The sequence below is a fragment of the Euphorbia lathyris genome, chromosome 4, assembly GCF_963576675.1.
Source record: "Euphorbia lathyris chromosome 4, ddEupLath1.1, whole genome shotgun sequence".
Lineage (NCBI taxonomy): Eukaryota > Viridiplantae > Streptophyta > Magnoliopsida > Malpighiales > Euphorbiaceae > Euphorbia > Euphorbia lathyris.
The window spans coordinates 2,582,444-2,654,532 of record NC_088913.1 but is presented as its reverse complement, the minus strand read 5'-3'; the positions used below and the strand labels follow the sequence as shown (position 1 = coordinate 2,654,532).

At 34.9% G+C, this 72,089-nt stretch overlaps 6 non-coding genes across 6 annotated transcripts; 5 read left to right on the top strand and 1 right to left on the bottom strand.

Annotated features, from left to right (window-relative positions):
• Nucleotides 1-65: 65 nt before the first annotated feature.
• Nucleotides 66-149, bottom strand: TRNAM-CAU (transfer RNA methionine (anticodon CAU)). The gene is given in 2 exon segments: nt 66-101; nt 112-149. It is a non-coding gene; the product is annotated as a tRNA-Met (tRNA).
• Nucleotides 150-25,732: 25,583 nt separating this feature from the next.
• TRNAM-CAU (transfer RNA methionine (anticodon CAU)) lies at nt 25,733-25,816 on the top strand. The gene is given in 2 exon segments: nt 25,733-25,770; nt 25,781-25,816. It is a non-coding gene; the product is annotated as a tRNA-Met (tRNA).
• Nucleotides 25,817-26,568: 752 nt separating this feature from the next.
• On the top strand, nt 26,569-26,652 carry TRNAM-CAU (transfer RNA methionine (anticodon CAU)). Its single transcript is given in 2 exon segments — nt 26,569-26,606; nt 26,617-26,652. It is a non-coding gene; the product is annotated as a tRNA-Met (tRNA).
• Nucleotides 26,653-27,302: 650 nt separating this feature from the next.
• TRNAI-UAU (transfer RNA isoleucine (anticodon UAU)) lies at nt 27,303-27,386 on the top strand. Its single transcript is given in 2 exon segments — nt 27,303-27,340; nt 27,351-27,386. It is a non-coding gene; the product is annotated as a tRNA-Ile (tRNA).
• A 688-nt stretch (nt 27,387-28,074) lies between these two features.
• Nucleotides 28,075-28,158, top strand: TRNAM-CAU (transfer RNA methionine (anticodon CAU)). The gene is given in 2 exon segments: nt 28,075-28,112; nt 28,123-28,158. It is a non-coding gene; the product is annotated as a tRNA-Met (tRNA).
• Nucleotides 28,159-53,356: 25,198 nt separating this feature from the next.
• LOC136228157 (small nucleolar RNA R71) lies at nt 53,357-53,463 on the top strand. The gene has a single exon (XR_010688491.1). It is a non-coding gene; the product is annotated as a small nucleolar RNA R71 (small nucleolar RNA).
• Nucleotides 53,464-72,089: the final 18,626 nt, after the last annotated feature.

The following is a 72,089-nucleotide window of genomic DNA, read 5'->3' as shown; positions in this document are numbered from 1 at the left end:
GAACTACCATGGGCAAATCGTAAAAATTGTAAAATTTAATTCCTTGTTTAATTTTAAAAAAATGATGGGGTGAGAGAGGCTCAAACTCTCGACCTCAGGATTACTCTTAGCTATGAGACCTACGCGCTAGCCAACTGCGCCACCACCCCTTTGTGCTATTAAACTTGTATTTTGAATTATAATCATCGTTTTCTGGAAAAACTGTTTGAATTGGTTTTAACTTTTGAGTTTAAGAAAGGAAAAAAAGTTACGGTTATTATGAATTGATGATTGTTGAAATGGTGGAAAGTTTGCTTCTTCTCATTATGATTTCTCTCTGTATTGACAGAACATTACGTAATTGTAATTGCTAGAAGCGTGTGAAGGTGGAGATTGAAGATGACATGGTGCATATGAGTGGTGAAAGGAATGTTGAGGATCAGAGATGAAAGACAGAGAGAAGAGAGGTAAAATAGGGAGAGAGAGAAAAGTTAACCTATTGAATAGAGAGTCAAAGGTAAAAAAGGCAGATCAACGGTATAATAGCCATGAGAGTAAAAAATTGTAAAATTCAATGATTTTTATGTTACGTTTTAAAATTCAGTGGTCATATCATGAAAATGCTCAAAGTTTAGTGTCATCCTAATAGTTTTAAATACGAAGCTCAACAAGGTACTTTCAGCAGAGGACAACTATAAGGTTTAGATAATCTGAAGGAAAGATTTCCTCATTCTGATGTTTTTCGTATCGTAGATCTAGAAGGTGAGATTTTCACAATTAAGCAAGGTATTAGATCTGTTACCGAGTTCTTTACACAACTTCGGGTTTTATAGGACGAGCATGTTACTTTGAGAGGGAGTTGTAATGTCACAAGGGTATTACAAAGAAATAGAGAGTACGATCATGTTATTTGTTTTCTTAAGGGTTTGAGGGATACTTTTGCTACTATTAGATCCCAAATAATGGCCATGGACGTTCGGTCTAATATAAATAAGACTTTTTCAACAGGTTTAGTAGTTTTGTCCGTCTTTACTAACAGTATGAACCTTAAAATATTGGTTTGCTAACTTTTAAACTACACGGATTATTTTTGGAAGTCAGCCAAACCACAAAATTTATTTTTTCATTTTTATAAAATACACAACCCATGCTTTTGATTTGTTAGTTTCAAGGAGTATAAATGTGGAAGTTATAAAACCTGACAGATTCCCTCACTACCCATAACATCAACAACAATAATAATATTTTTCAGAAAAACAATAATAATAATAATAATAATAATAATAATAATAAAAATAATAGAAACATGTACAGATCAGCTACCAAATAGAGTTAAGGGTTAATTTGGTAAAATTAAATTATATAAGTTCAATTTAGTTCAAACTAAAATTTATTTATTGATATCGGAATATCGATTATCTGATTATCTGTTAATCACAAGGTTTGAATCACCTGAGAATGAAGAAAACCGTTAAATAGGGGGCGGAGACCGGCAAACCCTCTTCGATGCTTAAATCAGTATGAGAATACGTAACTTTTGAAAGCTATTTAGTGAAAGTAAGTAGTATAGAATTGTTTACCTAACATCATGATTTTCGTGCTATTTATAGATAAATACTTATATAATTGTTTGTGCCATTTTACACGTGTCAGTTCATCGTTAATTCGAAATCTACTTTTCCGTAATGTATTGATTTGAGCGTGTTTCATAGAGTCTGAAGCTCCTTTTCTGTGCTTATTCTAGAAAGACCCTTCTTGATAGATGGACTGACCTGATATATCAAATAATGGGTCTAGACTTATTTGCTTAAGCCCATTACATTATTTAATACCATATCACTTATTAATTCAGTCATCAAGTTGGTAATATTTGATAAATTCGTTTAAATTTTGATAAATTTTTACTTAATAAAATTGATTGTATTTGGATTAATTTCTGAAATATTGTCAACTTAAAAATTGAGTTGATATCTAAACTTTGATTTCAACTAAATTTAACTTATCTACCAACTCCACGAACCAAATTGGCTGTCAATCTTGCCCAACACCCCTAAAAGCATTTTCAAAAGACTTTTAGTCTATTCTCTATTAATAATATAATGATTGATTTTTAGTGATTTGTGGAGTGACTAATACATATTATCTTCAAGAATACTCTTCGTACTTACTGTGGTTTATTTTTTATCAAAACAAGGATTGATGTTTCACACTTTTAATAAAACAAGGACGTTTTAGATTAATGTTATTAAAACCATCTTTAACGACCTGAAAATGAAAATTTTCAAGAATTAAAAGTTGTTCAATATCATATTTGCTATGGAACTACATTTTCGATTTTCGAAAATCATCTTTTGTGTAACTTTCTCTCACTAAACATTAACGTTCTCTCTTTTTACCAAACATCATCTAAATAATCTCAAAATAAAAAAGTTGAAGAATTAAAATTGCTTAGAATATTAGTAGTTCTTAAAATATGTCATTTTTGAAGTCGTCAATGGTGATTTTAATAGTATCAATCGAAAAAGTCCTTATTTTACTAAAGTTGAAAACCTCAATCCCCGTTTTGACAAAAAGTAAACCACGGTCCTTTATCTGAAAATTAGTAAAACCACATGGGTTTTATTTGAAATTTACCCTATTTTTTATTTATTTATGGCATAATACTCATTTGACTCTCTAAACTAAGGTTTCAAAATCAATTAAAATCTTAAACTATTAAAATCAGCAATAAGGTCTCTGAACTAATAAAAAATCATCAATCGAGTCCTTATTCTAAACAAAAAACATCAATTGAGACCCCATCGAATATCATTCGGTTGAACAGTTTCAGATTTTCTTCTCCAAACCTATTTTGAACCAACACATAGACTATTAGAGTCTATATTAAATATTCACAATTTCTGATTTTAGGATGGGATAGGGACTCAATTGATGATTTTTACTTAATTTAGAGATCTAATTGATGATTTTGATAGTTTAAGGTCCTAATTGACTTTGAAACTTAAGTTTGGGGAGCATAATGGATGTAATGCCTTTATTTATGGCTTAATATATTACTTGCACTCTGAACTTTTCCAAAAAACTTAATTGGCCCCTGAATTTTTGAAGTGTCTCGACCATCTGAACTTACATAAAATATTCAATTAGCATCCTGAACTTGCATAAAATATAATCAATTAATCATTCGGTTAAAAAAAAGTAAGTTAAATACGGAATATATATCGTGCACATCTTAGATTGTTATTACATAATTCATAAAATAGATTAAAAGGAGATTTCTTACTTGCTCAACTATAAAATTTATCTTCTCTAATATTAGAACCGCATACCCCGACCTTGATCGTTTTATTTTTTAAAGACGTATGCAATATATCTTGCGCATTTAACTTACTTTTTTTGCAATCGAGTGATTAATTGATTATATTTTATATAAATCCAGAAGGCTAATTTAATATTTATGCAAGTTCAGGGGCCAATCAATTTTTTTAGAAAAATTCAGAGAGTAAATAATATATTAAGCCTTTATTTATTCAATTGGGTTAATTCTAAAAGAAACTCGTGATGTTACACAATTTCGCAGATGGATGTAGTGATTTTATATCAAAACAAGATCTGTGATTGTCGATATTTGCAGATTGAGGTTTTTTAGGCTGACATTATTAAATTTGGCAATTAACGACCTTAATTTTTTTAAAGAATTTAATGATATTTTAAATAACTTTAATTTTTCAATTTTTCAGTTTTGAAATCATTTAAATGTTAAGTTAATATTTAGAGAGAAAAATCTTCCAAAAAATAATAATTTTAGAAAATAAAAAATATGTAATTTAAACTAAATAATTTTAATCTTTGAAATTTTTTTAATTTTAAAATTGTTAACCGCTAAATTTAGTAATGTCAATTCAAAAAAATCCTAAGCATTAATTTTTTTTGGACAATATATATATATATATATATATATATATATATATATATATATATATATAGGAGAGATCAGGTGTGACACATCTCTTATGATGTGGCAAGCCTTATTGTGTGACAATGACAAATTTTATAATTAACAAAAGGAGATGGCAAATTTGTAAATAAAAGGAAAGAGAAAATTGTTTTATTTTTTTTCTTTAAAATGCATTTTTCCGACTTTTCCAACCTCGTTTTTCAAAAAAATTTATACCGTTGGACTCGTCTTAATTAAACAGTCATTTTAAGATCCATGAAGCTCAAGTTAAAAAAATTCCGGTGAACGGAATCCGGGTGGGCGTTTTCCGGCAAGCGAAAAAGTGTCCAGAAAATTCTCAAAAAATTCCAGAACATGTAAAACATTATTCTAAGAAACTTTAATTGTTGGGTCGAAGCGAGATTTCTTACGATTTAGTCCCAATAAAACTTTTTCCTTAATTTTATCCATTTTGTATGTTTCAACAATTTGTTGGGTAAAAACTGTAAGGAATCTCGCTTTGAGCCAAGAATTAAAGTTTCTTAAAATAATGTTTTACATGTTTTCGAATTTTTTGATAATTTTCTGGATACGTTTTTTGTCCTACTTACGTTGTTCCAAATCAATATACCATTTGTTCCAACATAATACTTATATTGTTCCAACAGAAAATTGTTTTATTTCTTTTCTTTAAAATACATTTTTCTGACATTTCTAACCTCGTTTTTTGAAAAATTTTATAGTATTAGACTCGTCTAAATTAGACAGTCATTTTAAGATCCTTGAAGCTCAAGTAAAAAAAATTCCGGTGAACGGAATCGGAGTGGGCGTTTTCTGGCAAGAAAAAATATGCCCAGAAAATTCTAAAATAATTCCAAAAAATGTAAAACATTATTCTAAGAAACTTTAATTCTTGGGTCGAAGCGGGATTTCTTACGGTTTAGTCCCAATAAAACTTGTTCCTTAATTTTATCCATTTTACATGCTTCAACAATTTATTGGGTCAAAACTGTAAGGAATTTCGCTTTGAGCCAAGAATTAAAGTTTCTTAAAATGATGTTTTACATGTTTTCGAATTTTTTGATAATTTTCTGGGCACATTTTTTGTCCTACTTACATTGTTCCAAATCAGTGTACCATTTGTTCCAACATAATACTTGCATTGTTCCAACAGAAAAATGTTTTATTTCTTTTCTTTAAAATACATTTTCCCGATATTTCTAACCTTGTTTTTCGAAATTTTTTATACTATTAGACTCGTCTAAATTAGACGGTCATTTTAAGATCCCTGAAGTTCAAGTAAAAAAAATTCCGGTGAACGGAATCCAGGTGGCCGTTTTCTGGCGAGAAACAAAATGCCTAGAAAATTCTCAAAAAATTTCAAAAAATGTAAAACATTATTCTAAGAAACTTTAATTCTTGGGTCGAAGCGGGATTTCTTACGGTATAGTCCCAACAAATTGTTGAAGCATGTAAAATGGATAAAATTAAGGAAAAATTTTATTGGGACTAAACCGTAAGAAATCCTGTTTCGACCCAAGAATTAAAGTTTCTTAGAATAATGTTTTACATTTTCTGGAAGTTTTTGAGAATTTTCTGGGCACTTTTTTTATCGCCGGAAAACGCCCACCCGGATTCCGTTCACCGGAAATTTTTTTACTTGAACTTCAGGGATCTTAAAATGACCGTCTAATTTTGACGAGTCTAATAGTATAAAAATTTTCGAAAAATGATGTTAGAGATGTCGGAAAAATGTATTTTAAAGAAAAGAAATAAAACAATTTTCTCTATTCTCTCTTTCATTTTGTTTACCAATTTGCCACCTTGCCCTTTTTAATTATCATCAAAACTACGTAGTTTTGTTATGTTACGCAATAAGCTCTTTGTCACAACTTAAGCCCTTGTCACGCTGGATCTCACCACTATATATATATCAGTCTAAAAAACAGTGTAATTAGAAGTGGTTCTTTTAGAATTTTTTTTTAAGAAACCTTTTTTTAATTTTAGTGAGATAATTAAATTGCTTTATCTTTCAAAATAATTGTAGTATGGAGAATTTTTCTTTTTCTTTTTTCATAATATTTGTCTTGTTAAATTTTGAGCTAATTTCAAAAAAAAAAAAAAAATATGGTTTCATTAGTTTATGGATGGGTGTCTATAAATGTTTTTACTAAAAATAGATGACTCAGGTTTTTTCCATTTAGAAATTAAGATTTTTAGCTTTACTTTTCAATTTGACCGTTGGAAATTTCAAAATAGAAAATTTCAAACAATTAAATTTATTTATTTTTTTTAAAAAATAAAACACTTTTTAATAATTAGAATCGGAAGAAAAAATAACATTGAGATAGGGGAGTGGGCATGCCCACACACCACGAACAGACTCAGAATTGACCGTCTTAATTAAGAGATGAGCAGCCGAATTCGTTGAACGTTTTACATAAGAGACTGAGCAATTACCTAGCTCTTTTAAGATACTAACACAAGACAAAATGACCTCAAAACCAAGTTGTTTACATATTTTTGAGATGCATTATCAGTTAACCATTGTCTCCATAAGAAACACTAACATGTGCCTGTGGACTTGCAGCCAGGGGCGTATACAGGGGGGCACGGCCCCTCTGGCCGCCGGAACCATCATGGTCACGAGTAGTTTCGCCCCGCCCCCCAAATATTAGTATATGTACACTCTGTGTAGTAATATTTTATTGTTTAAAGGTAGATGAGATGATTAAAACATTTTTTTTTTAAAGGTCCTAGGTTCAATTCCTCCTAACCTCAATTTATTTTAGAAAGTGTTTATTTATTTAAATTTTATTTTTCAATAATTATAAAACTATGTTACCATTATTTATTTATTTATTTATTTTCATAACATTTTTGAACTCATTTTTATTATGTCTTTTCCATTAAAAAAATTAATTTCTTATTTTTGAGACTCAAACAACTTAATTTCTAAATTAAATTTTAAAACTAAAAATAAAAAAATGTAAAAATGTTATAATTTTTTTTAGAAACTAGTATTGAACTAATAAAAAAATTAAATGTATCCCATTACGTGTTTGGCTTGTCCAAAATTCAAAATTTCAATATTTTAGACCTATTAGGTACTACATAAATCCAATTTTCTAATTTTTTTAGGCCTGTTAGGCATTTCAAAATCAAAATTTCTAATTTTTTTTTGCTTGTTAGGCCTTTATAAATCCAAATTTCTAATATTTTTTTTGGCTTGTTAGACCTTTCTAAATCCAAATTTTTAATTTTTTTGGTCTGTTAGGCCTCCATAAATCCAAATTTCTAATTTTTTGGCCTCTTAGGTCTCCTTAAATTTGGTTCTTGACCATTCAAATTATAACACACATATATACAAAAAAAAATTAAGCAAGTTCGAATTAGCAAAAAAAAAATTTCCCGAACGCACGTGTAAAATCGGCCCCCCCAGCCGACTAATCTTGTATTCGCCACTGCTTGCAGCAAATCCTTTAGAACACTTACTGTTCGTGGGTTGTCCTGCCCACAGTAGTTCCAGCTTATGAGACTCGTAATCCCAGGCGGGCCTAGAGTCCAGGACCTGTCCCATATCCGTTTTTTGATAGGATATCAGATTCTACTTTCATATTGACATTCTCTATGCATGGCCGTTTTGGATCATGAATAAGTACGTCTTCAATAGAGGCATTCTGACTCTCCTTATTGTTTGAACTGTCAATTTGGGAAGGAGCCACCACTTATTGGTATATTCTTGCTCCTAAACGCCCTACATTTAGACTTATCCCCTGCAGGAACTTCATCAACTTTGAACTATCTAAATTATCCTCATCAACTACCTCCAATGGATTCCTCGGCCATCCTCTTCCAATTTAAGTCGTCGTTCTTCTTGGTTGGGCACGTAGAAAGTTACCAAAATGTCTCTCAATAGGATTATGAGGATTTTCAAATAACAATTGGCAAAATTTGTCTGAGTGTCCGATAATTCCACAACAAAAACAGAAGGATGGTAATAGCGAAAATTGATCCACAACCACTCTTCACTACTTCATTTTAACTTCTGACCCATTTTGATTGGGTTTCGGACATCGATAGTAACTTTTATTCGCTGATAATTTCTCAACGCACTAGTAAAGTTATTCGGATCTGATTCCAAGTAATGGCCTATTTTATCGCCTAGAATTTGACACGTAGCCTCTGTTTGAAAGAGAACTGGAAGATCAGATATATGAACTCATATGATAAGTCATGCAATTCAACTTAGGTTGCTTGTTCCATTACATCTAGATGTTTCACTATCAGCACATTTTGATTTAATGTCCAAAGACCGTCATTCAGCACTCGCAGTACATCTCGCTCGTGAAAAATTGGAAAAGAAATCTCCCCTCCAAGTCTGGTTCATTGATGGTGACTCCCTCCACAGACTTCCATATTGATGCTAGCATATTTTTTATACTTTCAAGGTGTACATATTTGGCTGTTAGAAACTGATCAACAGCAAAGTAGAAACCTTGATTCGTAGGATTAACAACATGTTCTTCTCCCATAATCACCCATTGTTCCTCATCGTCTTCTAAACATAATCGGGAATAGGCCTATATTAATCCCTTCCATTTTTCCATTGAAAATCAGGTTGAAGCCCAAGCTTGTAAGGTAAGTATCACATAGAATATAATTAGGTTAAAAACTTTTCAAGAGAGAAGACGGAAAATGCACCAACATGAGGGACTGAGAGCTAGAAGTTATTTAAACAGAAAAGATGTTTAAGAAGAGAAAAAGATGAACAAACAAAAGAAGACAAGAAGCAAAGAAAAAAAAGCAATAGAGTAGAGAAAGAAAGATGAAAAAAAAACAATGAACTAGATGAATGGCAGAAGAAGACTCTCATCGAGACCTCTCTGCTTTATTGTGTTAAAAGACAGTTAATAACAAGTTTACTTGAATTAAATTTATTATGAAATCACGTTTTTTATTTTTCAAAATTTTATCTTTTCTGACCAAACAATATTTAAATGATCTCAGTGTTGAATATATAGTTTGATATATGGGAATATTATGGAGATAGAGAGAGATAAGTAATAGCACAATATTGATTTGAATCACCTTAGTGATTATGGCTCAGAGGCCTTGTATTTATAGTGAGCCAATAGTAGTTTGTATAGGAATACAATACATAAGTATAATAGTATTGAAACTCTACCTAGTTAGGGATATAGACAAATTGAAACTCGAACTAGATAAGAATCTATTTACAGAGATAATAGGAACATTATCTCTAACACCCCCTCAAGCCGATGATGGGCACGAACAAAGAGGCGAGAGCGTAGCATCGTGAAGCGAGCAAGAGCTAGTGGCTTGGTGAGTATGTCTGCAACCTTGTCATCGGTTGGAATAAATCTGACACTGAGAAATCCTTTGTGAACTTGTTCGCGAACAAAATGATAATCTAGCTCAATGTGCTTCGTACGGGCATGAAAAACTGGATTTGAAGTGAGATAAATTGCTCCAACATTGTCACACCATAACTGAACCGGGGTGGGCAAAGGAAAGCCCAGATCCGAGAGAAGTGATTTGAACCATAGGAGTTCTGCCGTGGCATTTGCCACTGACTTGTATTCACTTTCTGTGGAGGATCTGGCTATTATTGGTTGCTTGCGGGTCTGCCACGATACAATGCTGGATCCAAGATAGACACAGAAAGAACCCGTGGATCTTCGATCATCAGGACACCCTCCACAATCACTATCTGAGTAACAATGAATGTGATCTATTGGTTTGATGGACATGACTATCCCAAAGTCTGATGTGCCCTGAATGTAGCGTAAGACCCTCTTGACTCCTTTCCAGTGCTCATCAGTCGGACAGTGCAGGAACTGATATAATTTTTTAACTGCAAATGCAATGTCAGGACGAGTGAATGTTAAATATTGAAGTGCTCCCACAATGCTTCGATATTCATCTCCAGAGTTTAAATGATGCATAGCTCTTTTGAAAGTGTTGGCGTGGTGGCCATGGGAGTCATTGTAGGTTTGGAGTCAATCATCTTCACTCTGTCTAAGATGTCAGCCACATACTTGGCCTGACACATGTGAATGCCATCCTTCTCATATCTTATCTCAATTCCGAGAAAGTATTCTACCTTGCCAAGATTGCGAATGGGAAACTCATATTCAATGGCTGCAATTGTGTTAGTGATGTGTGCAGGGTGGTTACCTGTTATGAGTATATCATCAACATAACACAAAATGTAAGTCTTTTCAGTGTCGGTGCGTCTGATAAACAGAGAGTTGTCATCCTGTGACATCTTGTACCCAAGTGAGAGGAGGAATGTTCGAAGCCATGTGAACCATTCTCGCGGTGCTTGCTTTAATCCATAAAGACTCTTTTTGAGAAGATAGACATGATCCGGTCGGTCACTATCCTGAAATCCATGTGGTTGTTCCATATAGATTATCTCTGATAAGTTTTCATGAAGGAATGCATTAGAGACGTCCAGTTGATTGATGAACCAGTTGTTTGCTGCTGCAATGGCAAAGACAGACCGAATGGTTGTAGCCTTGATTACTGGACTGAATGTCTCTTTGTAGTCAATCCCAGCTTTCTGAGTAAATCCCCGTGCTACTAAACGAGCTTTATATCGATCAATGGTTCCATCTGACTTCTTCTTTGTACAAAAGAGCCATCTAGAGGTGATGACATGCTGATCATGTGGTCTTGGTACAAGTTGCCAGGTGCCATTGTCAAGAAGAGCTTGAATCTCGTCAGACATTGCCGTGCGTCATTCGGGTTGTTTGTTAGCTTTGCTGAAGCACGTGGGGTCCACTGCACCATTTGGATATGTAGCTAGAAGCCCCTCAAACCGTCCCCTCGAGTGAAGAGACGACTGTCGAAGCTGCATATAATGTTGACGTGGACCAATCATTGATGTATTACGAGGTCTGGGTCTTGTAGTAGGAACAGGAGCAGGTGGTGCAGTTTCATGAGGAGGAGACTGTGTTTGTGGCATGGCGTTCTCTTCATGAGGTACTGCATTCGGTATCTCCAGTGTGTTGATGTTCACAGAACCAACTGGTGTGGTGAGATCATTCTGAGAAACAAGTGTTGATGCAGTTGTGACTACTGGTGACAAACATTGACGTGGAGCTAGTGGAGCAGTGTTTGTGGCTTCAGAGTCAGGGGGAATAATTGGGGTACCAGGATGAGGCCCAGAATGGATAGGTGTGATTGGTTGGGGATATGGAACCAAGTTAGAAGGAGATAATATAGGATTGGGATTAGAGAAATTACCTGGATACGGGCCGAGTAAAGATGGTAGTTGACAAGATGTGCTTACCCCCAAGTTGCTAGATGAAGGTGATGATGCAGTGACTGCTGATGCAGGAAATACTTCTTCATTATGCTGCACAAATTCGCAGATGTATATGCGTCCGGTGGCATACTTAAGACAAATATCCCCAGAATGATTTTCCGATGGACCAAGGTAGATACATAACTTAGAATGAAAATCAAATTTGTGCTGGTTGTATGGACGAAGAAGAGGATAGATACCAGTGCCAAAGATGCGCAATGCCTTATAGGCAGGCTGTTTCTTGTAGAACAGGAAATAGGGTGAATTGTTGTTCAGTATTTTGGTGGGTAAATAGTTGATTAGCCTAATGCTGTGGATCATGGCATAGTTCCAGAATTTGAGAGGCAAAGATGCATTGGATAACAAAGTAAGGCAAGTGTCAACGACATGTCTAATTTTTCTCTCAGCTATACCATTTTGTGCATGAGTGTGAGGGCACGCAATTTTGTGTATAATGCCATGTCGTTTGAAAAAAGGTTGTAGTTTTTGAAATTCTCCCCCAAGATCTGAATAAATATTCTTAACCCTTGCACTATACTGATTAGAGATCATGGCATAAAAATCACAAAAGGTTGAGAAAACATCACTTTTGTTCTTTAAACAGAAAACCCATCCAAACCTACTGAATTCATCAATGATTATTAAAAAATAACGGTGACCAAGACAAGAAACAACTGGAGCTGGTCCCCAAACATCCAGATGTAAGTTCTAAAAAATAAATGTGCTAGAGCGACTAATAGAGGGTAAAGAGCTTTTAGCAAGTTTGCTTAATGGACAAAAAGAACAATTGTTAACTGACTTTGAAGAGGATAGATTGTTTCCTTTGAGAACTGTGCTGACTGTCTGATTCTGACAATGTCCAAGCCGTGCATGCCACCTTTCAAAAGACACCTTCTCTCCTACTAGCGCCTCCTTCAAGGTGGGTGTAAGCACATAAAGCCCATCTTTACTCGGGCCTCGTAACAGGATTTCCCCAGTTGTTTGGTCCTTCACAAGAAAATGGTTAGGCCAAAATTCAAAGAAATATGAATTGTCACGGGTAAATTTTTGAACAGATAGTAAAGATTTGGTGAGCTTAGGAACAAGTAGGGCATCATTAATTTTCAAATTATTGGTATCTGAATTCCCAAAGTTAGAAATTTACAAACCTTGACCATTGCCAAACTGAACCGTGTCATATCCTGGATATGGCTGCATTTGTTGAAGTTGAGCTGGATTTGCCGTCATGTGGTTTGTTGCTCCGGTGTCAGGATACCACGGCTGATTAGGACCCATGAATGGATTTGGTGGTTGTTGCCACGCCATGTGTGCTTGTGGTCCAGAATTGTAGTTTGACTGTGAATTGTTCTTTGGTCTTTTGCACTTATCAGCCCAGTGGCTTGGATCACCACAGTTGTAGCACTTGCCACTTCTTATCTTCTTTGGATTCTGTTTCTTTGATTGTGTTGTTTCCCTGGTGGATACATTAGCTTCTCGGTGCGCTGGTATACCATCAGATTGAAGCAGAGTAGTCTTTCTGGTTGATTGGATCATGCCTTCAACTGTTTTCAAGCTGTTCAAAATCTCCTAATAGTTGATGTTTGTGCCACGCTGAGTGACAAGATTCTGAATAGTAGAGCGGTACTCTTCTCCCAAACCCTTGTAAAGAACTGACGGTAGTAAGTGTCGAGGGTAAGGGTTCCCCGAGGCAGCCAGATCATCCAGAATAGACTTCACTTTTTGCATGTAAGTAGTAACTGACATCCCCCCTTGCTCAAGCTCATGGAGTTCAACTCCTAACTGAAACTGCTTGGTACTTGTAATGAGCCCATAGGCATCTTCCAAAGCTAGCCAAATATCATGTGAATATTTGAGATATGCAATATCAGGAAAAACCTCTTCGGCGATGGAATTTAGGAGCAAAGTCCTAACCATATTTTCTAAATCATCCCATGGGGAAAAAGATGGATTTATGATTAAATCCGCAGCAGATGTCACAAAACATGTTCTAGAAATAAATTGAGGTGGAGGAGGAGTTGAACTGAGAATATGAGAAAAAAAGTGATAGGTTTTGAGGGTAGATTCCATAGACATCCTCCATGCTTTGTAATTGTGAGGGGTTAATTTGATGTTAATGGAGATATTTGTGGGAGGTTGTCTTGGTTGAGTGACAGAAGTAGAAACAGGTTCTGTATAAACAGGGTTGGTTGAAATAAGAGGATTTGAGGAAGGAATAAAATTAGGTGGAAAATTATTTGAAGGTGCATCGACCGTATTGTGAAACGTATTTGAGAAAAACGATGGTGAAGGATCATGGGTTAATTGAGTATTGTAACCAAACGGTGAAGTATTGGATTCAGAAATAACCTGATGTTTATTGCTGGCTTCGGCTGCCTGATAGGCGGCTAGGGCAGCAAGAACTGATGGAGAAAATAAGGTTTGAGTTGCCGTAGTAACCGACGGTTGTTGTGATTGGATTTGTGGCTGCTGAACCGGAATCTGAACTGAAATCTGCTGATGGTGCAGGGGAGGCGGAACTGCTGCCTGGTATGCCGCGATAGCAGCCAAGACCGCAGCGTCGGCAGCGGAGGTTGTCGGAGTCGGAAGAACAGCCTGCGCATTCATCCCTTGCGGATTGCGGTTCGAAGCTGAAGCCGACGGTGCCAAATTGGATTGCGCAGCAGCGGACGACGGTTGATCACGAAGACTCACCGCCTGATATGCCGCGATCGCATCGTGGACGGCCTGCGGTAGCGAGTTCGTTACGGTCGGCAGAGGTTGCGGCTGTGGTGGTGCTTGCTGCGCCGCGGTTGTCGCAAGGAAGGAGGACTCACCGGTGATGAAGGGGGATGTGAAACGCCAGCCGGAGCTTGGTGCTACTGAACCTCCAGAGACGTCGTTCATGATGTGGTCAGCGGCGGCGTTTGGTTCAGTGACAGAGGCTGCGGCGGCTGCGGCTGCGGCGGCAGCTTGGTATTCGGTGTAAGTGATTGATTGCAGAAGATCCGAGGATTCGGAAGAAGCGGAAGTTCAGACTACTGATACCATGTTGAATGTATAGTTTGATATACGGGAATATTATGGAGATAGAGAGAGATAAGTAATAGCACAATATTGATTTGAATCACCTTAGTGATTATGGCTCAGAGGCCTTGTATTTATAGTGAGCCAATAGTAGTTTGTATAGGAATACAATACACAAGTATAATAGTATTGAAACTCTACCTAGCTAGAGATATAGAAAAATTGAAACTCTAACTAGATAATAATCTATTTACAGAGATAATAGGAACATTATCTCTAACACTCATAATTAAAAAGTTGAAGAACTAAAATTGTTTAGAATATCATGAATTCTTAAAATTTTCTATTTTGAGGTTAATCAATGGTGAAATTCGCAATGTGAGCTTAAAAATCCTTCATTTGTAAAAGTAAGAAAACCATAATCATCTGTTTTTAATAAAAAAGAAAAAGCATCACATACACTTATCTACGAAATTATCGAAACCACGTGATTTTTTTTTAATTAACCCTTCAATTTTCAAGGATTTTTTTTCTCATTTTACACTTATTAATGAGCTTAACATTATTACATTTATTATTATTAATTTAAGCTTTCAGCATATGAAGAGTGGATTAATTTAAAAGAAACGTACAGAAATAAATCTTATAGTTCGACTGATTTATAAAACAATCCACGTGGTTTAAAAGTTTACAAACAAAGATATGTATTTTATTGAATTTTGCAATTAACAGATATGTGGGTAGATTTTTCGACCAAATAAAACATGTGATTTAGTTAATTTACAAAATTAGACCTTAAATTTTGGATAGTTTGCAAAAATTTCATCTTTTTAATTGCTCTAAATCTTTTTGTTAGAGGTAAATAGTCATAACAACAATTTTTGAAAAAATAACTAAGTTTGTAACCCATAAAAAAACATATACAATTATTTGTAAACTTTCAAACCACGTGGATTGTTTTTTCAAATCGGTCAACCATAAAGTTTATTTTTATAATTCTACCTTAATTTAGTGAATGATACTGAAAATTAGAATTATTAAAAAATAAGTAAATGATATTTTATTCTATCATCTATGAATTTGATATAAATTAATTATTTTTTGAAAATAAATTAATCATTTCTTTATATATATAATTTAATCAAATGTGATAACTATTTTGAAATGTATGGAGTTACATTAAAATATATGTCATTGCCAATAATACACCTCATACTAACGAGTTCTTTTCAAAAAATTGCTCACTCCTTATTTATTTTTTATCATTAAAATTAGGCTTAATATATCATTTGTCCATTGAACTTGTCCAAAAAGGTTGATTGGTCCTCTGAACGTTCAAAGTGTTCTGATAGCTTCCTAAACTTGCATAAAATGTTCAGTTAATCCCCTGAACTTGCGTAAAATATAATCAATTGATCACTCGGTCGTAAAAAAATAAGTTAAATGCGGAAGATATATTTCACGCATCTTAAAATGTTATTACTTAATTAAAAAATAGATTAAAAATGAAGTTATTGATTGCTCTACTATACAACTTGTCTTCTCTAATATTAAAATCGTATACTCCAATTTTAATCGTTTTACTTTTTTTAAGACTCGTGGAATATATCTTCCGCATTTAACTTACTTTTTTATGACCGAGTGATCAATTGATTACATTTTACGCAAGTTCAGGGGGCTAACTGAATATTTTATGTAAGTTCAGGGGGATATCGGAACACTTTAACAGTTTAGTGGGCCAATCAAACTTTTTGGACAAGTTCAAGGGACAAATGATGTATTAAGCCTTAAAATTATTATGTATTATTTAATTTATTAAGGGTTAAGGTGCAAAAATACCCCTAACGTTTTGAGTTAGGAGCAATTTTACCCCTAACGTCTAAAATGGTGCAATTTTGCCCCTAAAGTTTGTAGCCAAGAGCAATTTTACCCCTAACGTTGGTAATTTGGGTCAATTTCAGACACTATTATAAAACACATATATTTTTATTCATTATTTTGCACCAATTGCATATCAATTCATTCTAAAAAAGGAGTTCATGTTTTTTGTAATTTAATAATAGAATTGGAGATCAATATTTGTAAATTCGGTGGATTTTTTGAATTTTTTTTTGTCTAATTCGTACAAAAGACAATATATTTTTTTTATTTTTTATTTTTTTTTCACATCCCAACATATGTTTATGATTTGTTACTGATAAAATGACGCACATGTGAAGTGTAGATAATAAGATTCATGACCGAAAAGACAGTTTGATGAATTATTTCTAAAATTGACCCAATTTATCAACGTTAGGGGTAAAATTGCTCTTAGCTACAAACGTTAGGGGTAAAATTGCACCATTTTAGACGTTAGGGGTAAAATTGCTCCTGATCCAAAATGTTAGGGGTATTTTTGCACCTTAACCCATTTATTAATAGTGAGAGTAGAGAGATTTTTCAATAATAAATTATTAATAAAAAATAAAATAAAAAGTGAACTATGAATTAAGAGAGTCTCCTCAATAATAAAAAGGAAATAAAGGTTTCTAGTGATTTGAGGAGGAATTAAGAGACTGAGTTAGATTTTGCCACAAACTTCTCAAAATTTAGGAGTCTAATAAATAAATCATTTGAAGATGCTCTAACATTATAAATAGTACAATTGAGAGTTAACGATAACAAATTGGACCAAATTTAGACATTATAAAAAACAATATTTTGTTCATATATTTTATACACTTCCCTATCAATTGGTTCAAAAAGAAATATTTTTTTATGATTTCAAAATAGATTTCGAGATGAAAAGCCTTTAACCTCAACGAAATAATTTAATTTTTTTTATCCAACACATACGCAAAACATGAGATAATTTTTCTACTTTTATCATTTCTCACGTATAACGAATCTAGTTGGTAAAAAAAATCATTACAGTTGTAACAATTTTCCTCTTTAAGTTATACTGGTAGAGGGTATGCTTACTTTGTTTTTGATAAAGTAAGCATTACTTTGTTTGTTCTCGCTATTGGATGATGGAGTGTAAAATTAATCCAATGGTTTCTTTATTTTGTTTTTTTGTTTGTAGATCTAGAAGGTAATATTTTCATAATTAAGCAAGGTATTAGATTTGTTACTAGGGATGCAGATGGAGCGGGGGTTCCCTGTCCCCGTCGGTGACCTGCCCCAACGGGGATGGAGAATCACCGATAAGAATCCTCATAGGATATGGATGAGGATATTTTGTTCCCCATAACGAGGATAGGGATTGGTGTCATTGCCCTACGGAGATCCCCGATCCCGCCTTGTGAATCCCTGATGGGGAATCCCTGATGGATCCCCAATTATTCTTCGTGATAATAAAATTTATACTTTAGATATTATAATTGATAACTTCTAAATGGACTTATCTTTCAAAAAACTAAATGGGATAAATAAAATATTAATGAGGGACTAAATGGGATATTTTTCTAATCTATTTTTATTCCTCCTAACCTAAATGCCATAAAAACAATTTTATTTTTAGAATGATTATTGATTTTTTGTTATTTTTTAGAAGTTTTAGTATATATTAATTTTTTAAACATAAATGGTGATTCCCTGTAAGGAACGAGGTATGAGGAAAAAGTTCTTTTAACATTTATAAATGGGAATGAAGATCCGTACAAGATGGGGATGGGGACATATATGTCCCGTTTAACTCGCGGGGACGGCGACGAGGAATCCCAAACTAGCCGAGGGACAGTGATGGGAAATGCATTCCCCGTCCCGTCCCGCCCCACCCCGTTTACATTCCTATCTATTACTGATTTCTTTACACATCTTCAAGTTTTATAGAATGAGCATGTTACTTTGAGAGGGAGTTTTGAAATGTACATGTGGTGGTTGCGCATGTAATGTCATAAAGGCATTACAAAGAAATAGAGAGTCAGATCATGATATTTGCTTTCTTCATGGTCCGAGGGATACTTTTGCTATTGTTAGATCCCAAATAATGGTTATGATATAAATAAGACATTTTCAACAGGTTTAGTGGTTTTGTCTAACTTTACTAACGGTGATTGTCTAACTTTAGTAACGGTATGAACATTAAAGTACTAGTTTGTTAACTTTTAAACCATAAATATTATCTTTAGAAATCGAGCAAACCACAAGATTTATTTTTGTATTTTTTCTTAAATAAAAGAGTAATTAATTTATTAGTCCCTATATTTTGATAAAATACACTGTTTAGCCTCTGTATTTTAAAAAACATACAGTAAGGTCCCTAACTTTTTTTTTTCAGTGAACTGTTTAGTCATTCCGTCTGTTTGTTAGATTTTTTTACTGTTTATGAATTCGGAAATGACTAAATTACCATTTATTATTTATCACTCAAAATCAATTCACACCTCTATGTCTTTCTCTCACAACTTGCACTCACAAAAAAATGGAGAAAGGATTGAATCCCTAACCCATAATCGAATCACTCATGCTCACTCTTCCTGTTTGAATTGAAGGTAGAAATCGACTCAAATCTCTATCGTTTACTCTTCCTGTTAGAATTCAAGGTGGAAATCCTCTTACTCCCAATAGTGAATCCATATTCTCAACTCTAGTTTACTACCAACTGCTTCAGTGATGACAAAAGATGTTTCTGCTAATCCAAATTGACTAACAGAATTTTCATGAGAGTCTAACAGCAGGGACTAAACAGTTAACCGAGAAAAATGTTAGGGACTAAACAGTTCATCGAGAAAAAGATTAGGGACCTTACCGTGTATTTTTAAAAATACATGGACTAAACAGTGTGTTTTGTCAAAATATAAGGACTAATAAATTAATTACGCTAAATAAAATATACAAACAAAATACACAACAGTAGATAGACACTATGGTTATTTTGTTTTTAATAAAGTAATATTTTATTTTTTTTCACCATTACATTAATTTTTCATCTTATTATCCAATAGGAACGGATGTACTTGGGATCCGAGTAACACGGGAAGCTTTTCGACGAAGACGGCCTATGATTTACAAATCAAGCAAACTAATGCTGCTGCTACGGCTTGGTCTGCTGCGGATTGGAAAACCATTTGGGGAATGAATTATTGTGTTTGGAACCTGCTGCTGGTTACTCTGGAAGTGGAGAAATGAATTAGTTTTTGAAGGGGTTGGGCGTGGTCTGGTTGAAAGGATTGACGGTGTTATCCGCTATGCAACGGAACAAGTTGGGGCTTTGCAAAACTGCCAAAATGATAGCATGGCGTCACCTTTCTTAGTAGATCGTCTGGTTCAGTGGACACCCCCGGCGGAAGATTGGATAAAAATCAATAGTGACGGAGTGTGCGAAAGCAATACGGGATGGGCTGCCTACGAGGGCCTAGCTCGTGACAGTCACGACAATTAGATAAGGGGGTTCTGGTGTAACTTAGGAATTTGTTCTCCAGAGTTAGCAGAGGTATGGGGCTTGTACTACGGCATTGAACTACTTTGGAGAATGGGATGGAGGAAAGTCGTGTTTGAGATGGATTTCCAGTCAATCGTTCTCATCGTTACGACTGGTTGATTGAAGAGTGTCGGAGACGAGTTGGTTTGGATTGGGAAGTCAAAGTTGTTCATATCCTTCGCGAAGGGAATAGAGCAGCGGATTTTTTGGCAAATTTCGCAGGAGCAATGAGTTTAGGGTATCACAGGTGTGACAATCCCCCTGCATGCTTAATGGACATCATTAATACGAACAATTCTGGTTCTGGCATCCTCAAGAGAGCTCCAGATCTTGCTTGAGTTCCTTTTGTTTTTTGGTTTCCGGGCCTAGTCCCTTCCTTGTGTTAAAAAAATATCTTATTATCCAATAAACAAAGTAATGATTATTTGTCAAAAACAAATAATTTACACCCAACAGTATGCTTTTGATTTTATTTATAATTTTGATTTGTTAGTTACAAGGAGTATAAATGTGGAAGTTATAAAATCTGACAGATTCCCTCATCACCCATAACTTCAACAACAACAACAATAATTTTCCAAAAACAACAACAATAATAATAAGGAAAACAACAATACTAATGCTTCAAAAAAAAAAAACAATAATAATAATAAATAATAATAATAATAGAAACATGTACAGATCAGCTACCAAATAGAATTAAGGGCTAATTTGATATTGAGGATGTTTGCTTCAGCTTTTCGGAGGAGCATTTAGCGTTTCACTCCAAATCGCAAGAAATATAGCATTTGGTTAGATTTATATAACTGTAGTGTTTAGCATTTTCTCTGAAAACTGCAGCGTTCTGAAACGTTTCATGAAAAGCTACTATTTGGAGCTTTTCATAAACAATTGTTTGTAGTTATGTGTTATTGATAAAATTATCATTTTTAAATCTACAAAATATGTTTATTTTTTAACATTATTTATATTTTTACAACATAATTATCGGGGGAACAAGGTTTTATTGCGTTCACGACTAAATTAATAGTACTTAAATTTTAATCTGAGCTCAACTTAACTTAATTAACTTTAAGGGCCTGTTTGGTTCAGCTGTTAGCTAATAGCCGTTGTAGTTGCAGTAAACTGATAGCTGTTTATTATTAGCGGTTTAATTACTTGTGTTTGGTAAAATTATATTGAACTGTTGCTGTTCGGATTTAAAATGTGTAAAATGGACATGTTTTAAATTAATCAACGATGAAATTATAGAAGGAAAAATGTGAAAAATGTTGCTTTTGGCTGCCAATATTAGGGGTAGAATTGCACAATTTTACACGTTAAGGGTAAGATTGCTCCTAGCTACAAATGTTAGAAGTATTTTTGCACTTTATCCTATTATAAAATAAAAATGTGTTACACAAATATCGAAAAGATAAGATCTTTGGGGGCCCGAAAGAGAGAGTTATCAATTGTTCCTTCCTCTAGAAAGGGCTTAGCGTCGTTTTTGCTGAGTTTTGCTCGGGGGTTGGTCTGGATGTGGGTAATGGTAAGTCCATAAGCTTCTGGTTTGATACCTGGATTGGGGATAAACCTTTAGTGGATGTGTGCACTTCCCCCTCGCCTAGTGATATCCAAAACTGGAGGTTAGCCGATGTGGTGGACTCTGAAGGGGACTGGGTTTGGCCTAAATTTGATTCTTTCTTTAGCCTTGAGACTCTCCTTAGAATTAGAGGAGTGAAGGTGAGTAATCAAGAGGAAGACATGGATAAGCATTGCTGGGCGCTGACTAACAATGGAGTCTATTCTTGCAAATCTTCCTTTGAAGCTTTTTTTCTTAACAGGACTGATAATCCCTCGGATATTTGGAAGACCATTTGGTCCTTTAAAATCCCCTACCGCATGAGGAGCTTCCTGTGGCTGGGCGTTAAAGACAGATTACTTACTAACTCAGATGGATACAGAAGGCATTTGGCGACCTCTGGAGCTTGCGGTAGATGTAGAGGCCATGTTGAATCGTTGTGCCACGCTCTTAAGGATTGCCCTAAGAGTGAAGAGGTTTGGAAGAAAATTCTCCCTCATCATACTTTCTCTTCCTTCATGTCCCATTCTGTGAACGACTGGTTCTCAGATGGTATTAGGGGAAAGTTATTGTCTTATAGGGAGCATGGGGACATTTTCTTTGCCATTATCTATCATCAAGTGTGGAAATGGAGAAACGAGGAGATTTTTGATAATAAAGCTGTGTTTTTGCCTAACTTAGCTGAGTTCTTCTTGAAGAAACTCTCCTCTATTATTGATAGTTTCAAAGGTGAGTCCCTTGCCAGATCTTCCCCGAGTAGTGATGTCCACCTTGTGAGCTGGAGCAGGCCGAGAGAGGGGGTTGTGAAGCTGAATACTGATGGTTCCTGCCTCAGTAATGGTAAGATTGCTGCCGGAGGTGTTCTTAGGTATGCGGGAGGCGCCTGGCTTTCGGGGTTTATCCAGAATTTGGGTTTGGGTTCTTCCTTCTCTGCGGAGCTCTGGGGCATTCTCTCTGGGATCCAGCTGTCGATTAGGCTGGGTGTTAAGAGGCTTTCTGTGGAGTCAGATAACTTGGAGGCCATCAATATGATTTTGGGTAGTCATGTCATGGGTCTTCATAGCCGCAACCTTATTAAAGCTATTAAGAGGCTTAGCCTCTCATTTGATATCCTTGAGTTCAGCCACATTTTTCGGGAGCAGAACCGTGTTGCAGATCATTTGGCGGCGGCAGGCCATGAGGGGGTGTTAGGTGTTTCTACCCTTACCGTTCCCCCTATCGCTCTTTCTCCTCTTCTTTTAGAGGATAGGATTGGGGTTAGCTTTCCTAGGCTAATCCCGGTGTAGTTGCTTGTTTTGCTTTGCTTTCCTTTCCTTTTCTACAAAAAAAAAAAAAAAATCTATATAAAAAACAATTTTTTTTTACAACATAAATTAGTTTAAATTTTGCCAAATCTTTACTTATTAAAATTAATTGTATTTGGGCTAATTTCTCAAATATTATCAACTTAAAGACTAATTGATGTCTAAACTTTGATTTGGACTAAACTAAATCTATCTACCAACTCCATGGACCAAATTGACCGTCAATTCTTGCCCAACATCTCTAAGAGCATTTCTAAGAGATTCTTAGTTCACGCTCTAAAAACAATATAAATTATTAGTTTTTAGTGATTTGTGCAGTGACTAATACATATCATCTCCAATGATACTCATCATATTTACTGTTTATTTATTATTTTACTATTAAAATTGTTAAATATTGTTATATTTACCAATAATGAGAGTAGAGAGACATTAATAAAAATGAAATATGGAGGGGACTATGGTAAAAGGAGAGAGACATCTCAAAACCGAACCGAACCGAAAAAACGAATACCGAAATTATCAAAATAATTCATACCAACACCGAACCAAATAACATATAAATCGAACCGTAATATTTGATTCGGTTCGGTTTTAAACCGAACAAACTGAATTCAATTAAAAAATAAAAATAATAAATAAAAATCATTATATTTCATCATTAAATTTGCCTCAACAATAATTTTTTTTGAAATACTTTCGATATATATTCATATTAGCTTATTATTATCTCAACAGCAATGAACAACATTAAACTTGTAAATTCAAATATATAAATAAAAATATATAATAAAAATATAGAATGTGTGTAATTCGGTGTGGTTCTATTTTTTTTACAATTTTTGTCAAACCGAACTGAAACGCAAAATAAAAATAAACTTATGCCGAACCAAAATGTCAAAAAACTGAACCAAAAAACCAAATTCAATCGCTTCGGTTTGGTATGCGATTTAAACCGCACTGATGCACACCCTAATTATGGGTGGATAGAGACTCCTCAATAATAGAAAGATAATATAGACTCATAGTGATTTGAGGAGTCACTAAAAGACTCTTGGAATTGGTTTTGAACTTTCTCTTCTCAAATTTTAAATCAAGAGTCAAACTAAAAGACCGTTGAAGATGCTTTAAGTTTCCTAGTGCTAAAAATATTACTCATGTTCTTTTATTGCATGGTATTCTACATAAACAATCACAAAATTTTTTAGGGTAAATTACACCCATGGTTACTAAACTTTATCCATTTTCATAGAATGACCAGTGTATTTTAAAACGTAACATAAAAGTAACTGAATTTTACATTTTCTTACACATGTGGCCATTATTGCCGTTGACCTGCCTTTTTTACATTTGACTCTCTATTCAAGGTGTTAATTTTTCTCTCTCCCTCTATTTTACCTCTCTGGTCCTCAACATTCCTTTCACCACTGATCTGAAGTACCATGTCATCTTCAATCTCCACCTTTACACATGTGCTTCTCGTGTTTCTTTCTGATAATTGCCAACGTCGAAGGAAGTTAGGGTAAATTACATACGTGGTGTACAACCTTTATCCCAAATCACACTTTGTACAACCAATATTTTGTCACACTAAACTTTACGAACTTCAGGTGACCTCCCACTAAAGTGTATAGCTGGTTTTTGTGACCGGTCAACGCTGGTCAACTATGCCACGTCAGCATTTTTCATTGTAGAATTAAAAAAAGTGGGACCCACTATTTATGGAATGACTAATATAACCTTATTCTTTATAAATTTACTAAAATACCCTCATCTTCTTCCTTCAACCCCTCTCCCATTTGTCTCTCTACATCTTCTTTCTCACTCCTCTCTCTCTACCATTTCTCTCTCAATCTCTTCAACCATCTCTCTACCATTAAGAATTAGAATAAAAAAATTAAGATTTCTCTCTCTTTTTCTTTCTCTCTCATAAATAGAAATTATAGATACTCCTATACACAAGACACAAATCTCAGTTTTAGGAATAATATTAAATCCTAATTGGTAAAGTGGGTATTTAGGAAAAAAAGTTAAAATTCCTTCCAGATTCAATGAGGAAGAATATTATTATAAATATTTACTCCTATTATTCCATATTTTGCAGTACATCCAGCAGACACTTGAACACTCCGATGGTCCCCTGAACAGTACAACTTCAGTTGTTTCTCCAATCGGGTAATAATGGAGACATACAACTATCAAAATATTCATAGGTTTTCACAAATCTAGTTGATTTCAGGCATAACTTAGATTATTTCATTGTCTCTTCTTCCTGCTAAATCATCACTTGCTATATGATCCCTACTACATATCGTCTCTTTTTTTTAATTACTAGAGAGAAAGAAAAAGAGAGAGAAATCTAATTTTTTTAATTCTAATTCTTAATGGTAGAGAGAGGGTTGAAGAGGTTGAGAGAGAAATGGTAGAGAGAGGAGTGAGAGAGAAGATGTAGAGAGAGAAATGGGAGAGAGGGGTTGAAGGAAGAAGATGAATGTATTTTAGTAAATTTATAAAGAATAAGGTTATATTAGTCATTCCACAAATAGTGGGTCCCACTTTTTTAATTCTACAATTAAAATTGCTGACGTGGCATAGTTGACCAGCGTTGACCGATCACAAAAACCAGCTGTACACTTTAATGGGAGGTCACCTGAAGTTCGTACAGTTTAGTGTGACAAAATTTTGGTTGTACATCAAAGTGTGATTTGGGGTAAAGGTTGTACACCACGTATGTAATTTAGCCAAGGAAGTTAGAACGAGAAGAAGCAAAGTGCCCACCATTTCAACAATCATCAATTCATGATAATCGTAACTTCGTTTCCTTTCTAAAACTCAAAAGTCAAAACCAATTCAAACAGTTTTCCTAAAAAATTATGACTAGAATTCAAAATACAAGTTTAACAACATAAGCGGGTGGTGGCGCAGTTGGCTAGCACGTAAGTTTCATAGCTAAGAGTTATCTTGAGCTCAAAAGTTCGAGCCTCTCTCACCCTATTCTTTTTTAAAAAATAACGAACTAAATTTTTACAAGTATGACGATTTGATCATGAGTATATGATCATGGTACTTCAATTCTGACACTTTGGTAGCTAGATATTATTTTTGTATAAAAAAAGACTAAATTTAAATTGATCAGATAATATAGTGCATATGACCTGCTCACTCATTTGAAGCTCCCTATCATCTTAAATCTCTACCTTCATATAAGGGGGTGGTGGTGCAGTTGGCTAGCGCGTAGGTCTCATAGCTAAGAGTAATCCTGAGGTCGAGAGTTCGAGCCTCTCTCACCCCATTCTTTTTTTTTCAAATAACAAACTAAAATTCTACAAGTTTTGATGATTTGATCACACGAGTATATAAGTTCGCGCCTCTCTCACTCCATTCTTTATTTAAAAATAACGAACTAAATTTTTACAAGTATGACAATTTGATCACGAGTATATAATCATGGTACTTCAATTCTGACTCTTTGGTAGCTAGATATTCTTTTTGTATAAAAAAATACTAAATTTAAATTGACTAGATAATATAGTACATATGACTTGCTCACTAAATTTAAGCTCCCTATCATCTTAAATCTCCAGCTTCACATAAGGGGGTGGTGGCTCTTTGGTAGCTAGATATTCTTTTTGTATAAAAAAATACTAAATTTAAATTGACTAGATAATATAGTACATATGACTTGCTCACTAAATTCAAGCTCCCTATCATCTTAAATCTCCAGCTTCACATAAGGGGGTGGTGGTGCAGTTGGTTAGCGTGTAGGTCTCATAGCTAAGAGTAATCCTGAGGTCAAGAGTTTGAGCCTCTCTCACCCCATTTTTTTTTTCAAATAACAAACTAAAATTTTACAAGTTTGATGATTTGATCACACGAGTATATAACCATGGTATTTCAATTTTGACACTTTTATATTTTGGTAGATAAATATTATTTTTGTATTAAAAAAATATTGAATTTAAATTTACTAGATAATAAAGTAGATATGACCACCTCACTGATTTGAAACATCCTATCATCTTGAATCTCCACTTTCACACATAAGGGGTGGTGGCGCAGTTGGTTAGCGCGTAGGTCTCATAGCTAAGAGTAATCCTGAGGTCGAGAGTTCGAGCCTCTCTCACCCCATTCTTTTTCTTTTAAATAACGAACAAAAATTTCACAAGTTTGATGATTTGATCACGAGTAGGGGTGCAACCGAGCCGAACCATAGGTAGTCTCGGTATTGGCTCGTTAATATCTTGAGTCGAGCCCTCTCGAATCGAGCTTTGACCGAATCTGACCGAGCTTTGACAGAGCCAAGCTTTTATCGAGCTTCTAACGAAAGAAAAACAATCATGTTATTATCGAGATTCCAGAACAGTATATAGTACTTGTGACCGGAAAACACAAGCTCGGAGAAAATTTTCAAACAATGACACATATATTAAACTTTGTAATGTATTTTATTCCTTATCAAAACCTAATTGTCTCATTAAAAACTCAAATGTCTAAGCTTTTTTTGTGTCATTTTTTGTATGGGTTAAATCTTATTTGAGTTGTGAATTGTGATGAAAACTAACAATAACTAATGAAATATTATATATATAATGATATATATATATACTAATTAAAAATAATCGAGCCTGCTCGCGAGCTTTCGAGCCGAACCTGAGGAAGCTCGGACTCAACTTGTTAGTGCTCGAGCCGATCCCGAACCTGCGGAAGCTCAGACTCAGCTTGTTAGTGCTCACTATTTGAAGCATCCTATCATCTTGAATCTCCATCTTCACACATAAGGGGTGGTGGCGCAGTTGGCTAGCGCGTAGGTCTTATAGCTAAGAGAAATCCTGAGGTCGAGAGTTCGAGCCTCTCTCACCCCATTATTATTTTTTAAATAACGAACTAAAATTTCACAAGTTTGATGAATTGATCACGAGTACGGGTGCAATCGTCGGTCAAGTTTGATGAATTGATCACGAGTACGGGTGCAATCGAGCTTTGACCGAGCCGAGCTTTTATCGAGCTTTAACCAAATTCATAATACATGCATAGAATAAGTAGCATAAAAATAGAAAAGCCTTATAGTATACTGCATACAAGTTTAAAATATTTATAAAGAAAAACAATCATGTTATTATCGAGATTCCAGAACAGTATATAATACTTGTGACCGGAAAACACAAGCTCGGAGAAAATTTTTAAACAATGACACATGTATTAAACTTTGTAATGTATTTTATTCCTTATCAAAACCTAATTGTCTCATTAAAAACTCAAATGTCTAACCTTTTTTTGTGTCATTTTTTGTATGGGTTAAATCTTATTTGAGTTGTGAATTGTGATAAAAACTAATAATAACGAATGAAATATTATATATATAATGAAATATATATAGTAATTAAAAATAATTGAGCCTGCTCGCGAGCTTTTGAGCCGAACCTGAGGAAGCTTGGACTCAGCTTGTTAGTGCTCGAGTCGATCCCGAACCTAAGGAAGCTTGGACTCAGCTTGTTAGTGCTCACTGATTTGAAGCATCCTATCATCTTGAATCTCCACTTTCACACATAAGGGGTGGTGGCGCAGTTGGCTAGCGCGTAGGTCTCATAGCTAAGAGTAATCCTGAGGTCGAGAGTTCGAGCCTCTCTCACCCCATTCTTTTTCTTTAAATAATGAACTAAAATTTCACAAGTTTGATGATTTGATCACAAGTAAGGGTGCAACCTAGGTAGGCTCGGTATTGGCTCGTTAATATCTCGAATCGAGCTTTGACCGAATGTGACCGAGCCGAACTTTTATCGAGCTTCTAACGAGCTTTAACCAAATTCATAATACATGCATATAATAAGTAGCGTAAAAATAGAAAAGCCTTATAGAATAATCTACTATAAAATTTTATAAAATTCTCAACGGCGTTCTCCTCCACTACTTTGAACGGTTATCATCCATTAAAACTCTCTCACTTCCTCAGTCTCAACATCTTCACCACCATCAACTTTATTTTTTATGATAACTTTTCTCCATTTTCCAATTTGCATGTTCTTCATAGAATGAAGGTTTACCTTGATATTGGCTGCTACAAAATTGTATTCGTACATGTCTTCCTCCATTTGGTTCACCAGAAGCTCCACTCTATCCTGTAATTGCGGTATTAACCTTATTTTCTGCTTCCATTATCTATTTGATTAAATTTATGTATGATCTAACATTTGATAGTATTTTTCTTTTTCGATTTCAAAATGAAAATTCTGAGATTGTTTGAGGTCTCTGTTTTCTAAGGTCTTTCTACGGATTCCTAAGGCACTCTTCTAACCCCTTTCAGCAATGAAGTTTAGAATTAAGGTAACGGAGGTGTCTTTAGATGTTGAACTGAAACTTTTATCTTCTCACCATCAAACAATTTTTTTTATCTTTCTATACTTCATGGTTAATCGGTGTTATTGAAGTTATTGATTTTTATCTTTCTATCCTTCATGGTTAATCCCTGAGTTTTTTCCTTTCTTAATTAGATTCTTTCATTATGTGTTCGCATATCATTTCTCAACATCAAGCACCCATCGACATCTCGCCATTTTCCCCAATGTTTAAAGAATAATTGGTAATTGCTTTTTGTATGGGTTTGTTTTCATCATCTCTTTCTGTATGCATTGTATGGGCTATATTATATTATTTTATACTGTTAAGATTTTATTCAATGTTTTAAGAGACAAAATAGAGTATTTTTTAAAAAAATTGAAAAAAAAATCTTAATGGAATTATTAACAGGTGAGCAATTATTATCGGATTAAGGTTAATGGAATTTGATGCACAACTTGGATTTGTTTTCATCCTTCACATTGAGTGAGAAATTTCAATTGGTATGGATTATGTTTTCTCTTAATTCTTCAATTTTATGCTTGCTTTTATTATGGTGAATGAAACAACCTGAGTACTATCATGGGGTGAGATCTTTTGAAGTGAAAAGAATTTAGTAGTCTTTGGACATTCACTTATCTTTACCATTCCAGGAAACATTTAGACATTATCATAATTGTTGTACTTCCATTGCTTCAAAGTTGTTTTCAAGGCAAAACAACACAAAATAATTTTTCATCTATCAGATACCTTATTCAATTCCTTCTTTCTGATGATCTTTTTCCTTTTTTTTCAAGCCTTAATTTCTTATACAATAGCATATAATTTTTCAAATTTACTTAATCAATTAATCTCAAATATGGTCTATTTTGCAGCTTATTTGTTTGAAGTAAACACAATAAGTGATCTCCTAAAAGTATATCATTGAGCTGCCTCAATGGAAATAGAATCACCAAGATGGTTTACAGAACATGTATGATAGCATAGATACATTATACTATCCAATTATGTAGCTAATATCTAATTAAATGTGTAATTAATTTGTTGGAATGCTTTTATTTGAATGGTTACAGTCTGATCCATGAATATCATATGGAGTCTCTTACTGAGTTGACCTCAGAAAACATTGGAAATAGAAATTCTCTAAAAAGGGAAAACCTTCAAAGATCTTTCTCTTCTGAAAGCTACTCCTCCTTTCAACTAAACCAGCTCCGAGAAAGCAACTAAAATTCAAAGGACCATTGTTCCCGGCCTCAAAAAGGTACATTTTCCTCATTTTCAAATTCTTTCATTTAATCTTATTCATTTCTTGATTTATTAGAAAAAAGCTGATTAACCCATGTTTTTAACAAAATAGAATATATAGAGCTTATTAGGGAATTAAATGCACTTGGGGTTAGGTGTCTTTTGTTGATTGTTTGGTTCTTATGATATTAAATATTTTTTCGCTTCCATACCTTGATTTGAAGCTAGCCATGGCTTTGCAAACACAAAGTAGTTATATCATTCATTGCAAACACAAAATGAGTATGTTGTTGATATATCTGTTTCGTCATTATAGGCCAAACAAATAATATATATGGACTTGGTGATTTTGGTTGGCATTCATTTTCAAGTTTTTCCTTTGGCATGCAATTCATTCCATTCTTAAGTATAGTTTTACTATTTCTGAGGTTCTTGACAGATATTTTTATGATAATATATATACATTCAATAATTGAAAGTTAAGTTAGTTTTATTGACTAAAATGGTGATAAAATGAATATTTTAAAATGATATGTGTAGGCCGTGTTGGATGATTCGGTGTGTTAGAGAGAGGGAGGCCGAATCTTAGAGAGAGAGAGAGATAAGTTGAATGAATAATAATTCCCTTGATTAGGGTTCGTATTGATCACAGGTATATATATGACAGACATATGAATCTATACTAATTAGGTTTTCTGAACCCTAATTAGTTATATAGTTTAGATACAACTCTAAGACTTAATCCTAGATATAATGGAATCTTATCTCTGCACACTAAATAGACTTGTGTACAGACTACAATTCTATTTAGTGTGAGGATAATTATCTGTAGAGATAATACTGATATTATCTCTAACACCCCCCTTCAAGCCGATGCCGCGGAGAAACCAACAGTCGAGAGCGTAACTGCGTAAAGCGAAGACTGGTTAGCGGCTTGGTTAAAATGTCTGCTACTTGATCATCAGTAGGAATGAATCTGACATTGAGAAAACTATTTGTGACTTGTTCACGGACAAAGTGATAATCCAGCTCAGTGTGTTTTGTACGAGCATGAAACACAGGATTTGAAGTGAGATAAATCGCACCTACATTGTCACACCATAATTGTACGGGGGGTGGTATGTGAAATCCCAAATCTTTCAACAATGATTTGAGCTAGAGTAATTCTGCTGCTGCATTTGCAACTGCTTTGTACTCACTTTCAGTGGATGATCTTGTAATGGTGGGTTGTTTTCGCGTTTGCCAGGAAACAATGCTATTCCTAATGTAGACACAGAAAGCTCCAGTTGATCGTCTGTCATCCGGGCATCCCCCCCAATCACTGTCCGAGTAGCAATGCATATGCGAAATGTGTTTTGGTGACATAAGGATGCCAAACTCAAGAGTTCCCTGAAGATACCGAAGCACCCTCTTTACACTCTTCCAGTGTTCATCCGTGGGATAGTGAAGGAACTGACATAGCTTGTTGACCGAGAAGGCAATGTCAGGGCGAGTGAGAAGAAGATATTGAAGGGCACCGACAACACTCCGATATTCATCTCCTGATGCAAGCGGAGTGCCAAGACTTTTTGACAACGTGGGAGTGGTACTCATAGGTGTCGTGATTGGTTTGGCATTTTCCATGTTTACACGATCAAGGATGTCGGCTGCATATTTGCTTGACACAAGTGAATACCATCTTTTGAATACTGAATCTCAATGCCCAAGAAATATTCTGCACGTCCCAGATTGCGAATAGGAAATTCAGTTTCAATTGAAGATATTACACTAACAATGTGAGCCGGTGAGTTACCTGTGATAAGGATGTCATCCACATAACATAAGATGTATGTCTGAAGTTTTCCATTTGTGTGAACAAATAGGGAGTTATCAGCCAGTGACATGCGAAATCCAAGAGAAATTAGAAAATTTCGTAGGCGCGTGAACCATTCCTGCGGAGCCTGCTTTAGCCCATACAGACTCTTCTGGAGTAGACACACATGATCAGCTTTATCTAGATCACGGAACCCTTGTGGTTGTTCCATGTAAATTGTTTCAGTGAGGTTTCCATGGAGGAATGCATTCGAGATGTCAAGCTGATTGATGAACCACCTGTTTGCTGCAGCAATAGCCATAACTGTTCGTATAGTGGTTGCTTTTACCACTGGACTGAACGTTTCTTTGTAGTCAATGCCCGATTTTTGAGTGAATCCACGTGCCACAAGCCGAGCTTTGTATCGATCAATTGATCTATCCGACTTTCGTTTTGTGCGAAAAAGCCAGCGAGAAGTAATAACATGTCTTCCTTGGGGTCGTGGAACAAGTTTCCAAGTTCCGTTGTCAAGAAGGGCTTTGATTTCTTCTGACATGGCTTGCCTCCATTCCAGTAATTTGTGTGCTTTGCTAAAACATGTGGGATAAATCACCCCATTTTCATGTGTCACTAGAAGTGCTTCAAATCTGCCCCGCGAGTGCAGTGTTGAGTGATGTAATGGCATTGTATGACATCTGGATGTGTCTGGTTCGATTTCCGATGTGGGAATCGTTGCCGTAGTGGTGCGCAGCTCTTGTGCCGCACCCTGTCGAGTGTCGGTTGTCGCCATTATCGTTGTACCGGACAGGGGGACTAGCGAGCTATGGTGATTACAATCAACAAGAGAGCTCGACGTATACCATTATCAATGTCACGAACTTGTGCGTCACTGAAGGCACAGTTCAGATTGTCACTTGGCTTGCTAATTGCTGCAGCCTCATTGCTATTTGTGGCTTGCGGTTTCGACGACGCGGACTGATGTGTTTGGTGAGTCGCGTTGGTCGGATTCGCTGATGACTGGACAGGTAGCACAGGTGGAGGAGAAGAGGATGAAAGAGAGACATGAATGAAGGTTTGAGGATTACCTTGATACGGTCCAAGAATGGAAGGTAGTTCTAGTGTCGTCGCATCCAACCCCGCGCTAGTGGAGAGAGGCGTGATGACCGGTTGAGTTGCCGGGAAGACTCCTTCATCATGTTTGACAAATTTACAGATGTAAATTCTGCCTGTGGATATGTCTAAACATAACTCGCCAGAATGATTGGACGAAGGTCCAAGATAAACACACAGTTTGGAGCGAAAATCAAACTTGTTTTTGTTATAAGGCCGTAGTAATGGATAAATGACACTACCAAATATTCGAAGGAACGAGTAAGCAGGTTGCCTTTGATAAAACATAAAAAAGGGAGAGCGATTCCTAAGTGTTTTGGTAGGAAGGATATTAATCATGCGTAATTCCAGAATTTTAGAGGTAAATTGGCATTAGCAAGCATTGTTAAACACGTGTCTACAACATGTCTAATTTTTCGTTCAGCTATGCCATTTTGAGCATGTGTGTGTGGACAAGCAATTTTGTGCACTATTCCATTTTCATGGAGAAAGGGCTGAAGTTTTTGAAATTCTCCCCCAAAATCGGAGTAGAAGTTTTTAACTTTAGCATCATATTGATTTCTAATCATGGCAAAAAAATTTTGAAATGTTAACGCTACTTCACTTTTATTCTTGAGACAAAATAACCAGCTAAAGCGAGTGAATTCATCAATGATAATAAAAAAATAACGATGTCCATTAAAAGAAAGAGTAGGGGTAGGACCCCAAACATCCAAATGCAAATTTTCAAAGCAAAAAGTACTAGAACGAACAATTGAAGGTAAAGGAGACTGAGATAATTTCCCTAAGGGACAAAAAGAACAAGTACTATTAGGTGCGGATGATGATAAATTATTGTCTTTTAAAATTCTACTAACTGTCTGATTCTGACAGTGACCAAGTCGTGCATGCCACCGCTCAAAGGAAACCTTCTTACCAACTAACGCCTCTTTTAAGTTGGGTGGAAGCACATAGAGCCCATCCTTACTCGGACCGCGTAACAGGATTTCCCCAGTAGTTTGATCCTTCACAAGAAAATGGTTAGGCAAAAATTCAAAGAAACAAGCATTATCACGAGTAAATTTCCGAACAGACAATAATGACTTTGTAAGTTTTGGTACTAGCAAGATATCAGAAATTTTAAGATTATTGATATGAGATTGACCAAGATGAGAGATTTTCAAACCTTGCCCATTGCCAAAGTGAACCGTATCATTCCTAGGGTAGGGATGCATTTGTTGTAACTGATTTGAATTAGCCGTCATGTGATTTGTGGCTCCCGTGTCCGGGTACCAAGGTTGCGGCGGCCCACTGAATGGATCCATAGGAGTGTGCCATGCGACATTTGCTTGTGCACTAGGTCGCGGTTGTTGTGTTGCAAACCCCTTGGGCCTCTTGCATTTGTCTGCCCAATGGTCAAGATCACCGCAGTTAAAGCATTTACCGCTTCTTCTCTTTTTTGTTTTGGATTTTGCATTTGTAGAAGAAGAGACTGTGGACACATTTGCTTCATGAGAGCTCAATTGTGGTACCGGAAGTGTGAAGGCAGATTTCTTTGTGGAGTGTGTTGGTCCCTTATAACGTACAAGTATAGTTCCAAGGAGGGGATAGGAACTATTTTTAAAATTTGTTCGTTAAGGCTTGTTGGTCCCTTATAACGTACAAGTATAGTTCCAAGGGGGGGGGGGGATAGGAACTATTTTTAAAATTTGTTCGTTAAGGCTGACTTCTTTTTCTTTATGAAAAGAATTGCACAGCGCGCTGAGTGAGTTTAAGACACTAGCTTAGTCAAATGGTAACTAAGTCAGCTTCTTTCATTGAGTCAGGAGATAGCACTTGAGTCTATTCCTGAACTCAGATACTTAATGCACACAACTCAGCGTGACCTCTTTACTTAGTCAGTTTTCAAGCAAGCAATATATATATATATATATATATATATATATATATATATATATATATAAGGAGTTTAAGGTTAGAGAGATGTTACTCAGCAGATTTATCCAGGTTCGGCCTCTATGCCTACGTCCTGTCCCCAGAACACGTTTCGAGCTTTCGAATTCTCTACTGAGCTCTTTAAAGGTAGAGCACAAAACCTTTTACAACTAGAAGCTGAGTATAACAAGAGTACCTTCCTCTATACCTCTACCCACTCCTATTCTACCGCTGAGTACTATAACCGAGTACTCAGCCTCTCATTTCTATTTCTAGAATTGATAATAAGATTGTCCTAAACAACAATTGCTAAGACATTTTAGATGATTGGAAATCACTCTAGACTTTTACACAATAATATGGAAATTGGTGTAAGTATTGCTTTGCTTTTCTCACAGATTCTTCAAGTATAAATTTGGTCAGCGTAATTGCTAGTTGAAGATCTGCATCGAATGAAGCAACTGAAAGGCCTATTTATAGTGACATTTAAGGCATTCGATGATTTCGAATTTCAAAATAACCGTTGGAGGGAAACGGCTTCATGTCGTTGTCACTCAGTCTGCTCAGTGCCGTTGGCCAATCAGATTCTTGCATCTTTTGTCTTCGGTCAGTGCTGAGCAGCTTTTGGTCAGTCCAGCAGAATGTCTCTCCTTTTACGGCAAAGTCAACTAGACAGCTTTCTGTGTCTTCTGAACTTTACCTGAAGTGGAAATACTTTATCTGGAAGTTGCTCTTGCTCAGCTGTTGTCTTGTACTCTTTGTCGTTCAACTCAGTAGCTTCGTTCCGAAGTAGCCAAGGAGGGTCTTCTCGGTCTTTCTCATGCTGAGCTGCGTTTTATCAACAACGACAATGTTTTGCTTACACGGGCCGAGTGGTCTTGATCTGTTTGACTTGGGCTTTGACTCTCACATTGGGCCTTTATCCTTTTAATCTTTTATGTCTTATAAACAATTTAACTCAACATTTAACAAACACATTAGTGTAAAAAATCAAAGCATTTAAACTTAGTGTGTTTAGAATATTTTTAATTATATACTTAAATAATTTTGTCAAATCAAAATCATGTAAAAAGGTGTTTCAACAAACTCCCACATTTTGATGTTGGCAAAACTATTCAGACTATTCAGTGAAGAACTCAGTGTTGAGCTCCCCCATGATAGGTGACCTAATATTACTTAGCAAACTCCCCCGTCAGGGTTGAGCTACTGACTTAGTTTTACTCTAAACATTTTAAGGTTTAATCAAGTAAGTCTAAGGTCAATTTTCAGATATAGGTCAGCTCATGGAACATATTCTATTTTACTCAGTTTTAAGCGGAAGATTTAACTATCAGAGAGCGCTGAGTCTGTTTTTGTTCAATGAGTCTTTATAAGACAGTGTGTTTAAAACATACAAGTTAATGTCAACATTTGAACAATACAGCAACAAGTATTACACAGTAAACATAGTTGATGTATTTGAAGATGCATAATAACTCAGCATTATATAAGATAAATCAAGTTGGATAAAAGATGCAGGCATTGTATTAAGTTTAAAGTAGTCAGCATACATAAGCAAAATAAACATAGAAGATAAAACTAAGAAGTTGAGCTAGCTAGTTCTATTTCTTTTTGCTCTTAGGCTTTTGCTGACTGCTCCCAACAACATCCTCTTGCTGAGTTCTTCTAGCTTGTTCTTTCTCCCCCATTTTGGCAGCATCGGGAGGAGGAGGAGGCCTGAAAGAGCTTGTTTGGACAACTTCAGTAATTTTAGCTGACATGTTTTTAAGCTTGAGGGTGCTTGCATTTATGCCATCAAAAATAATGACACCCTCTTCCAGTACATCTTTATCAACCTCGATATTGGATGAGCTGAGCATGCTCAGCACATATTCTTGTGATTTGCCTACCCAAGTTATGGTGTGTGTCAGCGCAGCAAATGCCTGATGAAACATTCTCAGTAATGTTGTGTCATAGTACTGACACTGGACGTTGGAATGATGTATATGGGTGAAGGTACGTTGTGAGTACTGGAGAATTTCGTTCTGCTTCAGTTGGTCAGTTTCCATCTCTTCCTTGTTTAGATTCAGCAAGCGAACAGCTTCGCCAATCTGCTCAACTGAGCATTGAGAGTAGGAAGCCAGCTGATGGTTGGTCTTTGCTTGCTCAGTTTGCAGCTGGTTGAATATGTTGGGGTTTAGTGTCCTATAGAAAATTGTTCTAGGATACAAACTTAATGTAAATGAATTGTTCTTTATATCATTTGTTTAATGAGATATATGTTTTATAACTATATAAAGGCAATCTCTTTTAAGCACTAAATAAAGTCTAATAAAAGGAAATCCGTAAGTTTATTTAAAGTGATTATAAAGTGTTCATACAAGCATGAAGTGAGACAAAACTTTATAGTAAACTGATAAACTTAAAACCACCCCAAGTCAAGTGATATGTTTGGGATTGACATATCACTGTTGAGACTTGTATATAACAATGTCTTCTGTCCGACAGAAAGCTGATCTCACAAGCTTCATATATACAGATATCTGGACAGTTACATAGATCCGATGAAACGTTGTTCATTAGGATTGGGGATCCGATTTGAGATAACAGGATGGGTAGATTCATCATTGTCACCTGTTCATCTCATTGGTATTAATAGGTATAACTAATCCTCAGACTCAAAGGAATATTAATTGGTATTCTGGATTACGGAATATGATGCTTTGACTCTGGTGTAACACGATCCTTAACAGAGATGACTTTGGGGTGTGAACAGTAGACGTTGGGTATCACAGGAAGTAATTACGGAGTCGTTATATATGGGATTGAGCATTTATCACTCCCGATAAATGGGAGATACATCCATGGATCGCTTGTGGAAGACTCGACTCTAAATCCTTGCAAGGTGATAGCTTAAGAGTAAGAAATACAGATTTCACTTAACCTATCTTTTTGAGTTGACTCGGCATGTACAAGTAAAACGAACGTCTCGCTATATGTGACTTGACATCACCCATAGTCATAAGATTCAGTTCAAGGATGTAGTTGATAAAGGATCGAATTATACTGTAACTAATACGGAAAGGTTAACGTGTAACACTCTGGTCCAATACCATGTAGATATTGTCCGCTCTGGCCCAATTCCAACACATTGGGCCTCACGGCTTTAAAATGCGTCTGCATGTATTGGATTTTCATCTCACTAATAAGCCCCAGTCACTCTCTCTCCATTTCCGATGTGGGATTCAGTTCATTCCTGTCCCCATCGCCATCCCTTAGGGCCGCTCCTTGCTCAAGCCTTCTTACCCCGACGCCACCCACTCCGGACCGGGTCGTTACAGGCCCACCAGCTTCCGCCTGGTTCGTCCCCGAACCACACATCGTACATGGAGAGTCGGCTCTGATACCAATTGTAACACTCTGGTCCAATACCATGTAGATATTGTCCGCTCTGGCCCAATTCCAACACATTGGGCCTCACGGCTTTAAAACGCGTCTGCATGTATTGGATTCTCATCTCACTAATAAGCCCCAGTCACTCTCTCTCCATTTCCGATGTGGGATCCAGTTCATTCCTGTCCCCATCGCCATCCCTTAGGGCCGCTCCTTGCTCAGGCCTTCTTACCCCGGCGCCACCCACTCCGGACCGGGTCGTTACATAACGACAGAATCAACCTGTCTTCTTATAGGTCTGGGGGAATGATTATGGACTTGCTAATCACATACTCTGTACATCATTCCGTTATGCAAAGATTAAATATAATTCTTTGAAAATTAATTTAATAACGTTGCATACGGCTAGAAGCAATAAGAACCTAATGGATCACACATAAGACTTGGAACCTAAAAGAGAGATAGATGTTAATTAATTGATAGAAGCCCAATTGAGCCCAATAAGGCCCATGGACATAAGGGGGTCGAAATTCATGTAGTGACATATATGAATAATTAATTTGATTTTGTTAATCCTAATTAGATTAGGAATATGAATTAAATTAATTAAGTGATAATTAAGTTAGGAGTTTTAATTAGATTAATATACTCCTATTATTATCCAATGAGGTTATTATTATTATCCTTAATATATTAGATATATAGTGAGATAATAATTAGGAATTCTATTCCGAATGGAATTCCTATTCAGTAACCTAATTCTATCTAACTAGGGATTAGATACAAGAGATTATAAATACCCTTTCCCTTGAGATTTTCGAAATCCAAGCAAGCCATACCCTACTTGTGATTTTCGAAATTCACCTAGTCCAAGAGAGAGAAAATTCGACACCCCTAGTTCGAGGACGAGATTTCTTTACGGCTTCGTTTGATCAATTGATTTTCATCTATTTCTTTTATCCTTGATCTTGTGTTGATTAGTTAGAGGCAATCTACTTTGGTTGCTATTCAACAGTTGATACTAAATTAATCTTCCCGTATTTTATTTCGTGTTTGGGAACTCGAAGAAGAAAAACAAACAAAAGGGAGAAATTCATTTTACTACTCCTACATCAGGTCAGTTCACGATTTCGCGGATTCCCGGAGATTAAACCGTTTGATCGTCGCGATTTTTGGACAGGAGCTTCTAGACATATTCTTCCACGTTTCCACCGAAGGGATTGTCGTTCGGAGGTCTGGAAGGTCTGTTTCGGATAGGGGCAGATTGGTAGACAGTTTCTATCTCTTTTGAAGTTGTGGGCACTTCGTTTGCAACGGTAGATAGAACTTCTAAAAGGTATTTCTTCTTACCCTTTTTATATGACATAATGGTTAACGGATCTTGTGGTTAAATGGAAATAGGTTAAAAAATTTATATTTCCGCTGCTATACCTTAGCCTAATTTCCAACAGAATAGATGGTGGACTTCAGCTGAAGTGGCATACCCAGAATTCGCAGCTGATAAGGTTTGGAATTGTCCCTGAAAGGAGTTAAGGTGTTGAACCATAGTCAGCTGGAGTTCAGTCAGCTTTGTTATGGACTCCTGCTTTGGTTGTTGAGCTTGGATATTGGTCATGACACTCAGCAGGTCTTTTAGACCTCGAACCTCGTTGAGAAGTTGAGTGACTTGTGAGAGCTGAGTGGACTCATTATCGGCAGACCCAGCAGCAGTTTCTGAGGTCTGATGAAGGTCTTGGATCAAGGCCTGCGCCGAATTAATGATCCTTCTACCAGACTCAGTGGCAGTGAGATAGTTGTATGATCTTTCATCAATTTGACCAGTTGGTGGAGGTGTTAGGTTTAATTCAGCATTTGAAGTGCCAGTGGGGTCAGTGACTGGTCTTGGTGTTTCAATCTGCACTTGTTCTGTTGGTTTGGGAAGTGATTGAACAGCAGCATTGATGATAGGTTCAGAGTCAGGCTGAAACTGACTTGTTGGTGAAGGTGGGATAGGTTCAGTGCTGCTTGGAGCAGGAATTTCTGTAGTCGGCTGAGGACTAGGTTCAGCAGCGGCATCGAGAACTTGCTCGGTGTTGGTTGAATTTTCAGAAGCATTTAAGTTGGCTTATTCCTGTGGAAGAGAAACAGAGGCTTGCTTTTCAGTTTGCTCTGGTAGAGAAGTAGAAGGTTTTCTGAAGAACTTTAGCTTGATACGTGAAGGATCATGGGTCAGCTCAGATAGGTTTTCAGTAAAGTCCAAAACTGTAGTCTGATGTGCATTTACAAGTCTTCTTCTTTTTCCCTGAGTCCTTGGAGGAGTGGGATCAGCTGGAATTGAATGAGATGGAGAAGGTTCTCCCTGATCAGTATTGTGCTGTTCTGTGTGCTCAGCTTCTTTGTCTGCAGCCAACTCAGTGTTAGTTGGCTCAGCATCTTCCTCTTCACTTTCTGACTCAGTGTCATCCTGACCACTTTCTTCGTCAGATTGTTCTTGCTCATCATCCTGCTCTTTTTCCTCTAATTCTTCTTCTAGCTGTTCAATGAACCGATCATCCAGTTCAACTTCATCGTTCTATTGCTCAGGGTCAACGCCTTGACTCTGGGCATAATGAGAGTTGATGGGTACGAAGAGGTTGGTAGGTAGAGCATCAATTGGACTTAACTCTGAAGAGTTCTTCTGTTTCTTGCTCAGGGGTTCTTTATCAACGTTTTCCCTTTCATCTGCCTCAGGCTCATCTTGCCTAGGTCGTTTCTCAGCTGACTTGGGTTGAGCAGTTGGTCCTTTGGATACAACCTTCAGTTTCTTTGAAGGAGGAACAACTTCCTTAGAGGTGCTTTGCACAGCTTTCCTCTTCCTATCAGCGGGAGCTTTGGTTCTTCTGCTCTTTTTAACCACTGTTCCCTCAGCGGTCTGATCAGCAGCACCTTTTGCTTTCTTGATTGGCTGATTAAACTTTAAAGCAAATAGGCCAGCGGTAGTGATCTCTGATCCTTGGGCCTTAGTTTCCCCCGATAGGTCCACTTGGTGGTCCAGGATGATTTTGGTGATGAGTGAGCCCAGCCTTAGAGTTCCAGTGCTCCTTTGAAAGCCGGCTATTAAGAATATTGGCATGTTGATGGGCTTGTAGGTCATCATATGCCATATGAAGCATTGCTTAAAGTTTGTCGCTGAGCTGGTGCAATTTATCTTCGGGAAGATATAATTGGTCAACAGGTAGTGTGCCATCTTTTGGTGTTGGCCCATTGAAGAACTGGAGATTTCTCCAGCATGGCCAGGAGGTTTGCAGAACGTAGTGGAGTACCCAGTTTCGTCCTGATCTCCAGATTCTGACTCCTTGGATGTGGCACTAGCTCACATACATAATTTCTTCTGAATTGATCAAGTTCTTCTTGCATTACGCTCATCCAGAATTCATCGTGCTCAGCTTCAGCGAAGTTCTTTGGTTCCTGAACTGAGACGAAGGCTACGTTGCTGAGGTATCTCCTGAGTTGATTTCTTATCATCAGGGTATTCTCAGCAGCATCAAGAATAGCACTCTCTGAGTGTCCTCTTGGTATCCTTATCTCCTTTGGTAGATTGATGTCTTGTGCTGTCTGTGTTTCAACAATCTCTGCAGGTGTAGACTGGTCAGTGAAAACAATTTGAGGTTCACTTTTACCTTTGGTCAGCCCTTGAGGGAATGACTCAGCGGCTGTATCTTGATCAGCGGGTACTGAGTGGGGATCATCCTCAGTCAGCGGCTGATATCTTCCTGCAGGGTTAGTTTCGTCGAACTCAACATGTACTGACTCTTCTAAAACTGGAGTTTGTTTATTGAAAACTCTGTATGCTTTGCTGTTTGTTGAGTAGCCTAAAAAGATAGCTTCATCAGCTTTTGAGTCAAACTTAGCTAAGCTATCTTTGGTATTCAAAATAAAACATTTACAGCCAAAGGCACGAAAGTATCCAATATTGGGCTTTCGTCCTTTCCAAAGTTCGTAGGGAGTTTTCTTTAGTATAGGTCTAACAAGAGCCCTATTAAGAATATAGCACGCTGTGTTGACAGCTTCTCCCCAAAAGTACTTTGGAAGCCTATGCTCACTGTTGAGCGATTTTCGCAAGTGCACGGTATACGCTTGTAGTAATAAAAGATATCGAACCCACAGGGAACGCTTTTTAACTAAAACTTTATTTAATTCGGTTTTAATCTCGTGTTTAGGTTTAATAAAAGAAATACGTTTAGTTGATGGAATAGGTTTTGGTAAATTAGGATTAGATAGAAGAATTATATCGAGTTTAGAGAACAATTCCGTTTTGGAATTTTGATTACAAAACAGATACTTCCGTAATTGAAATAAAATAGATCTTATTTTCATAAAGCAAAGTAAACAACTTTAACTTTGTGAGATTATGGACATGTAACAATATAGCGATTTACTCAATTAAATGGCTTTGAACCGTAGAAATCCCCCTAGCGTAGAGATGATTCCTACCTTAATCAAACTAGTGTTTTACTTCTGATAAGCCGCGATCAGCGATCATGTCATCCATAAAAACTAAATTTGTTAAGTGTTCAACAAAGTTCTTATATGAATAAGATGGAATAGAACGTTTTAATAAAAACACCAATATATCATTTTGTCAGAACAACATCAAAATAACAACAGTAAGAATGTGTTGAATAAAAAAGGTATATCATTAATGAAATGTGAATTTTCACAAGTTAACAGAGAAGTAGAAACTTGGATAGCATTGCAACGAAAACTTTGAGATCCGGGTCGTCAATCTTTCTCTCAAACTCCGTAGGCTCGTCAAACCTCATGCGCTTCAGCCGTCAATTCTTCTCGCTGGATCTTTGGAATAGAGACTGGTCTCGTCCACTATCAAAATGAAAACTAAACTAATACTGTGTTTATAACTAATCTAAATACAATTCGTGTACAGCACGATTGCTTACAGAAATGAACTCTAACTTTCTGATTCTTTTCTGAATCAGAAACTCAACATAACAACTTTCTTCTCTAATTTCTCTAACTTTTCCAACTAACCAACCTTGATTTCTGAAATGAATCACTTATTTATAGTTGTTGAAGGGTTGTAAATGATGGGTCGTGTCCGCTGGTGAAGGGTTGCTTTTATCCGAACGAACAGACGCGTTTTTCCGTTTTAAATATGTGTTTAGTGTGCAGGAAGGTTCGCTGTCGCGACTGAGATTCTGAAAATCTCAGTCGTGACAGGGGATATAGGGGCGAGCTTGAAAACTTCATTTTCCCCCGGTCTGGCCTCTGCAGGTCGCGACTGAGATTTTGAGAATCTCAGTCGCGATAGAGAGAATTCTCCCTGGCGTTCGACTGCTTTTCGTCCTCCTCGAGCGTTTTTCTGACTGATATGCATTCTCGGTACGTTTTTAAGGTTTTTCCTCCATTTTAGCTCTGTTTTAGCTCCGTTTTTGCTCCTATTTGGATTTTACCAAATATTTAAGTACCTTACATCAAAGAAGTAAATAAAGACATAAAAGTATTCCAAATGAACATAATTAACTCGATTTCAATGTAAATTTAACGTATTTATATATGATATTTTAGGTATATTTTGGGCTTAACAAACTCCCACACTTAAGCTTTTGCTAGTCCCGAGCAAAATTTCACTGAATTTATTCTTTAATCAATCTCTTTATAAATAGAACATATATCCATATATTCCTTTTTAAATTAGTTAAACCGAAAGATAAACTTTTCATGGTAAATTTATACGCAAAGCATCAAACTAGCTTGTGTAAAAGAGATATATCATCCGTCTTGTATTTCAATTTTTATATTGAAGTATTCGGGACGGTGTAAGCACGCATGTTTTCCCGAATCTTTCGTCTCAAGGCATTTCTATGCACAAAATTTCCTTTCCCAAACCTAAACTATTACAAATATAGATTTATTAAGGACTTATGTTTAATATATTTGCTTTAGTTACGCCCAAGATAAGGGTGGTCTCGATCGTAACTTTATACGCATTTGCTTTCGTGTTCGTTTAAGAGGTACCGACCATGCCATGGGTGGACGCAATCGTTACTTAAAACTTTAAACACGTTTAATTTTTGCTTTAATTTTTAACGTTCCTTTCATACCTCGACCGTGATAAGGGTGGTCGCAATCGTGGCCAAAAGTAAACGGTACTTAATGTTCTTCCCTTTCATACCTCGATTGTGATAAGGTTGGTCTCAATCGTGGCCAAAAGTTAAGAATACGACTACTTGATGAAAATAAAATTGGGAAAGAAAAATAGCACATTCATCCTATATTGACTTGAAATTCAACATGTATTATGGCTAAAGTTTCCTTAAAAACTTCAATTGGGTTTTAATGTAAGACGAAAAATAATATCGAGCTAAAAAGCTAAAGTTGTTAGTTCGATTTATGCCTATAAACCTAATTGAAAATTGAAAATAAGATTTATATTTATCATGAATTCATGATATAAAGTAGAGATTTGAAACTAAAGAAATTTTACTTATATACATTCACTCAAGACGTTTTTGATAAAATCGTATCGGAGATTTGTAAAAATATTTGTAAAAATATAGCCCGTATAGAAATATTATTTCTATCAATAATGATAACCTTAAAATATGTTTAACATTATTTTTGAAAGTTAAAGTGTTTAAAACATATGAAATATTTTCTTTAATAAAAATTTATCCTTTATGAAAAATTTCTATTATTTTTGAAAAGTGTTGCATTTTTTTAAAAAAATGTTGCATTTGTTTTTGAAAAATTGTTGCATGGTATACTTTACTTAAAATTGAATAACAACATGCATTTATATTTAAATAAATAACATTCATTCTCATTCGTATTTAAAAATAAAATGAATATGAAATACCTCCTCCCACACTTAATTTGGACCATGTCCTCATTGGTGCAAAAAGCGATAAAACACGAAAAATAGTACGAAATAAACCATACGAATTAGAAATGAAAAAAAATTTAGTACCATAACAATCAAACATTAAATAATAATAATTGTACCAAACATAATTAAAAATATTGTACCAAACCGAAATAAAACATAATAATAATAACGAAAATGAGTTAAAGAGAGAAATGATAAAACCTATCAAGGTGATGGTGGTGGAGAAGGCGTAGTCTCAACTCCTTGGCGGCGGAAGAAAGAGAGCATCCGGCGACGAGTAGACTTGTGCTCGCGACTCAATGTAGTGATCCTTGAACTCATTTCGGCATTATTGGCAACGACTTCATCTAACCGCAAATTCATGTGACGGTTATGCTCGTTCATTTGTGTCAAAACACGTTGCCATCCAACTTGTTCTTCTTCATTCGGTTCCACATTTGCTTGCTCGGTGGCATAAACATCAACATGCTCCTCCTCCTCCTCTTCTTCATCAAATTCCTCTTCATCTTCCTCATCATCATCTAGGGCACCTAAACCTTGAGAACCCGAGGCTTCACTACTCATAGTAGCAAAAACACGCCTTGTGCGATCCGCATAAGAGATAAAGGCGGGTGGTCCCAACTTCTTCAATAAATTGGCCCTTTGAAGTGCCGTGAGATCCAATGAAGGTAAACCAACATGAGACATATTTTGATAATCCACTAATTCACCTCGAGCGCCCAAAACAATGCCGGTAATTAAATTACCCATAGGCACTTGCTTATTACGGGACTTGGAAGCTCGAACTAAATTAGTAAATATCATCTCAATACTATCAATTGCCAAACCCTTAAAAATAGCATCTAACACAACCAAATCACGAACTTGCACTTTTGAACTTTCAACCCGACCAAATAAGGAGAATGATAAAAACTTGTGAAAGAAGAATACACAATCATCCTTAATTAGCTTACTAGATGTATTCTTTGGACTAAAAACATCTAAACCGGTTAAAGAATTCCAAACCGTGTGTGAATCAAAAGGTTTTGGCTTTGAATAGAAATATCGAGTAGGAAAACCAAACCAACGGTTCATGGCCGCATACCCAACATCATAACAGACTCCATCACTCCGAAAAGAGATAACTCCTTTCTTTTTGTCATAGGTTAGAGTAACCAAAAACTCAATAATATGCGATTTAAGACTAGGAAAACGCATACTAGCAAATAGGTTCCAACCAAGAACGGAAAGAAATTCATCAATACGCTCGGAAAAAGAAAATGTGTTTACCGTGTCAGTGTCAAGAAAAGGCATGTCGACGAACTCTATTAGGACATTAGAGAATCAGCGATATTTGCGTCCTTCGGCTTCCGACGTAATATCAAACGGTGCTTCATATTGAACCTGTAATCTATTGATCTCGGTTGCCTTGGCTTTGTTTGCAACAGTCTTTTGTCTAGGCATATTGTTTTGTTTTGTGAAATTTGGTGAATGGAAAGAAGAAAATAGGAAAGGATGAAAGTTAGAATAAAAGATAATGGTGGTGAATTGGGGAAGAAGAAGATGAATAGGGTGAATATTTATGGGGAAGATGAGTGAATCTTGTTATTGGGAAGAGAAAAGATGATTGATTGGTGTAAAAATAGGTGATATAAATAGGTGTAAGTAATAGGTATTGATTAGGATAGTTGAATAAGTAGTAAATAGAGTAGGAATAGGAAAAGATGGCCAAATTTCGCCCAATCCCGCACCTACATGTCGCAGGTCGCGACTGAGATTTTCAAAATCTCAGTCGCGACAGCAAGTAGGGAAGGGGCGAAATTTTGCCTAAAAAATTTTCCTCCGCTGTCTCAACTGAGAATTCAAAATCTCAACTGAGATTCTGAAAAATCTGGGTAAAATGGGGACTGTTTATGATGATTTTAACACTTCTAAACCAATTCCTCTTAAAATTAAGTACCAAAATGTGAACATTAATCCCTGAAACTGGGATAAACAAAACTGAAACATTAAATTAAAGGAAAACCAAAGGTTGTTCCTTAAAATAAAAGAAATAAACCAAGGAATCAATGCACTTTTATTTATCATTTGTAAACAATACCATAATATACATTTATATAGAAACATTATAAAAACATAATTTACAAACAATCACTCATATATATATTAAAAATAACAAACAGAAACACATAAAATATATATCCCTAACTAGATGACAGACGACGTGCATTGGCCCTGTTAATCTTCGTTTGAACGAAGACTTGCCTCTCTGGTGTAGAAAGGAATGTGGGACCAGAACGGAAAACTCGTTTTACAAGTCCCTCGTTCTCCAAGAACTCGTAGTCTAAAATAGGGAATGGTTCTGTATCAGTCCAAGGAACAGAAATGGTTCCCTTGGCTCCTAAAATTATTCCACATAAAGATCAGTATCTTTCACAATATTGCTACTGACTCGACCAAAAAGGCTGTGATAAAGGAATTTATGCAGATACAGCATGGAATTAGAATTAATGGATTTGTTGAAGGCAAGACGTGGATTGAATCGCCAAAATCCTGTTAGCATCCTCCATATGTCTCTAGAAGTCATATCCCTTCCAGGATGGTGTTGAGTTGTGTCTCGGGGTGGAAATCCAAACCAATTATGAAGTTCTGGATAGCCAAAAGTAAATACCTTCCCCTCACAACGAAAACTGAGACGAACACGTCTCTTGTTGACGAATCGAACTGTGGAGAAAAATTCCAGAACCCAATCTCCAATAATAGGAAATTTCATATGAACAAATTTGGTCCAACCCAAATTAGTCAGATAGCGATCAATGTCTTCGCTTATCCCGAGTTCCTCGTTCAGAAACTCGTCCAGATACATCATGCCAAAGAATTGAGCATATCTGAATTCCATAAAACGTTTCCCCTCATCATGGTTATAAATGGGAAACCATGCACCATATCTATCGGAGATATCAACTTTCCCTTTTTGAGAAGAAGTGCGTTTTTGAATGTTCTTCAAAGACTTAGTCATGTCTGTGATAGAAAAGAAAAATGAAGTCTGTAGGATTTGAGAATCTGAGAAAGAAATTCAGAAAGATGAAGTGAAAATGGAAGAAGTCTGATCCTACAGGAATATATAAGAACTATAAGTGAAAGGTTGTGTCTGTTAGAAAGAAATAGGTGTCAAGGTGATACCTCTTCGATTTAACTGACAGAAAATTTTGAAGAAAGAAGACTGTAATCACTTACAGTTATTTCAAATGTAAGAAGACAGAAAATCTCAACTGAGATTTTCAGAATCTCAACTGAGATTTCCAAATCCTGGAACATGGAAAATCTCAACTGAGATTTCTGCATGTATAATTTCTCAATAACTTAACACTTAATGAAAATTTTCAAAAACATGACTAAATTAAAATTTCGATGTGAATAAAACTCATTTGTACTTAAAGATAAATATACAAAAATAAATAAAAATGAAAATAAATTAAAACTAAATAAATTAAAAAGAAAACAAATAAATTAAAAAGAAAAAGAGTAATAATTCTGAACTTAAAATAAATAATAAATAAATAAAAACTATAAATTAAAAACATGAAAATCAAAGAAATTAATTTTTATAAAATTTATCCACGGATTCAATTGCTTGAATAGGAGCTCCGTCGAAATAAATTTTGCAACGATTACCATTGACCTTAAATCGGTCGCCATTAGACTTTTCTAGCTCCAATGTTCCGTAATCAAATGTTTGAACAACCAAAAATGGTCCAGCCCATCTAGATTTTAGCTTACCTGGAAATAATTTTAATCTAGAATTAAAAAGTAAGACCTTATCTCCAACATTAAAGTTTTTAATTTTGATTTTGGCATCATGCCACTTTTTAATTTTCTCCTTATAAATGCTCGCATTTTCGTAGGACAAATAGCGTAATTCATCTAACTCGTTTAAGTCAAACAAACGCTTTTTCCCTGCGCTTTGCAAATCATAATTAAGGGTTTTTATAGCCCAATATGCTTTATGTTCTAATTCAACCGGAAAATGACAAGCTTTACCATAGACTAGTCTATAAGGTGTCATCCCGATAGGTGTTTTAAATGCAGTACGGTATGCCCATAATGCATCGTCAAGTTTATGTGCCCAGTCTCTTCTAGAAGACGAAACTGTTTTCTCAATTATCCATTTGAGTTCTCTATTTGAAATTTCTGCTTGACCATTCGTTTTAGGATGGTACGGTATAAAGATACGATGGTGTACTCCGTATTTTCTCATAAGTGACTCAAAAGCTCTATTTACGAAATGAGTACCACCGTCGCTTACCATAACTTTAGGAACTCCAAATCGACATAATATTGAATTTAAAAACTTAACAACTACTTTAGAATCATTTGTCGGGGTTGCAATTGCTTCAACCCACTTTGAAACATAATCTATGGCTACTAATATGTAATTTTTGCCAAAAGAAAGAAGAAAAGGACCCATGAAATCAATTCCCCATACGTCGAAGATTTCAACTTCCAATATGTTCTTAAGAGGCATCTCATCTTTCCTTCCTATATTCCCCGTTCTTTGACATTTATCACAGCGGATAATAAATGAACGGACATCTTTAAACAGAGTAGGCCAAAAGAATCCGCATTCAAGTATTCTAGCTGCTGTTTTGCTTACGCTATTATGACCTCCGTAAGCGCTAGCATGACATTCTAACATAATAGAGTCATGTTCAAACTCACTAACACATCTCCTAAATATTCCATCGCCGCATGTTTTGAACAAGAATGGATCTTCCCAAAAATATTTCTTAACTTCTGAAAAGAATTTCTTCTTTTGCTGAGAAGTCAATCCATCTGGCACAACATGTGCAGCTAGGTAATTGGCTATATCCGCATACCATGGAGTTATGACACTTTGTACTTGCATGAGATGTTCATCGGGGAAATCATCTCGAATGCCTGATGTTTCACCGATAGGACCATTTTCATCCTCAAGTCTTGACAGATGATCGGTGACCAGGTTTTCAACTCCCTTTTTGTCTTTAATCTCAATGTCAAATTCTTGCAATAGTAAAACCCATCTAATAAGACGTGGTTTTGCATCTTTCTTAGCAAATAAATATCGTAAAGCTGCATGATCAGTATAAATGATAACTTTAGATCCTAACAAATAAGATCGGAATTTATCACATGCAAAAACTACTGCTAACATTTCTTTTTCAGTTGTGGTGTAATTTAGTTGTGCACCGGACAAAGTGTGACTCGCATAATATATAACATGAAGTTTCTTATCCTTCCTTTGACCTAATACACATCCTACAGCTAAGTCACTCGCATCACACATAATTTCGAAAGGTAGATTCCAATCGGGTTTTGATATTATAGGTGTACTGACTAAAGCCGTTTTCAAAGTATTGAAAGCTTGTAAACAATCTTTATTAAAATCGAAAGTTGAATCCTTCATAAGCAAATTAGTAAGTGGTTTGGAAATTACAGAAAAGTTCTTTATAAACCGTCTGTAAAAACCTGCATGACCTAAAAATGATCTTACTCCCTTAACAGTGGTTGGTGGGGGTAATTTTTCTATAACTGAAGTCTTTGCTCTGTCCACTTCTAAACCTTTTTCAGAAATCTTATGACCTAAAACAATTCCTTCGTCTACCATGAAATGACATTTTTCCCAATTTAATACTAAATTCGTTTCCTCACATCTAGACAATACTTTATCTAAGTTCTGTAAACATGCATCGAAAGAATTTCCATAAACTGAAAAATCATCCATGAAAACTTCCATTATGTCTTCAATGAAGTCATTAAAGATTGCTGTCATACAACGTTGAAAAGTTGCTGGTGCATTACATAGACCAAAAGGCATTCTCCTATATGCAAATGTTCCGTAAGGACATGTGAAGGTTGTTTTATCTTGGTCATCCGGGTAAATGTAAATTTGAAAGAATCCGGAGTAACCGTCTAGAAAACAGTAAAATGCATGACCGGCTATCCTTTCGATCATTTGATCAATGAAAGGTAGAGGAAAATGATCTTTCCTAGTAGCTTTATTTAGGTTCCTATAGTCTATACAAACCCTCCAACCAGTGGTGGTTCGTGTAGGTATCAGTTCACCTTCATCATTTCTTACAACAGTTATGCCTCCCTTTTTAGGTACACAATGGATTGGACTAACCCATTCACTATCCGAGATCGGATAAATGATTCCATTGTCTAAAAGTTTAGTAATCTCATTTTTGACTACTTCTTTCATGTTTGGATTTAAGCGTCTTTGCCTATCCGCTTTAGGTGGCTTATCTTCTTCTAAATGAATTCTATGCATTACTATACTAGGATTAATTCCTTTTAAGTCTGAAATTTGCCATCCCATACTTCCTATCCTATTTCTAACAACTTGCTTCAATTTTTCTTCTTGATCGCTTGTAATTTGTTAGAAATAATTATAGGTAGAGAATCGCCTTCGCCTAAGAAAGCGTACCTCAAATGACTGGGTAACTCTTTAAGTTCTAATTTAGGGGGTGTTACAATTGAAGGCGGAACTGGTCCATCTTCTTGAATCAAAGGCTCTGGGTCCTATTATAGGTTCAATTATTTCTTCACTTTGAATTACATCATTGACACATTCTTCGACTAAATCAAGTTTCATACAAGCGAACTCCTCCATAGGGTATTTCATCGCTTTGTTCATGTTGAACTCGACCTTATCTTCTCCTATCCTTAAAACTACCTTCCCTTCCGACACATCTACTAGAGCGCGTCCCGTGTTCATAAACGGTCTTCCAAAAATTAAAGGGAAATTTACATCATATGCAAAGTCTAATATAACAAAATCGGTAGGAAAAATAAATTTATCGACTTTGACTAAAACATCTTCAATTATACCATATGGCCTTTTAGTGGTTTGATCCGCTAATTGCAAAACCATATTGGTACGTTTGATATCTTCTTCTAAACCTAACTTGTTAAAAATAGACAATGGCATTAAGTTTATACTTGCTCCTAAATCACAAAGACAACTTGGGAATTCAATATCTCCCAACTTACACGGAATAGTAAAACATCCGGGATCCTTGAGTTTAGTGGGCAAATTACTTGATACTATTGAACTACAGTCTTCAGTTAACGAAATGGATGAAATTCCTTCCCAACTGATTTTCTTTGAAATCAAATCCTTTAAAAACTTACCATAGTTAGGAATTTGTGTGATTGCATCCATAAATGTCAAATTGATGTGCAAATTTTTGAGTTTATCCAAAAACGTTAGAAGTTGCTTATCATAGTCCTTATTTCGGACTTTATGTGGAAAAGGTGGCTTGGGTACAAAAGTTTTGGTACCTGCGTCAGATGGTGAATTATTTGTGATTAAGATATCTTCTTTGGGTTTTGGTAAATCAGTTCCTTGTAATGTTGCATCTTTGGGCATTTCAGGCCCTTGATAATTTTTTCCTGAACGAAGAGTGATAGCCTTCACCTGCTCTTTCGGATTTTCTTCCGTATGGCTGGGAAGACTTCCCTCTTTTCGGGATGGAATTGATTTAGCAAGTTGACCAATTTGAATCTCCAAATTATGGATGCTAGATGAGTGGTTTTTAATAAGCTGATCGAATTTATTTTCGATCCGTTTAAAACCATCGTCGTGATTACTTATTTTTCCACTGATAGCATCTATAAACTTGTCGATTTTAGAAGATAAAGTGCTAATCGTATCTCTTGACTGATTTTGATAATTAGTGGTACGATTTTGATTAGCACTTGCATTATTGTTACTGTTATCTTTCCAGTTAAAGTTAGGATGATTCCTCCATCCAGAATTATAAGTATTAGAATAAGGATTATTAGTTTGGTTTTGCCCTTGGACAAAATTTACCTGTTCGATCTCACTCATATTTTCGTAATCCATATCCGTTTGGATTGGATTACCATTGGTATCGCGTGGTGCCATAAACTTGTCAATTTTGTGCGATAAAGCAGAAAATTGGGCTTGTAGCATCGCGACTGGATCAAGTTCAACTATACCTTTAACTGATGATGAGGCTGAGGATGATGGTTTTGCCACCGGCATATGTCCACGTTCCGCGGGCCACATACTGTTGTTGATTGCCATTTCCTCCAAAAGTTCTCTCGCTTGGGCTGATGTTTTCTTCATAAATAGCCCTCCCGACATAGCATCTAATGAACCCCTAGTTGTAGGATTTAGTCCATTGTAAAATGTTTGTATTAAAAGTTCAGCGGGTAATTGGTGGTGTGGGCATAAACTTTGAAGTTCTTTAAAACGTTCCCAAGTTTCATAAAGAGTCTCATTATCATTTTGAGAAAAAGATGTTAACTCCTTTATGACTCTTGCGGTTTTTGCTAAAGGAAAATATTTAGATAAAAATGCTTGGGCTAATTGTTCCCAAGTGGCAAAAGTTGCGGCTGGCATAGAAGTTAACCATTCTTTGGCTCTATCCTTCAAGGTGAAAGGAAAGAGGCGAAGTTTGATTGCTTCTGCAGTCACATCTGGAATTTTAAAAGTGTCACAAATTTCTAAGAAATTTGTTAAATGGGTGTTAGGATTTTCGTTAGGTAACCCGTAAAATGTTACATTATTTTGCAACATATTAAGCAAAGCTGGCTTAATTTCAAATTGATTTGCGGTGATTCTGGGTCTAACGATACTATTGGTTACACCGGCCACACCTGGCCTAGCGTATTCCATAAGTGTTGGTGGGTCTGCCATTTTTTCTGGCTCGGTATTTATTTTTACTGGGGTCTTATTTTTGTTTTTCTTATTTTTCTTGTTCTTCCTAATGGTTTTCTCAATTTCTGGGTCTATAGGGTCTGGTACAATGCCTGAACTTCGAGAACTGCGCATGAACCTGAAATCTTACACGAACCGAAACTACCTACAAAACAGAATTTGATAAATAAATAAATTAGTATATGAAAACTATTAAATTATAAAAGGTAAAATAAGTATGTTTAAACCTAGATTCGAAATAAAACACGAAAAATTTAAAATTTTGTCAAAAATTTTGGCGTTCCCCGGCAACAGCGCCAAAAACTTGTTGAGCGATTTCCGCAAGTGCACGGTATACGCTTGTAGTAATAAAAGATATCGAACCCACAGGGAACGCTTTTTAACTAAAACTTTATTTAATTCGGTTTAAACTCGTGTTTAGGTTTAATAAAAGAAATACATTTAGTTGATGGAATAGGTTTTGGTAAATTAGGATTAGATAGAAGAATTATATCGAGTTTAGAAAACAATTCCGTTTTGGAATTTTGATTACAAAACAGATACTTCCGTAATTGAAATAAAATAGATCTTATTTTCATAAAGCAAAGTAAACAACTTTAACTTTGTGAGATTATGGACATGTAACAATATAGCGATTTACTCAATTAAATGGCTTTGAACCGTAGAAATCCCCCTAGCGTAGAGATGATTCCTACCTTAATCAAACTAGTGTTTTACTTCTGATAAGCCGCGATCAGCGATCATGTCATCCATAAAAACTAAATTTGTTAAGTGTTCAACAAAGTTCTTATATGAATAAGATGGAATATAACGTTTTAATAAAAACACCAATATATCATTTTGAAAATCATTTTGTCAGAACAACATCAAAATAACAACAGTAAGAATATGTTGAATAAAAAAGGTATATCATTAATGAAATGTGAATTTTCACAAGTTAACAGAGAAGTAGAAACTTGGATAGCATTGCAATGAAAACTTTGAGATCCGGGTCGTCAATCTTTCTCTCAAACTCCGTAGGCTCGTCAAACCTCATGCGCTTCAGCCGTCAATTCTTCTCGCTGGATCTTCGGAATAGAGACTGGTCTCGTCCACTATCAGAATGAAAACTAAACTAATATTGTATTTATAACTAATCTAAATACAATTCGTGTACAACACGATTGCTTACAGAAATGAACTCTAACTTTCTGATTCTTTTCTGAATCAGAAACTCAACATAACAACTTTCTTCTCTAATTTCTCTAACTTTTCCAACTAACCAACCTTGATTTCTGAAATGAATCACTTATTTATAGTTGTTGAAGGGTTGTAAATGATGGGTCGTGTCCGCTGGTGAAGGGTTGCTTTTATCCGAACGAACAGACGCGTTTTTCCGTTTTAAACATGTGTTTAGTGTGCAGGAAGGTTCGCTGTCGCGACTGAGATTCTAAAAATCTCAGTCGCGACAGGGGATATAGGGGCGAGCTTGAAAACTTCATTTTCCCTCGGTCTGGCCTCCGCAAGTCGCGACTGAGATTTTGAGAATCTCAGTCGCGACAGAGAGAATTCTCCCTGGCGTTCGACTGCTTTTCGTCCTCCTCGAGCGTTCTTCTGACTGATATGCATTCTCGGTACGTTTTTAAGGTTTTTCCTCCATTTTAGCTCCGTTTTAGCTCCGTTTTTGCTCCTATTTGGATTTTACCAAATATTTAAGTACCTTGCATCAAAGAAGTAAATAAAGACGTAAAAGTATTCCAAATGAACATAATTAACTCGATTTCAATGTAAATTTAACGTATTTATATATGATATTTTAGGTATATTTTGGGCTTAACACTCACTCAGCATTGTCCTGGCTATTTCAACCAAGGTTCTGTTCTTCCTTTCAATAACCCCATTTTGTTGAGGCGTTCTAGGAGCAGAAAAATTATGGTCAATGTCGTTGGTTTCACAGAATTCAACAAACTGTTGGTTCTTGAATTTTCCACCATTATCACTTCGGATGTGAGCTAACTTAAGGTCTTTATCATTTTCAAGTTTTCTTACCAAATTTGAAAATATCTCAAAGGTTTCATCCTTGCTACTCAGCAAGATGATCCAAGAGTACCGAGAAAAGTCATCTACAATAACCAAGGAAAATCTTCTTCCACCCAAGCTCAGTGGCTGGACTGGACCGAAGAGATCCAAGTGTAGTAACTCTAATGGACGCTTAGTTGAGACAATGTTTTTACTATGAAAAGATTGTTTGGTGTGTTTTCCAACTTGGCAAGCCTGGCATAATTCATCCTTTTCAAATTTAAGTTCTAGCAGTCCCTCAACCAATTGCTTTCTTGCTAATTTGGCCAGGAGGTCCATGCTTACATGACCAAGTCTCCTGTGCCATAGCCAGGAATTTTCTTTCTTTGACACTAAGCATACATTTTTTGAAAACTTCTTTTCTAAGTTCAGCATGAAGACATTATCGATACGAGGGGCAGTTAAAATTAACTCATTTGTTCTACCCTCGAATATTTTACATCCAGTGTCATCAAATATAACTTTTCTCCCATTGTCACATAGCTGAGCTACGCTGAGTAAGTTATATTTGAGTCCGCTGACTAGGGAGACAGACTCAATAGTAGGATTACCACCAACGGTTCCTGACCCTACTATCTTACCCTTTTTGTTGTCTCCAAAACTTACGCTTCCTCCTCGTTTACACTCAAACGTGATGAACTGAGTTTCATCACCAGTCATATGCCTTGAGCATGCGCTGTCAATGTACCACATCTTTGACTTCTCAGCACACCTCAGGCTTACCTGCAATGTAGCTAATTGCTTTTAGGTACCCAATTCTTTTTGGGTCCTTGCTTGTTAGGTTCAACAGGTAAAGCATCATATTTTATTTTATGACGACATACTTGGACAGTATGTCCATTCTTTCCACAGAAGTCACAACTGACCTTCCGTTTAGAATGTTTCACTGACTAGTCAGCATCCCAGTGCTGAGCGTGCCAGCACACCTTTGTGGTGTGTCCTTTCTTCCCACAAAAGTCACACTGGACATTCCGCTGAGGATTCCATCTCTGCTGACTAGTACTTCGGTACTCAGTGTTCAGAGGATTATTTCTTTTATTCGGAACCTTAAGTTGGTTCTGAATTGATGTGACGTCCTTTCTCAGTTTCTTAGAATCTGATTGGACCTCAGAGACAAACTTTTGCATAATTCCAATGTTACTATGCAAATCTGAGTTGTCCTGAAGAAGATATCGAAGGTCACTCAATTTGACCTCCTCAACCTCGTCACATCGCCTGCTGAGTGCTCTAACCTTTTTATTACACTTTTTGACAAGTGTGTAGAGGTCACTCAGGGCATTAACCATTTCATTTCTGAGCAAGGGTAGTGATATTACCTCAGTTGAATGTTCCTCATCGTCAGATGCAATGGAGGGGTCAGCATGCTCAGAAACGCATGGCTCAGCAAGTTCGTCAGCCATGAAACAAATCTTTGCTGACTCAGTGGCATCAGCTTCAGATGATGATGAATCATCACTATCACTCCAGGTTGCCACCATTGCCTTCTTACCGTTCTTTCTTTCTTTCCTCAGCGAGGGACAGCTTGACTTGATATGGCCAGTTTGATGACATTCAAAGCATGTAATGGGCTTTGAGCTGTCCTTCTTGTACTTACTGTCGCTGGAGTCAGCTTTGTACTTATCAAACTTCTTGTAAGGCTTCTTAGAATATTTGTCATTCTTTTTGAACAGCCTTTTCATCTTTCTGGTAAACATAGCCATCTCTTCATCGTCTGTTGAGCTCCCATCAGTGGAGTCAGCTTTCATGACAAGAGACTTTTGATTACATGGACCGAAACAAGATTATGTTATACCTGTTACCTGTTATTTGATCCCGGGTAGTGACTGGCTGGTGGTGTCACAACATTAATAAAACGGTTCATTCATTTGCATTTGTATGACTTAGGTGTGAGACTTGTTTACGTGATTGTGTGTGATTGGTATTCATTGAATGTTTATATTCACTGAGTTGCGACTCATATAAATCGCTAAATTTTCCAGCTAGTTGAAGTGAAGGTTAGACTGGGACTTTAGACGCTTAAAGAACTGTAGATTCCATGGATGAAAGGTCGGTCTGCTGGGTTCCGTCTCACAATCTCTCCTCTCATTATAAGCATGTAGAATAAGTAAACTTTTGGACTATATAAGTTTGTAGACGGTATGTATAAAGATATATATATATATATATATATATATATATATATATATATATATATATATTAACGTGTATATGTATGATATACCTACGAGTATAAGTTGATAATATATGCTTTTATCTAATGAATAGCTTTAGTTTAGAAAAAAAAAGATTTATACGTCTAGGATGTTACACGAACTACCAAGGCTCGTCTGCACCCCTAATCACGAGTATATAACCATAGTATTTCAATTTTGACTCTTTTATATTTTGGTAGCTAGATATTATTTTTGTATTAGAAAAATACTGGATTTAAATTTATTAGATAATAAAGTACATATGACCTGCTCACCGATTTGAAGCATCCTATCATCTTGAATTCCCACCTTCACACATGTGCTTCTCGTGTTTCCTTGTCCATTCGGGTATCTACAAAAGCCAAGTGGTGAATAATCGTCAACGTCAAAGGAAATCATAATGAGAAGAAGTCAAGTAGAAGTCAAGTGCCCACCGTTTCAACAATCATCACTTCATAATAATCGTAACTTTGTTTCTTTCTTAAACTCAAAAGTCAAAATCAATTCAAACAGTAAAAAAACAAATGACTGTAATTCAAAATATAAGTTTAACAACACAAGGGGTGGTCACACAATTATCTAGCGCATAGGTCTTATAACTAAGAGTAATCTTGAGGTCGAAAAGTTCAAACCTCTCTCACATGGCTTCTTCTCATTCAGATTTAATGGTTAACCAGTTGTAGCAAGTCATATGTACTATATTGTCTAGTCAATTTTAAGTTCAAGTAATCTTTTTTATACAAAAATAAAATCTAGCTACCAAAGTATAAAGGAGTCAAAATTGAAGTATCATGGTTATATACTCATGATGAAATCGTCAAACTTGTAAAATTTAGTTCGTTATTTTAAAAAAAACAATGGGGTGAGAGAGGCTTAAACTCTCGACCTCGTGATAACTCTTAGCTATAAGACCTACACGCTAGCCAACTGTGCCACCACCCCATGGTGTTGTTAAACTTGTATTTTGATTTATACTCATCGGTTTCTGGGAAAACTATTCGAATTGGTTGTAACTTTTGAGTTAAAGAAAGGAAACGAACTTACAATTATTATGAATTGATGATTGGTGAAATGGTGGGCACTTTGGCTTCTTCTCATTCTAATTTCTCTCGTGGTTGACATAATATTATGTAGTTGTAATTTGGAGAAGCACATATGTGAAGGTTGAGATTGAAGATGATTTGGTGCTTCAAATCAGTGGTGAAAGGAATGTTGAGGATCACAGATGAAAGAGAGAGAAAAGAGGTAATAGGGAGAGAGAGAAAAGTTAACCGGTTGAATAGAAAGTCAAAGGCAAAAAAGGTGGGTCAACAGTAATAACTGCCACGAGAGTACAAAATTGTAAAGGTCACTGTATTTTATGTTATATTTTAAAATCCAGGGGTCATATCGTGAAAATGCACAAAGTTCAGTGGCCATCCCAACAATTTTAAGTACAAAGCTCAATACTTCTAGCAGGGGAACAACTATAAGGGTTACAGAAGGTCCGACGACTCTCCAACTACGGGAAAAAAATATCGAAAATTACATTTACCGATAGAAAGTTGCATAATTTCATTATTTCTAGAATTTCAGAAAAAATGGATGTTATTGATGGAATTGGCATTTGAAATTTTTTGTTGCTGATTTTTAACTCTCTAGAAAATGCCTTTCTTGCTAAATTTTTTATCCATTGACCTACCGAATATTAGCTCCCGTTTTCACTGGGTATTGCCTTGAATTATAGCCAAGGTCCTGTTTGTTTGTCGAAAATATTCGATAAGATAATCTTTTTACTAGAAAATAAATATTTTTCAATGTTTGGCTATAACACCGTAAAATTGGAAGAAGTGATGGACGATTGTTATTTTCAAAAGGGTAGTAAAAAGTGGAGTATATCGTTCCAAAAGGTTTAGAAAAATGTTTTACTCTTTTCTCATTTTCTTCATATATTTTTTTGTTCATTAACACTAACGTAAAATTTTATGTTAACTTAATTTTCTAAACAAACAAACACTGAAAAATCAAAAAATTATTTTTCTGCATAATATTTTTCAGCAAATAAAGAGGACCTAAGAATCAATGTACCTCTCTTAAAGTTGGACAAAAACTAATAGGGATAATGTGTAATGTTTTTTTGAGAAAAGGATGTTGGTCCCTTGTGAGGTAATATTAGTTCAAAAGGAAGGGGATGGGGTGAATGGAACTATTAGGTAATTTTGAGCTTTTATAAAAACACTCACTTGGCGTACACACTTTTATAAAGCACAGAGGCAAATAGTTAATATCAGAAGCATGTTCGAATAGACAGAAGATGTTGTCTACTGAGTGTGGTTCTGACCTTAAATATTATGCTTAAGTTTTCCTTTTGATTAAACAGAGCTTCTGTTGAAAATATATCGTGCTAAATGAAAGATAATGCAACAGAGGCAATATGCAATATAGATGATAAGATAAAGAGCATAAATAATCAAAAGTAATACGTCAGAGTTAGAAAATTATTACTCAGCAGATTTATACTGGTCTAGCCTCTAGCATGCATCCAGTCCCCAGAATACCTTCTTATGAGCTTTAATCCACTAAAGCACTCTTTCACGGGTAGAGCACAAACCTTTATACAAATAGATAGAGCCTTTGTAAAGTACCTTACTTTACAATATCTCTCAGCTATCTATACTTCTGCTGTTTGCTTATAACCGAAACAAACAACAGACCTTCTGGAATACTATTGTGAACAAAAGAAGTTCTTTTAAAGAACACAATGAAGATGTAAATAAGATTTTTGGACAAACACAAATATAAACAATGACTTGTGTATTTGAATATTGCTCTAGCTCTTTTGAAGATTTTGATCTCTCTTGATAGCTTATGAAAATCGTTAACTTCAAATGGAGCTAATGGCATGGTATTTATATGAGACGCTGGTAAGAGATCCGTTTGAATTTGAAATAGCCGTTCTGAGTGAACGGAGCCTGACACATCAGCATATGACGTTCTATGTCGTTTAGGCGAAAAGTTTTGTCGTAGATCCAGAGGCTATTCTGTTTGGAGCCGTGATTTTCTGCAACCTTTTTGTTTGCAATTGTGATAGAGGTACGTTAAGGGGATATAACATCTATCGCAATGTACTTCTTGTCAGTCTTGGGAACACGCATAGTCCTTTGTTAATTGCCAGTTGTCCTTCTGTTTTGCTTCTGGGCTTCTGAAATCACTAGGGCCTCTAGATAAGGCTTTTAAGACAATCTTTGGGCCTTTCCTTGTTTTGTAAGCCCATTTCTTTTTCTTCTTTACTTGCCTTTATTTTTGTCTTAAATCACAGAACAAGAATATTAGTGGTAACAAATCATATTTAAACTTATATTTCTTGATTAATTAATTTTGGGATTCTGATTAAATTATTTTTTTTGTCAGAATCAAAAACTTTTGGAAAATTGTATTTCACCGAAGGGATAATGTGTAAATTGATCTTATTATTTTTGGAAAAGTGTAAATTTACCTAACGTATAAAATGATACAATTTTACCCCAACGTTGCTAAGCAAGATCAATTTTACTTATATCTAATAGAAAATTTAAACATCCCAGTTTACTACTATTTGACTCGTTATTTAATTATCACTTCGGTATTTCAAATATCAATTTATGTCTAAAATATTTATTTTACTACTAACACAGTTACAAACAACCTATAAAAATGTAAACCTTTAAGTTTGAGATACAAGTTAATCACAAAACACTGCCTAAAATATCTACTATGATATTAAAATAGGTATAAACAATTTGTCAAAATATACATGATTATTTTATTTTATCGATAAACTTGTTTGGAAGATCCGATTTGACAGTCGAATAACTGTAAAATCAACCAATCCAAATTTTTTATTTGATAGGGGTAAAATTGATGTTGCTTAGCAACATTAAAAGTAAAACAGCATAATTTCATACGATAAAAATAAGTTTGGTATTTTCCAAAAATGAAAAGGATAAATTTGGACTTTATTATAAACTAATACAGTAAAACCTCTATATAGGAATACACATGGGACCGAGCTATTTGTATAACAATTGGGAGGTTACTATTAAATAGAGTTTGGTATAATAAAATTTCTCAACACATTAAATTTTAAATTTTTATCATAGGCTTGCATGGTTTATATATAATGTATAACAATAGGAATTAATTGAATTTCAATTTAGAGTTTAGGTTTTCAATATATAGATACCTGGAAGAGTTTTATGGGAAAAACGTAAACATCAATGAAAATACTAAATATTTATAATTTCAAGTTGTAGTTTGTGTTTCCAATTTTCAATAGTTTTTTAATATTTTATAATTTAGTTTGAATTCTTAATATATATATATACATATAAATATATAATTATTACTATATAGAGACATAGTTTCTAAAGGTGTGACTTGAAAAGTGTATAACAATTAACGTTTAGGAGGTTATTCCTATTTATAACTGGCTCAAATTGGAACCGAGTTTTTTTATAATAAAATAGAGGTTATTCCTATATAGAGTATTCATACATAGAGGTTTTACTGTAATTTCCTAATTGCTTATGAGCTTACGAGGAATTATCATAGGAAAAGAAAAGCTATAATAGCATGAAGTGAGATTTTATGGGGGAAAAAAGGAATGTGCTTTTTTTTCATTTAGCCTTAATCTTTTATTTAAACATATTAAGGACTCGTTTGGCTACCTGCTGTTTGTTGTTACTGTTTGCTCTTTGCTATTATGGTTTACTGTTTGCAGTTGGAAAAAAAAAACTGCTTTCTAAAATACAGGGATTCACTGTTTTTGTAAAAAGCTATTTTTCAGTTATAAAATGCAAGAAACAAACACTTAAAACTTTGTCATTTAAAGTGAAAAACAAATTTTAGTAAGGTTAAACTCTTGTTTGTCAAATTAGTTGTAAATATATAATTCACTTAAAAAACATTTTTTATTTTATCTATGTTTGAAATTGTGTTTTTTAAATCTTGAAATGAGGTTTCTACATTTTTCCTATAGCCACAGTACATATATTAAAAATTGTTTCAGGCTGTTAAAAATAAAAATTTCAAACACATGTAGAATGAATAACACTCTGTCAACTGATCTTTATGTTCAAAGCTAACTTTTATAATCATCGGAAGCTTAATGTGACAGAAAATAAAAGATCACAAACTTAATGTGTTTATATAAAAAAAAAAATTCAAAGGCTTAATAGATAAAAATTAAAAAATTAAGGGACTCAAAATGCTTTTTACCTTTAAAAATTATGCATGCTATTTTCAGGGGATATGTGTGGTTGCTGGGCTGGGCCGGCCCAACTCGTTCATTACACTTTGTCCAAGCTCAGATTACTCCATAATATATTGGGAAATTTACACAGAAATTCACTTCTGAAAAGCTATTTACAATTATGTCAAATCATAATTTTGAAGTATATCAAACTATTAAAATCATTATTTATAAAGATCAAACTTTATAAATCATGGTCTAAAATATATTGTCAAGAGTTTGAAATTTATAAATTGGGGTTTAAACTTTTTAAATTAGGTGTAAAAGCATATTTTATTTGTTATATATAGAAAAAAATGACATATTGAGAATTAAGTTTGATGATAAGATTTAGTTGTAAATTTGTAGTCAATTGTGATATTCATATAATTGGACTTGGATTAAATTGAGAAAACTAATTCTCAAGCTCAATCCAATTCGTTCAACTAATATATTTATATTAAAATATATTTACATTAAAAAAAATAAATTACAAGTTCAATCTTGTCTAACTGTAATATATTTATATTAAAATAATAAATTAGATATTAAATTTAAATTATGATTATAAAATGTAAAAATACAAAAACTGAAATTGAATTAATCAATTTAGCAAAACTCAACAAATATATTCTTAATTAAATACATATTATTTAACAAAAGATAAAAAAAATTAAATGAATAAATATATATAAATTCGACTTTTGCGATTGATACAACTTATAACCTTATATCACGTAATTGACTTTTTACCTCACCCTTAGGGCTTGATTGGATGAAGGGTAGGGAAGGGTTAATAAAGGAAGGGTAGGGAAAGGTAAAGAAAGGGAAGGAAGGGGAAGGAAGGGTAATTTCTAACCCTTCCAAACCCACCAAATTGGAGGGTTTAAAATTGTATGAAATTTCTTAAAAAGAAACCCTTCAAAACCCCTCTAAACCCTTACCCTTCTATTTTTTTTGTGTTCCAAACATGGGTTTGTAGAAACCCTTGCTAACCCTTCCCCCACTCAAACAAGGGTTTCTATCAACCCTTACTAACCATTCCATTACTAACCCCTCTAAACCCTCCATCCAATCAAACCCTTAGTAGTTAAAACTTCCACATCACCCTTGATAGTTAAATGCTCCACCTCACCCTTAGCAGTTAGTAAGGGTTTTATAATTGAAACAATGTTTAAGTATGTGAACCATGATTGTGAATTGTAGTTTTGAGGTAACTTCCACCATCGAGATAACTTCCACCATCCAGGTAACTTTCATCTCTAAGGCTATAAATAATTGTTCATTCAATGTTACAAATGTTGAATTTTTTTAGAGACAGTAATCATTACGTCTATTTGACTTTAGTATCAGAGTGTTTGTGAGAAGAACACTATTTTTACACTGTAACAAATACATCGAGGAAGATCAAAAACATCATACGTCAACCTCAAGGAACTCCAACTCCTACCCTTGATGAACTTCAAACGTCAACCTCAACGAATGTCAGACGTCACCCTCCAAGAATTGTCAACTGTTTCCTTAGGTTTTAATCTCTGTCTCCAAACTCACAAGGCTTTCAATGATAAATCTTTCCTTAACAAATTTCAATATTTAGTTCAGGCTACAACAGTTGGTGCCATTTGTAGGACACCGATCGAAAAGCCATTATTTTGCATGTTTTCGTTTCTTAATCCAAATAAATGCCTCCAAAGAAATCTCAAGTTCCACATACTAAGGCATCACTTAATCCAGTTGAAAGGAATGCACACCATGACAATCAATAAGAACAAGTTGATAACTAGTATGGAAGAATTGATGGTCTTTATTCAACAAGCACTTACTAACCATGAGCTTCGTTTGAATTTCCAGGATAGAGAAGATGAAATGTCATATCCTTATCCTAACAACTTGGAGTATCCCAAGGATCAAAACTGTAAAAGAGGTGAAGTTTTTACAATCGCCGAAGGGAAAAGAAATAATGTGAGATACTATGAAGTTGTGGAAAGTACTTACAAGGGAAATTTGTGAATACTGAAAAGGAATGGAGAGGAATCGATGTTCAATGCAAGATAGACAGTAGATCTAAAGAAAATGATTGAAGAAGCCTTAGAATATAAAAGGTTGGTTTCCACCAATGAAGAACAAGCAACAAGAAATGTTCCTTTCACAGAAGAAATCATGAATAAACCTCTCCTCAAGAATTTCAAGATGCCTATACTAGCCACTTATTCAGGAAAATATGATACACATGACTATATGCAGAATTATAAAGTTGTGATGTTGTTATATGGATGGGAAGATGCCATAATATGTCGAGCATTTTCACTCACTTTAACAGATCATGCTCGTACATGGTTCAACAGTTTGAAAGAAGGATCCATCTCTAGCTTTGATCATCTAAGAAAAGAATTCATAAATGTTTTCATCATTAACACTAATAGAAGAAAGATGCAACGTATATTCTTACCATAAAACAAAAGGAGAGAGAAAGCTTAACTATATAGAAAGGTTTCGTGCTACAACCTTGGAGATTCATGATAGTCAAGTTAGAATGACAGTTATAGGAGTCTTTCAAGTATATTTCTTATGATGAACCTTCCACCATGGAGATTTCTTCAACCGAGCTAATAAATTCATCCTTTTTAAAGATGTTACGAGGAATATCGTCGAAAAAGGATAAAAAGAAGAAGGAAAGGGATGAAGTTGATGATGGATGAAAGAGGAATGGAAAAGAGAATGAAACAAATCATGAACCAAAGTTAAGATATGAAAATTTCAAACCTTTATTTCAACCTCGTTCTAACATCCTAACAGCTATAGAAGGTTCTGGAATCCTTACATTCCCTCCCAAAGCCAATAGAATGATGGGAAAAATTGTAGATGCTTATTGTCGATTCCACAAAACTCATGGTCACTCTACCAACATATTTAGAGATTTGATGAATGAAATAGATTCATTGGTGCGACAAAGTAAACTCGCCATATTTGTTTATGTAGAAAGTTGGAGAGGGGAAAGACCTCAATACTCAAAAGGAGAAAGAAACACTGAAAATAGAGAAAATGATGTTCGAAGATACACAAAACAAAGAGAAGACAAGAAAGATAAAGCTCCAGCCTTTGATAAGAAGTTAACTCATCCAATAATAAACGTTATTTCTAGAGGGGAGACTTTAGCATGAGAATCCTCTCCATATAGAAAAGCTTATACAACAGAAACTTATGAAGTTAATAATGTGACGAAAGTTCAAGAAGAAGAATCCATAGCTTTTACCTGATCAAGGAAATGTGGTTATACCTCGTGATGATACAATGGTCATTTGCGCTATAATAATGAAATTCCTAGTATAGAGAGGGAGAGAGTCCTGGTGGATAATGGAAGTTCTGTCAATCTTGTTTGTTAGAATTGTTTTGAGAAAATGAATTTGCCTTTGGACAGACTAAAGAAAGTTCCAGATCCACTTTTTAGTTTTTTAGGGAAACCTTCTCAATAGCAGGGTCAATTCAATTCAGCTACCAATCACCTTGGGTGAAAAACCTCCTAATGTTATAAGGATGGAAAACTTCATGATAATTAAAACTGTATCTCCAGTCTATAATGTGATCCTTGCAAGACCACTACCTAATGACACGAGGACTGTGCTTTCTTCAAGCTACTTATTGATGAAGTTTCCTACACCCAAAGGCATATGGCAAGTGTGAGGAGATCAGAAAAAACGCCAGAAGCTACTATGTCTCCTCCATTAAAAGAAAGCATGTTATGAATGGAGAAACAATGACAATTTCTGAAGAATCTAAGAATAAGAAAAAACAAAAACCTATTGAAAACCAAATAATTGTTACATATTCAATTGTCACATGTGTGTAGGTAATTTAGCCATCTATTAACCTTCCTTTGGGTTGGATAATATTCATAAGAATAAAAGTATACACATAACTGAATAGATGTTATATAATAAATTAATATACTTAACATTTATATTATATCATGATTTGAAAATTTTGGAACATAATATATATATGCACATAATTACAATTCTAAAAATATTTGAAATATATATTATTCCAAATTAACATAAATTCAATTGGCCAAATTTCAAAATTAAAATTGTTATAAAATTTGAATTTATGGACATTAATTTCATAATAGAGTCAAAACTGAAATATTAATATTTAATAAATACCAAGGTTGTTATAATTTTTTTTTTAACTGAAACATTAATGTAAAGTAACAAATGCCAAAATTGTTACAATTTTTTTAACCACATTAATATAGTGGAATAAGTACTAAAGTTGTTAAAACAAATTGTAATCGAAACATTAGTGTAAATGAATAAATACCAAATTGTTACTAAATATATATTTTTTTATAACTGAAATCAGTAAAACTGAAAAACTTCAAAAAATCTAAAACTATGAAATTTTTGGGATTTAAAAATAACAATACAAACAAAATTTATATCAAAAATTTCAGTTTTGTAATAAAAACAAATCAAATGAAAATTTTACCAAATTAAAATCTACAGACCGATGTTTAAAACCACAAAAAAGAATATCATAAACAGTTACGAATTCAAAATTAGTCAAAAATTGGATCTAAAAGCAAAATCAAACGATTTTTTCAAGTTTAGAAACAAGTGAAAAGAAAACGGTGTAATGAAACCATTAAAAACTCAAAATATAAGAAAACCAACTTAAAATTATTCTTGAAAAATTCATTATTAAATCAAAAAAAAATCACAAATCAAGAAAAAAACTTGCATTTCAACGAATTAAAATATGAGCGGTTCTAATACCAGTTATTGGAATTATATCCATAAATCACGCGACCATAAACTCATGTTAATCCATTAAGATCGAAAACGGAAACGTACCTAAATCATATCACATCGAATTGAAGAGAATAAAAAACATCTTAGGATGATTGATCTTTTAGGCTAAAAGTACCTCGCACATATACACTTGATAAGAGAGATTGTAGATTTAGAATGCTAATGTCATGGGACCATAATCCTTTATTTATATTTATAGAGAAAATTTAATTGTTGTAATTACTATTTTGCCCATTATAGAATTAGAATGCAACTGTGTATCTACACATATTTAAGCTCATATCCATTATATATACCTTAGGTTATTAAACTAAATTAGATAACTTAACAGATTAATATATGACATTAAACTAAATTAGATAACTTAACAGATTAATATATGACAGATCATGATTTACTATATTATATATGTAAAACTCATATTATGAATTTTAATCCAACAAATTTCACTACAAATCGTCATTGAAATATGTAGTATGTCCTGACATTGGAAGTGAATAAACCTACTCTTACCTAAACTTTATACTACAAACGAAAGTGTATATATATTTTAATTAGGATCATATTTTATTGATTCAATAACCAATATATTCCATTTCTTTAATTTATACCTATATTAAAAATCAAACTGTATTTTCAACTTATTACATCTTTTTATCCTAAAACAAATATAAGATTTTTATATATATTTAATGAATAAAATAGCAAAATAAAAATAAAAATAAAACAATCATAATAACATTCTAACAACAAAAGGTAAAATAGAACAAGAGATTTCTCGTATTAAAATTTAAAAAGCATTGAGTGTTGATCTCTTTTTTTTTTTGCAAGCTCTTGCTTTGACTTGTTATTGTTTCGCTTGACACGAGTAAAGCTTGGTTCATGGAATTGAGTTCCATTTTCTGTAATATATTCTACCAGAAACGCAACATCAGCAACATGAATTAGCTACCCATACAATATGTCAATCATGTTTTTAACATCTGACTCCACAAATAATATAGTGAAGTCTGTCTTTACTGTAATTTGAAGACATTCCCCTCAACGTTGCTGCTTTTGCTCCTTCGGTTCAGACATGGACCTAACGGAATCCAATAGTCAACATAACTTGCCCTTTCTCGTCTCAGATTATCGCTCCACCACTAGGGGTGTGCATGGTCCAGTTTAATCTGAAAATCAAATCGAACCAAATTGGACCAAACCGAATTACTTGTATTTTTTAGGACCGAACCAAACCAAATTATAATTCAGTTTGGTCTGGACCGAATCAAATTATTTCAGTATGATTTAGTCCGGTTCATGTTTGGACCGAACAGACATTAGAGACCTAGTGTTACTTCAATACTTCTTTCGTATTAATATTCCACATAGACATGCGGCAAAAGAAAGAAATCAGAAATAATAAAGAGAGGAGAAACATGTTTAATTGTTTTACTTTTGTACATATAGTTAGTTAATTATTTTACAACCCTAAAACTAAAAGTAGTATATATATTGTATTTCAGTTCGGTTTTAGATCAACTCGAAAATAAAACTATCTTAAAAATGAGGATCGAACCAAATCGAAATTCGGTCCGATTTGGTCCTATTTTTTCGATCTTTAGGTTTTTGATTCGGTTATAGTCATCCCTACTCACCACCACAGACTTCTCCATCCTGACTGAACGAAGCATCAACATTCATTTTAAGTTTCGTAGATGGAGGGGGCTGCTATTTCACCAGCAAGAATCTTGTTTAACGTTATCACCAACTCTTGCCACTGAAGTCCGTTCCTTTACTAGAGACTCGGTTCAAACAACACAATTTCCGATTTCTCCCCTCTTTCTATCTCTGAATCTCCTGATCGGACATGGTTTTATTTTTTTGGAATAAATAATATCTTAATTTTGAAATTTTATTTTTGTTTGCTCACATTGTTTACATGTAAAGAATCATTTTTATATTTACAAAACTTGCAATGTAATTCTTACATATCCAAGAAAATCATTTTAGTGAATTTTTTATGGTAGCTACTTATCATTTGAGTTGTATTTTTATTTATTTAAATATTTTCATGTCTTTATGAATTTTTAATACATGCATATATTAAAGAATGAGTTGTATATAATATATATACTCCATATTTAAATATTTATTTTCTTCAAAAAAAGAAAGAATCTTTAAAAATATTTCTTATATAGAAAATATTACAAACATATTAATAACTAATATGGTAATATAATATTCTAAAAGCATTGACCAATTCAAAATAATTGACAAATCTGGACCCCACCGATTCAATGTGCATACGTGTCAATTTATTATTGGTGCGACCATATGAATTGGAACATTCTAAAAATTTGTGATTTTTCTTAATGGGACCCATCAGTCACATTCATACATTAATGTTGTTTATTTTACGCTATTAATAGCTCATAATGTGATTTATTTTAGAGAAAATTACATAGAAATTCATATTTTAAAAACCATTTACGAGTCATAGTTTTAAGGATAAATTACACTCATGGCCACTGAACTTTACACATTTTCACATTATGACCACTGAACTTCATTTATTTCCAGTATAGCCACTGAACTTTACACTTTTTTTATCATCGGTGACCACTCAATTTTAACTAACTTATCAAAATGAATGTTAATGATTGTTAACGACCTCAAAATGAAAATATTCAAAAATTAAAGTTGTCCAGAACGAGGTTTACCATGAACCCACTTTTTTTATTTTCGAAAATCACATTTTTGGGAGTTTTCTCTCTCTAAAAATTCATTTTCTCTCTCCCAACCAAACAACACTTAAATGACCTCAAAACGAAAATATTCAAGAATTAAAGTTCCTTAGAATATTATTAACGCTTTGAATTTTTTATTTTTAGCCGTCAACGGTCGTTTTGAGGCGTTGAGTGGCCACCGGTGCTAAAAAGTGTAAAGTTCAGTGGCCATACCATACCGGGAAGAAATGAAGTTCAATGACCATAATGTGAAAATGGGTAAAGTTCAGTGGCCATAAGTGTAATTTACCCTAGTTTTGGATTATATCAAACTAGTTAAAATCAGTACTTTTTATATATTTAAAATTTAGAATTTATAAATTACAAATTTAGAATATATTTTCTACGATTTATGGTTTATGAATTAGAATTTAGACTTTTTAAATTATGATTTAAATCATAATATATAGAAAATAATGCCATATTAAGAATTAAGTTTGGTAATATGATTCATTTGTAATTTTGTACTTAATTATAATATTCATGTAATTGACCCTCTATTTTAAGCCGCTATTAATCAATGTTTTCATATCTGAACGGACCGACCGGTTTGACTAGAACCCGACTAGGTTAAACCGATTTGGATCGGGTTGAATTTGTTAATCTTCAATAATACAGTAAGAATTGTGGTTAATACGGGACTCGTCGGTCTAACCGAGGTTTGGATGATTCCGATTTTGTAATTTTATTAAAAAAATTAATTAAAAAATAGTAAAAAAATGTGAAAAAATCTTAACATTCTGAATATGTACAAATGTTGTTCCCCCTCTTCAGATTCTAGAGTTGTATAGCTTATGATATGGTAAATAATGTCATTTGGATCTTAAAAGTCCATGGCCTACTTTTAGGCCGGCCAATTTAGGGTTCCCAAAAGGTATTCAGAAAAGGATCAAAGTTTCGGTCATCAAATATATGCTAAAGCTATTTGGAGAGAGAATGTAGATTCTGGATCAATACGACGATGATACGTGTATCTAGACTGAATCCCAAATCATTATAAATAGGAGCTTAATTCAAAGAGAAAGGTACTCAATTCTATACACTCAAACTCATTATATATTCTTCAAGCTTTGTATTTCCATACTAACTTAGGTATCGGAGAGGGTCTGCCGGTCTCCGGCCCCCTATCTAACTGTGTGTTGTTTTAAAG